This window comes from Ovis aries, chromosome 3 (genome assembly GCF_016772045.2).
Source record: "Ovis aries strain OAR_USU_Benz2616 breed Rambouillet chromosome 3, ARS-UI_Ramb_v3.0, whole genome shotgun sequence".
Taxonomy (NCBI): Eukaryota; Metazoa; Chordata; class Mammalia; order Artiodactyla; family Bovidae; genus Ovis; species Ovis aries.
This window is the reverse complement of record NC_056056.1, coordinates 57,552,406-57,624,494: the sequence shown is the minus strand read 5'-3', so window position 1 is coordinate 57,624,494 and position 72,089 is coordinate 57,552,406. Positions and strand designations below refer to the sequence as shown.

At 45.0% G+C, this 72,089-nt stretch overlaps 1 protein-coding gene, 1 long non-coding RNA gene and 1 pseudogene across 3 annotated transcripts in view; 1 reads left to right on the top strand and 2 right to left on the bottom strand.

Annotated features, from left to right (window-relative positions):
* Positions 1-162, bottom strand: part of LOC114113594 (uncharacterized) — an 8,100-nt gene extending 7,938 nt beyond the window's left edge. The window contains exon 1 of the long non-coding RNA XR_003588501.3: positions 60-162. This is a non-coding gene — a long non-coding RNA (uncharacterized LOC114113594). The remainder of the gene's footprint in view (positions 1-59) is intronic.
* Positions 163-37,625: 37,463 nt separating this feature from the next.
* Positions 37,626-40,025, bottom strand: GNLY (granulysin). 2 transcript variants are annotated; one of them, XM_027965710.2, is made up of 5 exons: positions 39,962-40,025; positions 39,600-39,703; positions 39,019-39,120; positions 38,150-38,318; positions 37,626-37,792 (listed from the first exon to the last, which is right to left on the bottom strand). In XM_027965710.2, the coding sequence occupies exons 1-5, from the start codon at positions 40,011-40,013 to the stop codon at positions 37,782-37,784; spliced, it is 438 nt and encodes a 145-aa protein (XP_027821511.1). In that variant the 5' UTR covers positions 40,014-40,025; the 3' UTR covers positions 37,626-37,781.
* Positions 40,026-42,956: 2,931 nt separating this feature from the next.
* Positions 42,957-71,221, top strand: LOC101102717 (heterogeneous nuclear ribonucleoprotein A1-like; annotated as a pseudogene).
* Positions 71,222-72,089: the final 868 nt, after the last annotated feature.

Sequence of the window (72,089 nt, the reverse complement as noted above, 5' to 3'; positions counted from 1 at the left end):
TGGGCAAGGGGCAAAGCTGGCGACGAGTCCACCTGGCCACTCCCAGATCGGTTACTGACCGTCAGCACGATGTCCTGACAGCATGATGTCACGTCAGAATTCTCTAAACACTTTCCATCTGGAGTCAACCATCCCTGCAGCTGCTGTGAGGGCCGCGCCCCACTGCCAGCCATGGGATGGGATCGAGTGTCGTGATGGAAGCCAAGCTTAGGACAGGCTTAGGAAGAACAAAGTCAAGGCAGGGGCTGCTGGGGGAACAGGGAAGCCCTCGTGGGGCTCAAGTGCAGAAGCTCTGAGCCTGTGGGGAGTAGGCAGAGGCCCATACAGGTCAGGGCTGGGCCGAGAGCCCCCAGGCAGGGGCTCAAGGGGGAAGTCAGAGGCCAAAGACTGTTTGGGAAACTTACATAAAGCCTCTTTCTCAGCCTATGTCTCCTCCCCCCTTGTCTCTCACACACATGTACCTTCATCCCCATACCACCCTTCTGTGCTTTACACTCCCAAGTCTTTGAGCTTTGTTCACATACTTCTCCTGCCAAGAGAGCTCTCACTCCTCCTGGTGACTTTATATCATCCTTCAGAGGGCAGCTCGAATGTCACCTCCTCAGTGACACAGCCCCCTACTTTGACCCCACTCTGCCCCTCCTCCACGAATAGGTTCTCAAGAGTCCGTCTCTGAGCTCTTCAACCACCTGGCGGTGTTGGCAGACAGTTCACTGCCCACCTGCCCACCTCTGCCACTGACAAGGGGCACCCTAGGGGGACGCCGAGGCAGCCTGCAAGAGCTCAGGTGTGACTTGGTCCTCCATAGACAGTCCCAGGGCCTGCCCTTGGGGGGCTTTACACACAGGCATGAGGACACGCTGGTGGGTCACTCCATTGCCCCATGCTGAGCACATGGGGATCAAACAAAGAGTTACTGATTGAATGCATTTTCAAAATTTATTTTTAATTGGGGGCTTCCCCAGTGGCTCAATGGTTAAGAATCCACCTGCAGAGCAAGAGATCCAGGAGATGTGGGTTCGATCGCTGGGTCAGGAAAATAGTCTGGAGAAGGGCATGGCAAGCCACTCCAGTATTCTAGCCTGGAGAATCCCATGGACAGAGGAGCCTGGCGGGCTACAGCCCACTGGGTCACAAAGAGTCAGACATGACTGAGGCAACTGAACACACACACACATTTTTAACTGGAGGATAATTGCTTTACAATGTTATATTGTTTTCTGCCACAGATCAACACGAATCAGCCATAGGTATACATGATTTCTCTCCCTCTTGAACCGCCCTCCCATCTCCCCCATTCCGCTCTTCCAGGCTGTCACAGAACACCAGATGCAACAACTTCCCGTTAGCTATATTACGGGCCTCCCTGGTAGCTCAGACGGTAAAGAATCTGCCCGCAATGTAGAAGACCCAGGTTCGAGACCTGGGTCAGGAAGATCCCTTGGAGGAGGGAATAGCCAGCCACTCCAATATTCTTGCCTGGGAAATCCATGGACAGAGGAGCCTGGGGGGCTACAGTCTACAGCTTTACACACGGTAATGTATGTATTTCAATGCTACTCCCTCTCCCACCGCCTCCTTTCCTCGCTAAGAAGAGACTTACATGGAGAACAGACCTATGAATGCATTTAAATAGGCCTTTGTCCGAGACCCACGCATGACTCGAAGGTCTCTCTCTTTCTCTTCAATGTCTTGGAGTTATTTGGAGGTTGGCCCTCAGGGTGGGAAAAAAGGGCCATGAAAGCAGTTCGGTTTTGTTGCAAAACACAAAGTCGAAGCTGCCCAGGTGTTTCTGACACCACAGAAGCCCCAGAAAGCAGAGGGAGGCCGGGGGCTAAACGCCAGAGAACCCGATGGAAGCCCCGTTCACCACTCACTAGCCACATGGGGTAAGCCTCAGTCAGAGCGTCAGTTTCTTCCTTAGTCCAGTGAAAATGTCTATGGTGATAACATTCCCAGTGTTGTTACAAGAAACAAGTGAGATAACATGTGGTCAAAACGTGACACGCTAATGCCGTAAACTGTCATTCAGCCCCACCTCCCACTTTTATATCTATTCATTTATCTTTTGGCTGCGTACATGTGGGATCTTAGTTCCCTGAGCAGGGATTAACCCCACACCCTCTGCAGTGGAAGTGCAGAGCCTTTCCACCAGACCTCCATGGAAGTTCCCATGTCCCGCTTCTTAAATTTCTAGTCCTAGAAAACTGGTGGAATAGGAATCCATTAATGTCCTAGATGCTGGAAAAGATTGAGGGCAGGAGGAGAAGGCGAGGACAGGGGATGAGATGGTTGGATGGCATCACCAACTCAAAGGACATGAGTTTAAGCAAACTCCAGGAGATAGTGAAGAACAGGGCAGCCTGGTGTGCTGCAGTCTGTGGGGCTGCAAAGAGTCGGACAGGACTGAGAGACTGAACGACAGACGTCCCAGAGAAGACAATACAGGGGATTTCCCGGCTGTCTAGTAGCTGGGACTCTGCGCTTCCACTGTCGCGTGCCCGGGTTCAATCCCTAATCAAGGAACTAAGATCCTATAAACTGTGCAGCCAAAAAAAAAGTCAATAAAGAGGTAGAAAGACTGATCCATATTAAGAATTCATTAAAGGCTTATTGATGAGATTATATTTTAGAATGATTTCTAACTCCAAAAGCCTAAAATTTTTAATGTATTGAGGGTGGCCCTTATTCAACCAGAAAGGCTTGGTTACCTGAACACTAGCCTCTGGGCATCCTAGGTGGAGCCACACACACTGAGCCCCCAGATCCCGGTGCCCTTCCCCTCGCCCACTGCCCTTGGCCGTGCTGAGGACCATTGCCTAAAAGCACCATCTGGGCTTAGCTGGCCCAGAAAAAAGGTTATCTGGGAATAAAGTGAACGACCGGAAGGGAGCCCCACATGACCCAGGCATTCTCATGGCCAGGGTATAGCACACCTGTGTCCACAGTGCCTTGGAGAGCGTGCCACAGCAGCCTGCTGGACTGCAGGGGGCAGACGGACCTGTGACAGCATCTCTAGGGCCCCCATCAAGCCCACTCCATTCCGCGACCTTCTTGGGAGAGGACAGAGCTTCAGGGACCATGCAGGCTATCAGCCAAGAGTCCAGGTTGTCAGAATTACCCAGACAAGCCCATTTCAGACTTTTGTAAGGGAGGGGGTTTGGCTGGGTGGAGACCTGGAATCCCACTGAGATAATCCTCACTGGGATAATCCTGAGAGCCCGAGTCCCTGGCTTAGGAAAGGGAGCATCTGCATCACCAACTCGATGGACATAAATTTGAGCAAACTCTAGGAGCTGGTGATGGACAGGGAAGCCTGGCATGCTGCAGCCCACGGGGTCACAAAAAGTTGGACACAACTGAGTGACTGAACTGAACTGATCCAAGCTGTCCTGCCATCCCTGGGGATGAAGGACTGTGACCGCCATTGTAAGAAGTGGGAGATGAGGCTGGGTCTCCTCTCCATTAGATTTACTGGAGCCCATTGACCTTGACACTTGACCCTATAATCACCTCCCAACTACCCTCCTCCACCCTCCCTTACCAGCTTACTGAGCTCAGGTTATGTCTGCTTCAACTGTCCCAACACACACCCTGATGCAAGTTTTATGAGATGCAAACTTTATGATTTCTAGAACACTTGACATTTTCATTGTTGTTTAGTCACTAAGTCGAGTTCGACTCTTTTGCAAACCCAGCGACTGTGGCCCGCCAGGCTTCTCTGTCCATGGGATTTCCCAGGCAAGAATACTGGAATGGGCTGCCATTTCCATCTCCAAGTGACCTTCCCAATGCAGGAATCAAACCCACATCTCTTGCTTGCAGGAAGATTCTTTATCACTGATCCACTGGGGAAGCCCATTCTCACAGTATCTAATACTTTTCAAACAGGGGCCCTTTACCCTTCTAGGCCAGATTTTTCAGCCTCTTTGCTTCAGGTCACAGAACAAATGACTCCTGCATACAGACACACTCCTTCGGGTCACTTCTAAGCTAAGTCCCTAAAATACTAATTCTGTCCAAGTCCCTAAGACATAATTCTGCCCCTCTTTCTCCCACTTTGTCCTGCCACTAAATCTCACACCTGTATATATTATTGTAGTTTACACAGTGTACCTTGGTTATTTACTTCTGTGACAAAGTTGCTTGGGAGTAAGACCTGTTTGGTGGTTTGTTTGTTTTTTCTTAATCCCAGTGCCCAGGCCAGCATCTCACATGCTGTCTGCAGGAAGTATGTGTCCCTGAGCTGTCTCCTCACCAGCCAAGATAGGACCTGTTTTGTGAAAGATGGAAAAAGTGCTCTGGGAGGATGATTGTGAAATGATAGGGATGACGTGAGGGGCTTTCGAAACCCCGGGAAGGAGTACCCACGTGAACTATAGCCCCTGGCTATTCTTGGCCACCAGCAGTTCAGGCTTTGAGTCAGGACAGCTGCCCCAAGCCTGCAGTCAACTGGGGACAGGGCCGCCCCAGCCAATGCAGGCCTCTGCTGCCCCCTGGTGGCCCCCAGGGCCTCTGCTAAGCAGCGTCTCCAAGGCCCCCAGTTTCTAACCTCTGGGAAACTAGTCAACCCCAATCCTGAAGACAGGAGACTTCTGTGTTTTAGACAGAAATCTTGAGATTTTCCACTGGAGCCTCCACTTCACAGCCGTCCAGGGCCTCTTTGCAATATGGCGCCAGGAATAGCTAAGAACGGGGCCTTAGGTATCTTCTCAACTCAGTGCTTTGCAATTTAACTCACGGTGTGATCTTCAGTGGCCTCCTTCACTTATCAAAGGCTGTTTTCTCATCCATGAAATGGGAATGATAATATGGATCCTTACTCATGTGGGTTGTGTGAAGATTAAAGAAAATAATGCAAGACTTCTCTGGTGGCCCAGTGGTTGACACTTCACTTTCCAGGGCATGCTGGTTTGATCCCTGGCGGAGAAGCTAGGATCCCATATGTCTTTCAGCCAAAAAAAAAGAAAAAACCAAAACAAAAAACAGAAACAATATTGTAACAAATTAAATAAAAACTTTAAAAATAGTCCCCATTTTTAAAAAAAAACTTTAAAAAATAATTAAATAAATTTAAAAATAAAGAAAATAATGCATGAAAATTGATTAGCAGAGTGCCTGGCACACAATAAAGACCCAAGCAGTAAGTATTGCTATTATTATAACAGTGGGAGACTTGACAACCCTCTGTTTCATTCCGCCTCCTCTCTCTGTCACCTTTCTCCATGAGACCCTCTCTCCAGTGATCTGTCTCCCCCAGCCCACCACTTGCCTGCTACCACCTCCCAGTGCTGGCCAAGAATCTGCACTCAAGGAAATAATTATGGTGCCCATGGTGGCCTAGACATCTACAAGATCAAAATCTGATGACAAGTGAAATGCACCAGGCCTGGCCCAGGGACTCCTGGAGAAGCTTGGCTGGAGAAACTGAACAGCATTGCTACACTCCTCCTGGCCCACCCAGGACTGCCTACTTAAGGAAATCAGGCCTTGTGCCAGTGTTTTGTGCCTTGGGTGGTCTGGAAGCCCAGAAATTCACCAGTCTGGGGAGGTGGGGGTGAGGTGTGCCGAGGAAGGAGTTATTGCTACCAACACCCTGGGAATGTAAGTGGAGTCCATTGAGGAAAAGAAATTTTTCTGTACCACCTCCCCCATTGTTTTCCCTTTTCTTTTCCTCATAAAAAAAAGTTAACTTATCCTGATGATGCAATTAAACAGGTTATTGTAGAAATTTTGGAATATACAGGAAAGCATAAAGAAGAAAATAAGAACAACTTATAATACTTACATATGCAACAGAAACTTACACGCAACAAGATCCTGGCAATGGAAAGTAACTGAGAGACCCCATCTTAACCCTCCCAGGGTCACACTTAGGCAAGGGGATTGCATTCTCCTGGGACAACCAGCCACTTATAATAGTCAGACGTGCTTCCTTCAAGTCTTCTTCCTAAATAGATCTAAATCTATATCTAGTTATTTCAAACAACACTGAGGTCATATTGTCTATATACATGCTGTGTGTGTGCTAAGTCATATGTGTCCGACTCTGTGCAACCCTATGGACTGTAACCCATCAGGCTCTTTTGTCCATGGGATTCTCCAGGCAAGAATACTGCAGTGGATTGCCATGCCCTCCTCCAGGGGATCTTCCCAACCCAGGGATGGAACCCATGTCTCTTACATCTCCTGCATTGGCAGGCAGGTTCTTTACCACTAGTGCCCCCTGGGAAGTAAAACTGCTATCTATCCAAAAATTCTGGCATGGATTAATAGCTGAGTATTACAGCGTATAAATTCAATATAATCTAACCAATCCCAGTTTGTCAGTTATTATTGTTTCCAATTTTCTTGGCAGTTCTAAAAACATTATGCAAAAAATTATTTTAGATAATTTTTATGACCTGCTCTGACTATTTATCTAGGGTATTTTCATAGGAAAGGAATCATTGGATCAAATGGAATAAACATTAGAAACAAACAAAAACAATACTGAATTTTGGTTATAAAGTAATACATGCATTTTGAAAAATAATTGACCAAATATAGAAAAGTACAAAGAAGAAAATAATGTTCACCTATAATTCTATTACCTCCAGGTAATCACTGCTAATAATCTTGAGACCTATATTTCCAGATTTGTATCTGCACATAAAGGTTTTAAATCCACTCCAACAGAATTCATCTGGTAACTAGAGTAGTACATTTTTCTTTGCACATATACACAATAGTTTTTCCAAAATAGGATTTTACTGTAAATATTTTTATTCTAATCTGTTGATGATACACTGTGAATTACTTTTCATTTGCATAAATACATTTCTACCACATCATTTTTAACAGTTGCATGATATTTCACTATAGTTGTATACTATGTTTTATTAAATTACTCCTCTATTTTTAGACATCTAGGTTATATAAATTTTCTGCTGTTAGAAATCATATTGTGATAAATACTCTTATATGTGCATCTTTATGCATTTTTAAGATTTTATTTTATTTTTGGCCTTGCTGTGCAGCATATAAGATCTTAGTTCCACAACCAGGGTTCAAACCTCTGCCCCCCACAGTGGAAGCATGGAGTCCTAACCACTGGACCATCAGGGAATTTTCAGTTTTTAAGATTTTAAGACCACCTGCCCTTGGGCTTCCCTGGTGGCTCAAACGGAAAAGAATCTGCCTGCAATGTGGGAAACCTAGGTTCGATACCTAGGTCGGAAAGATCCCCTGGAGAAGGAAATGGCAACCCTCTCCAGTATTTTTGCCTCGAGAATTCCATGGATAGAGGAGCCCGGCGGGCTATAGTCCATGGTGTCACAAAGAGTCGGACACCACTGAGCAACTACCACACGCTTATCCCTAAAGTTCTCTAGTTATCTGTTTCAAGAAATTAAAATATATATATATATACTAGCTATCCCATAAATATATTGTGGATACTATATTTCTTGAAGTGTTCCTCTTTTTTCCTACAGTGACTTTATTTCCCTATGTAAGCTTGTTCTTCTGCTTGTGTTTTGCCTTGGTTTTCTCTATTATTCACACAGAGCCTTTCCTTAATCACTAGCTGATCTTTGGTTGTTCATACATAAGAGGGTGATATTAAAAAACTGATTGCAAGTTTCCAGGTTAAGAGTCCAGGCTGAGAACACACACACAATGTTTCTCCCTCCTGTACCCTCACCAATATTATAGTAAAGAGATTAAGTGTGGGGAGCAGGGGAAGAGAGAGAAACCAAAGGGCAGAGAAAACAAGAGGGGGAACCACAGCGCCAAACTTCAGATGCTGGAAAGAATATAGTGAAGAGGGGTTGATACGACACAGTGCAGGAGGAGCTGATGCCAGAGGGTTGTTGTTCAGTCGGTAAGTCATGTCTGACTCTTGGCAACCCCATGGACTGCAGCCCACCAGGCTCCCCTTGTCCTTTACCACCTCCTGGAGCTTGCTCAAACTCACGTCCATCGAGTTGGTGATGCCATCCAACAATTCTCATCCTCTGTTGTCCCCTTCTCCTCCTGCCCCCAATCTTTCCCAGCATCAGGATCTTTTCTAATGAGTCGGTTCTTTGCATCAGGTGGTCAAAATACAGGAGTGTCAGATTCAGCATCAGTCCTTCCAGTGGATATTCAGGGTTGATTTCCTTTAGGATTGACTGGTTTGATCTCCTTGCTGTCCAAGGATAAATTACTGATTTACTGATTTTTTCCAAAGTGTATTAAGAGAATCCTTTTAAGATTACAAAGGTGGGAAAATGATTGTAGCATTGAAAAATTCAACAAAAAGAAAAAAAACACTGAGGAAATTTCCCAGAAGTAGAACAAAAAGAGAAAATCGGAAAAATCAGAATAGGAAATCCAACATCCAAATCACTCTGACTTCCAGAAAGAGAGATCAGGGGAAAAAAAAAAAAACAAAAGGAAGGAACCAATAAAGAAACAAATAAGAAAATAACTCAGAACTAAATAAAGGATATACGTTTCTGGATTAAAGGGGCTGGTATATAACCAGACAAACAAATTAAAATGGAGCTACACCAAAGTGTACTGTTGTGACATTGGAGAGCACCGGGGAACCAACAGATCAGACAGGCTTCAGAGAGAAGAAACAGACATGTGAGAAAGGATCAGAATCAGACCGGCCGCAGCTACTTAACCCCCAGTACCCTAGAGCCGCAGCTACTTAACCCCCAGTACCCTAGAGCCTGTGCTCTGCAACAGGAGAAGCCGCTACGACGAGAAACCCACGTACCACAGCTAGAGAGTAGCCCCGACTCGCCACAACTAGAGAAAGCCTGCACACAGCAATGAAGACCCAGCACAGCCAGAAGGACAGAAAGAAAACCTTTAAAAAAACAGTACAGTAAAATGTTAACTTAGACATGGTACATTCAGATACAACTTTGTTTTTGCTGCCCAATATCAACTCATCTTCTGGAATTAGTATTTTAATGGAATTTCTGGGGTCATGGACCCCACCCTTAGCTGAGGTCGGGGAGAGTGAGAGGGCATGAGCAGTTCAGTCCAGGGTGGAACACTCAGGGCCCTGAATTCCCTGGCTCTGGGATTAGTTCAGGCAAAGGGCAAAAAAAGGACCCAGCACAAGCAGTGACAATCCCGCCGAGATCCCTGGGCAAGAAACACATACTCTTTCCTGCACAAAGGAAGTGGGGCTCAAGCTGAGGCCACCATCTTGGCTGTCAGGGAAAGGCTTGTCTGAAGAGAGATATGGGATAGGGAAGAAACATCGTCCGGGCTGAGTCAGGCTACAGTCCTCCCCTGGATTGTCTACCCACTTCCTGTCTCCACCCACACTAAAGGGGCTTTCGCTTCCACCAGTGGAGCAAAAACTGCTTGTGTCGCATCCAAGGTCCCTTTCCTACTCCTTCAGAAGACACTTTTTTGGCAGCCTCTCCCACTTCTAAGGAGAAGGCAATGGCACCCCACTCCAGTACTCTTGCCTGGAAAATCCCATGGACGGAGGAGCCTGGTGGGCTGCAGTCCACGGGGTCGCTAAGAGTTGGACACGACTGGGCGGCTTCACTTTCACTTTTCACTTTCATGCATTGGAGAAGGAAATGGCAACCCACTCCAGTGTTCTCGCCTGGAGAATCCCCGGGATGGGGAAGCCTGGTGGGCTGCTGTCTCTGGGGTCGCACAGAGTCGGACACGACTGAAGTGACTTAGCAGCCCACTTCTAAAATCCCTGAGCTATCTCCTGACTATGGTGCATACTCCTCTGGCTTCTCCTCTTCTGCTTGGCTGGCTGCTCATCCTCCTCTCAGCCTCATGGTGATGGGGTCCCAGGGTTCAACCCTGCACCCTCTCACTTGCCTGCACCTTTCCCTGAAGTGTGCCCATCCACTCCCAAGATGTTCTTCACTACTTTTTTGATGACACCCAAATTCGTATCCAGCCTAAACCTCTTTTCTGAGCTCCAGAAAGCTTGCATAATTCAGTTATCATCCTTGACATGTCCAACATTTGTATTCTGGTCCCCTCTCAAAACTTGTTTCATACCCATTATATGCCTTAGCAAATGCGAACATACACAGGCGTTCAACCAGGAACACTGAAACCAGGAACCTGGAATATCATCTAAACTCTGCCCTCTGCTCCCCATCTGTCTATACATCACTCATCAGTAAGACCTGTTACTTTTACTTCCAAACATATCTTGAATTTATTCACTTTCTCCATCTTCACTCTCACAGTTTGGATGGGTCATCAGCGTAGTCCGGGTTTTCTCCTCCTGGGGGCATGGGATGATAGCACTTTTCCAGCCTATTTGAAGCTAGGCATGCCTGTGTGACTTACTTCTTACATGTGAGAAGATGAGGCATCTGTTGCTTCTGGTGGGGAATTGTAAGAGCCAGTACACAACCCTTCCTCCTGCCATGGGGATTATGGAAATCATATTGAAGTAAGGACCCTGACAACCTGAATCCCTGAGTAATTAATACGAGCATAGCCCTCCTGCTTACTGGCAAAAAAAAAAAAAAAAAACCCTGAAAATAAATGTTTGTTGTTAAGCCATTGAAATTAAGGTCTATTTGTTACTATAACACAACATAGCCTATCCTGTCTGATAAACTATCTGGTCCAAGTCACCCAAGCTCCTGCAGCAGCCCCCTACTTCTACTCCTCTCTCCTACCATATAGCAGAGTAACCTCTTTACAACTTTATTGTTGTTGTTTAATCACTAAGTCATGTCCGACTCTTTTCAACCCCATGAACTGCAGCAAAACAGGCTTTCCTGTCCTTCACTATCTCCCGGAGTTTGCAGACTCATGCCCATTGAGTCAGTGATGCCATTGAACTATCTAATCCTCCATTGCCCTCTTCTCCTCCTGCCTTCGATCTTTCCCAGGATCAGGGTCTTTTCCAATGAGTCATATCTTTGCACCAGGTGGCCAAAGTATTGGAGCTTCAGTATCAGTCCTTCCAATGAATATTTAGGGCTCATTTCCTTTAGAATTTGTTGGTTTGACCTCCTTGCAGTCCAAGGGACTCTCAATAATCTTCTCCAGCACCATAGTTCGAAAGCATCAATTTTTCAGGGCTCAGCCTTCCTTATGGTCCAACTCTCACATCCGTATATGACTACTGGAAAAACCATAGCTTTGACTATATAGACCTTTGTCGGCAAAATAATGTCTCTGCCTTTTAACACGCTGTCTAGGTTTTGTCATAGATTTTCTTCCAAGAAGCAAGTGTCTTTTAATTTAATGGCTGCAGTCACCGTCCACAGTGATTTTGGAGCCCAAGAAAATAAAATCTGTCACTGTTTCCCCATCTATTTGCCATGAAGTGACAGGATCAGATGCCATGATCTTAGTTTTTTGAACGTTGAATTTTAAGCCAGCTTTTTCACTCTTTTCTTTTACTCTCATCAAGAAGCTCTTTAGTTTTCCTTCACCTTCTTTGCAACTTAAGTCAGATCTTATCACACCTTCCTTAAAGGCTTTTGGCAGTTTCTCTTATACGTAAAGAAAATCCACACTCTTTCCTAGGGTCACAGGATCTGATCCCTGCCTGTCTCTCTGACCGGGTTTCCCACCCCTTTCTCCTCGCTCATTACACATCCAGTTCCCCAGGACTCCTTGCTCCCTCTGAGGCACGGAGCTCTTTTCTGCTTCAGGGCTTTCACGGATGCTGTTCCCTCTACCTGGAACCCTTTCCCACATTATTCACATAGCTAGCCCTTTCCCATCTTCAAGCCTCAACTTAAATGACACCTCTGCCGGAAGGCCCGTACCACTATACCCTGTTTGTTCATTTCCTTCTTAGCTTTTACTAGAAGTTGGAATTGCATTTGCTCTTCACATGTATTTGCTTGTTTATTCACAAGTAAGCTCCATGGGGGGCCCTGTCAGCCCTCAAAACGTATTTGTTGGATGGAGGAATGACTGAGTGAGAAGGAATCGCAAACGTGGTAAAGAATCCGCCTGCAATGCAGGAGATGCGGGTTCAATCCCTGGGTCAGGAAGATCCCCTGGAGAAGGAAATGGCAACCACTGCATTATTCTTTTTAGATTTATTTAACTGGAGGATAGTTACTTTTCAACATTGTGATGGTTTTTGCCACACATCAGTACAAATTGGTCATAGACAAACATGTGTCCCCTCCACCCTGAACACCCCCCCTCCCTCCCCATCCCATCCTTCCGGGTCATCACAGAGCACTGAATTCAGGTTCCCTGTGTTATACATCAAACTTCCACTGGCTATCTGTTTTACATATGGTACTGTATATGCTTCAATGCTATTCTCTCAAATCATCCCATCCTCTCCTTCTCCCACTGAGTCCAAAAATCTTTTTTTTATTCTTACCTGGAAAATTCCATGGACAGAGGAACCTGGCAGGCTACAGTCCATGGGGTCGCAAAGAGTCAGACACGACTTAGTGACTAAACAACAACAATGCCCTAAGTAAATGTAAGGCTGTAGTGCTCATGCGCTAGTAAATATCACAGGCCTATTCAGCCTGCCCTCGAGAGGGGATTCTTTAAGGTGACTAGGGGCCCAACCTCACAAGATCTTTTACACTCCTTGGGAGCTAAAGTGCCCCTGAGACACAAGGCCTCTCCAGAGGGCCCAGCTTGGGCTCTGTCCTCCCCCTCAGCTACCACAGCTCGCCCAGTGACAGCCCAGCCTGGAGCAGGTCCAACTGGAGCCGAAGAGCGAGCAGCCAGTCCCCAGGGAGAGGTGGCCAGCTGCTGCCGTCATGGAGAGCGTGGCCTGGCCAGCTCTCTAGAAATAGCCCAAGGTCAAGGTGGGGTGCTTCCGTGCATCACAGATGGAGAAATCTGAGAGGAGGCCCGTCCCGGATTTCCTTCCACCCCACTACCGGGATCCCTGACCTTGGTCTGGAGCTCCCCGATTTCCAGCCACCTTCCCATAGACCCCTCCACTCATCTCTGCTTTCAAAGAACCCTCAGGCTTCCAACCCCCTCTCCTCCCAACATACCCTTGAGATGGACCAGGTGGGCCTTATCCCATGTCAAAGCTCAGGAGGTCAAGGGTGTCTTCCAACTCAGCAAGTGAGTTGACAACAAACTGGCTGCCAGTGCAGAGCCCCATTCTAGACTCAGTGCCTTATCCCAGTAGAACCTTCCTCACGGAGGGGACATGCCTAGCAGAGTCCACAGCCTCTGCCCTGGGACTGATCACATCTACCTGTCACCTGCTCTCAGGGACCCTTTGTCCTATGGACTCTGACCCTGTTCATTGTCAGCACAGTGTAGCCTCATCAGCTGCTGCCTTCAGCTGCTGGGACCTCGCTGTTTCCGACCACTTCCACGTCAGGTCTTGGATACACTGCCTGCTGGTCCAGCTCATTCACCAGACCTACAGCTGGCCCGACCACACAAACCCACTATCCTCACACCCACAAAACTGGGGCATCCAGCCACAAGCTTCATCAGCCCCTTGTGGCAAGCAGGGCTCCAGACTCACTTTTCTTGAAGGTTCCCACAGGCCTAGGAGGAGGGAGCGGGGAGTTACCTCAGGGAGACCAGCTGGATGGTCTGGAACAGACGCAGGAAGGGGCGCTGCCTGGGGATGGCCAGCAGGGCCGGAGACGGGGGAGGATGGGAGGAGTCCACACAGGGGGTGACTGGCCCTTTGAATAGAACAGGACAGGGTGGGCACCTGGTAGATTTCTGCTAATCAGATTACAGTAGGCAGAGCTGATTCAGGAAGTAGGAGAGAATGAAAGGTGGGTTTGTTTGTTTATTTTTTTTAGAAATACAGCATTTGTTTTTAAAGGACTTTCAATGGGTCCAAATAAAAGCTGGTAGAATGTCCTGTAGTAGACAAGCTTTGGAATTTGAAGGACCCGTATCTGGCTGCACACCAGGATTCCATGTGCAGAAGCCCAGCAAATGCACTACACAACTCTAGGGCCCCCTTCACGTGGCACAAACTGTGAACCTGAATACTCATCACAGGTCTCTGGCAGGTGACAGCCAGGTGTCTTAAGGAAGGAAACAAGGGCATCTTTTCTGATCCTTTCGGGCTAGTGGTAGGGCTTCAAGTAGGTACTTCCAGCAAGCTTGAAATTAAACTTCAAAAATTAAAATCTCTCTAGGGTAAATGTGCTACTCCTACTCATTGGCATGACAGCCATTTCTTCCTGAAGTATGCAAAGGTGGAGATTAATTAGCAACCATTCTTAATTACAGAGCCCCAAATTCAGGAAGACAGATTTTTTTCTTACACGCTTTGGGACTGTGGGAGGTAGGGGGAGGGGAAGGGTATTCAAGAACTCAATGCTGTCAAAAGCACCAATAATTCCTAGACCTTATTTTAAGCAATATTTGAATTTAGGTATTATATGATGATTCTCTCTATGCCTTTACATAGAGAGTACTTGCAAACTTTTCTGGAATTATTTTCTTCACTGGCTGCCCATGTGAATCTTTGTTCCCAACGTCCACACATTCCAAACCAGAAACCCTATATCTTTGGTTAAATGAAGCACTGACTGCTCAGAACCCATTCACTTCTTTTTTCTTTTTTTAATTTATTTGGCTGCACCAGGTCTTAGTTGAAGCATGCAGAATCTTCTAGTTGCAGCTTGTGAACTCTTAACTGTGGCATGTGGGATCTAGTTCCCTTACCAGGGATCAAACCCAGGCCCCTTGCTTTCAGAGAACAGAGGTGTAGCCACTGGACCACCAGGGAAGTCCCAGAAACCATTCACTTCTAACACCACAGATCCTTAGCACACAGACTCTGAAATGAGTATTCTCAGAATCATGAATACACTCACTCTCTGAGAATCACCAAAAGCAGACCTAGCAGGCAAAGTTTCCCTAATAAAGATAAGTGTCTCCAGTGAGCCAAAGAAATGTTTTCCACATAGACCAGACATTAAAGCATTCAGTGAAGGAGTGGCTGAGGAAAGTTTAGAATTGTGGGTAGAGGCTAGGTGTCCACAGGATGTCACCTGGGAGCCTTGTGTTACCAACCATATGACCACTCACTTCCTGAGCAACAGCTTCTGGTCAACATGAAGACCTATCTCTGGAAATTTCTTGAAGATAACATTTGGCAAGTAAATAGCAACTAGGACTTTTTGCTGCCTTTATACCAAGTAAAAGGGAACATCCCCGCGTAATCCAGCCCTCAGTGGCAGCTTCCCCAGGCTTGTACATTGGGAAGTCCAGTGCTAACCCTGATGTATCACTCTGCCACCTGGGCTGGAAGCTGCTTCCCACAGTCCCCTCCCTCGTGTGCTCCCAGGCTAGACTTTGTCAACGAGAGAATCATGCCCTGGACTTAGACAGCAGGAGGGAAGCAGAAGCCATTTTTCCCAGAAGCTTGGTCACGTGCAAGCGTATCACAGAACTCCAAGGGTTCCCACTTTCTCCTCTCACACTTCTGGCTGCAGACTGAGGTCCCCAAGTCACAGAACATCTTCTGTTTTTCTGACCACCTGATTGATGCTGAGGCCCTCAAGTTCTCTCTGCTCTCTGATTTAACCCTCAGCCTTACACAGGGCCTCTCATGAGTTCATTCCCACCCATGCTCAGCACTGACTCACATGGAGAGCTCAGCCTCACAAGATATATGCAGCAGACCTCACAGGATGCCTTGAGGTTACCTCACATCAGCACCAATGCCATGAAGAAATGTCATACACCATGATTCTTAAAAGTTGCTCCATCCATTTTCTCTACCTCTCACTCAGTTTGGCCACCTGATGAAAAGAGTCAGTTCATTGGAAAAGACCCTGATACTGGAAAAGACTGAAGGCAACAGGAGAAAAGGGTGGTAAATGATGAAATGGTTAGATAGCATCACCAGCTCAATGGACATGAATCTGAGCAAACTCTGAGAAACAGTGAAGGACCGGGAAGCCTGGCGTGCTGCAGTTCATGGGGTTGCAAAGAGTTGGACACGACTTAGCGACTGAACAACAGCAACTTGTTTCAGGCCTGCTTCGTGAGCCCTGATAAAACAAAAGCCACCCACTCTAGGTTGTAAGCTTCAACAGACTGAAGAGCTTCTAGACACCTTGAAGTTTGCACCTTCCCTTTCTCCAGCTTCCACCAACAGAGAGGAATAGCATACAGAGTGATTTCTCCACCACCCTAACCTCATTCTCCCTTCGAAGGAAAATGCTGCTATACTTTCTATTCCTTTCATTCATTTTCTCCTCCTGCACTAGAGTTTGTCCTTAAATTGGATATTACTAACTCTGCATGATTTTATTTTAAGGTGGTGCGTGTATTTGTCATCAATTGTTTTGTAACAAATTACCTCAAAACTTAGCTGCTTAAAACTCACCGTTATTATCTCACCATTTCTGTGGGTCAGGAGTTAAGGACTGACTTAGCTGAATGGTACTGGCTCAGGGATTCCCAGCAGGGGGTGGACAAGATGTGAGCCAAGACTCCACAGTCATCTGATCGCTTGCTTGGAGCCAGAGGGTCTGCTTCCAAGCTGAAAGTGAAAAGCAGATTCTTTACCATCTGAAACACCAGGGAAGCTTCCAAGATGCCACCCCCACAACGCTGTTGCCAGCACATGGCCTTTCCTTAAGGCTGCCTGGGTGTCCTCACGGGCGCGTCAGCAAACTTCCCCAGAGTGAGTGACACAATAAATGGAGCACCCACGATCTGGTCTCAAAAGTTACCAACCGTCAGTTCCTCCAGGCTGTACTCGCTTGAAATGAGCCATGAAGTTCGCCCACACTCAAAAGGAATTAAACTTCACTTTTTAAAGGGAGGCACATCAAGGAATACGTAGGCATATTTTAAAGCCACCGAAGTGTGAAAGCAGTATAAAGATGTCAAAACACCTATGTTCTCTAGAGCCTGTTACAGAGTGAAGCAAGTCAGAAAGAGAAAAGCAAATATCGTTCATTAACACATAGTATAGAGCCTAGAAAAATGGCACTGCTGAACCTATTTTCAGGGCAGGAATAGAGAAGCAGATGTAGAGAAAGACCTGCGGACACAGCAAGAGGAGAGGATGCGATGAACTGAGAGAGTAGCCCGGAAACGTATACATTACCACGTGTGAAATAGACAGCCAGTGGGAATTTGCTGCTTGATGCAGGGAGCTCAAACTGGTGCCTGTGACAGCCTAGAGGGGTGCGATGGGGTGGGAGGAAGGTTCAAGAGAGAGGGGACATATATATATACTTATGGCTGATTCATGTTGATGCATGGCAGAAACCAACACACTATTGTCAAGCAATTATCCTCCAAATAAAGATAAATAAATATAAGAAAAGAAACAAAACAAGACAAAGAAAGATAAAGCATCAAAGTACCTGTGTTCTCTACAGCCTGTTATATAGAGTGAAGTAACTCAGAAAGAGAAAACAAATAAAGTATCTGAACGCATACATATGGAATCTAGAAAAAATGGTACTGATGAACTCAGTTACAGGGCAGGAATAGAGCAGCGGACGCAAGAACAGCCATGTGGACACAGAGAGGGAAGGAGGGAGGGGGACGACCTGAGAGGGCTGCACTGACACACACACTGCCATGTGTGAAACAGATAGCTAGCGGGAAGCTGCTTTATGTAGCAACACACGGAGCTCAGCCCGGTGCTTTGTGACAACTGAGAGGTGTGAGATGGTGGGGGTCTGGGAGTGTGAGAAGGAGGCTTAAGAGGGAGGGAATATAGGTATTGGCTGATTCACGCTGTTGTCTGGATAAACCAACACAACACTGTAAAGCAATCATCCTCTAATTAAAAATTGTAAAATTAAAAAAATTTTAAATTAAATTTAAAAAATTTTTTTCATTAAAAATTTTTTTAAAAACCTGTTCTAATTTTACATCTAAATGCTGAGGGACATCCCCTCATCCCTCTAGATCTATTTCCCCAAGATGAGAAGACTGACTTCAATGACCACTAAGGTTTTGTTTCCAGTTAGTAGGTGTCTCAGTGTTCCAGCTCCAGCACTCAAGATCCTAGGACTTGACCCAGACCTCAGGCACCCCTCCTTCTCCTCCCCTTCTCTTGCTGCACGCTCTTGGCCCCAGGTGCATCCACCACCCATTGGAACCCAAACTTAGTTCATCAGCATCTCTGGGTGGTACCCAGGCATCAGCAGGTTTTATGGCTGTCCGTTGATTGAGGACATGGTTGAAGACCACTCCTCTAACTGCTCAGTGGGAGCCCTGAGCAGAGGGATCCTTTCAACAAATAAAATAACAGTTGTTGTTATTATTGTTGAGTCGATAAGTCATGTCTGACTCTGAACCTCATGGACTGCAGTACACCAGGCTTCCCTGTCCTTCACTATCTCCTGGGGTTTGCTAAGATTCATGTCCATCGAGTCAGTGATGCTATCTAACCATCTCATCCTCTGCCCACCTCTTCTCCATTTGCCTTCAAATCTTTCCCAGCATCAGAGTCTTTTCCAATGAGTCTGCTCTTCGCCTCAGGGAACCAAAGTATTAGAGCTTCAGCTTCAGCATCAATCCTTCTAATCAATATACAAGGTTGATTTCCTTTAGAATTGACTTGTTTGATCTCCTTTCTGTCCAAGGATAAATTACTGATTTGTCTTTTTCCTTTGAGGTATATGTACATCAAAGTACAGGTATTTGATGTCCAGTTAATCAATCCTGGGGTCTGATTTTTCTAAGAGAACACTTTGCTCCTTGTTACCTCAGAGAAATACTTAGAAAAGTTTAGCAAGTTAGAGAAGTTTGCAGAAATTGTTGAAGGCCAGGATAGAACTTTTTATAGAAGTTTTCCTTGCTCAGGCTTTCTCATCATGGTATTGTTTCTGTGGGAAAATTGACCCAATTTTTATCTTTTTGACTTACACCACCTTTTCCTAGAATATAACCTGCTATAAGTTTAAACAATGCCTGCCTTTTGGGTTTGTTTTTTTTTTTTTTTTTTTGCTTGTGTATGTGCATGTGTGGGTGTGAGAAAAATCAACCATCTCCAAGAGGGTAGAGCCCCGTGCTGAGAACGATGCAGGCTAGGGACACTCTGGGAAGAAATGCCTCTGGAAGGCTGCGGGTGTGAGGCTTGGGTGTGATGCTAGAAACAGTCAGCTGGGCTTTTTGACTGTGACTTAGCATCTTTCCCCACGTGTCCTCCACATCAGTAAGTCACTGGCTCAGTTTGCCCAGGTGTGAGGGGTTTCCTGGGATGCAAGACTTTTCAGTGTTAAAATTGGGAAAGTTCCAGAAAATTAAGACAGTCAACCTCCTACAAGTGTTGGGAACTTCTAGCACTTTCTCTGTCTTTTAATAGTTCTAGAAGTTTCTTTCAAGCAAGATGCTTTACAGACTCCTGAGCATGGTAAATGCCTGCTGACTGCCTGAACACGTAGCGGGAAGGAATCTTACCTCCTACAAGTTTAAGAGGCAGGGTGGAGCCGGGCAGGGTGCTTCACTCACAGAAACCAGGATATTGAAAATACCCCTCTGCACCATGAGGCTTTTAGATGCTAGTAGCAGAGCCCAAGGCCTAAGAACTGGAGCAAGCTGCCTTCTATCAGCCAGCTCCAAACATCGGGGTGCCTATCATGGAGAAAGGGGGCAAGGCTTGTTGTCTGTCCTGAGACTTGTGAGTGACAGCCCTGCACACACATGGCAGCTTTCTGATTGCTTGGGTCTGGGATTTGCACACTCATGTACATTTCTTTGGAATAGGAAATGGCAACACCATTCCCTATTCTCACCTGGGAAATTCCATGGACAGAAGAGCCTGGTGGCCTCCAGTCCATGAGGTAACAAAGAGCTGGACAAGACTGATCATGCTTGCAGGTATACATTTCTTGATCTTTTCCATTTCTAGGCAGGAAATTTCTTCCTGGCTGTAAAGAAAAAAAAAATTGTCACACAGAAACTTCTCTACTTCTTTCTCTGAGGTTACCTTGAGCAAAAAATGACCTTGATGGGGACTTTTCTGCTGATCCAGTGGTTAGGACTCCATGCTTCCAGTTCAGGCAGCAGGGGTTCAATCCATGCTTGGGGAACTAAGATCCCGCATGGCACCTGGTGCAGCCAGAAAAAGATTAAAAAGAAAAAGAAAGAGAAATAAAGAAAGATGACTTTGATGAATCAGACCTTTTTGCTGTATCAGTGGCAGTCAGGTTATAGATTCTTTTTACGGGAGGTTCTAAAGCAAAAGGATGGGATGAGGAGGGAGGTGGGAGGAAGGGTCAGGATGGGGAACACATGTACACCCATGGCTGATTCATGTGAATGTATGGCAAAAACCACCACAATATTGTAAAGTAATTAGCCTCCAATTAAAAAAAAATTTAATATCCTGTGATAAACCGTAATGGAAAAGAATATTTTTTAAATGTCTATATATGTATAACTGAATCACTTTGCTGTACAACCGAGATTGGCACAGTATTGTGAATCAACTATACTCCAACTAAAAAAAAAGTTCAAACCACTCTTCACCATCTGTGAGTACACAGAGTTCACTCATGGGTGTGTTTGTATGTCCTGGATTCTCTTCCCTCCCGGCTCTCTCCTGGGCTTCTCCTCACCTGGATCCCCAGCTTCAGATTTTCTTGGCTCTTCCTCTTGGCCCCATCTTCTCTTGTTTCTGTCTTTTCTGGGATCAAGAACTTCCCCCACCCTCAGATGGGGGTTGGGAGAGAATGGATACATACATATGTATGACTGAGTCCCTTCACTGTTCCCCTGAAACTATCACAACATTATTAATCGGCTATACCCCAATACAAAATGTTTTGATGTTAAAAAATATTTTTTTAATTAAATTTAAAAAAGAAATTCCCCCACCCACAGCTCAGCCAAAGTGGAGGATCCCACATGGTCGCTATGGACCTGCCTCACCTGGCGAGCCCATTAGATGGAGGGGTGGGGGATAAGGGCGGGGGGTGGGGGAGGGGTGGGAATCCTGGCCAGCCTGGATAGAACACATTCTCTGTCTCTAAAGTCCTGGGCTCAGCCTCAGGGCCTCTGGTGAGCCTGCTTCGAGTTCTGTCTGTAAAAGTTCGTGAGTCTCAGAGCCTGTGGTTGCCACGTGGGGAAGGAACTTTTGAGGTCCTTGAGCAACAGTGATCAAACTAGGAGGCCAGGTCAGTGGATGGACAATGGAGACAGGTGACCAGGCAGCCTGGGTGAAGGAGACTGAGACAGTGACTCTGAGCCCACTCTGTTCCAGAAGCTTCCTGGCGCCCATTCTCATCCTCCTGGTAACTCCAGGTCCTGCGGGACCCTTGCTTCAACCTCCTCTTTAGCTGAGCCAGCTTCATACGTTTCTGTCACTTGCCACACACCAACCCCCCAGAGAGTCACCAGTGTCCACTGCCCACCCACCCCAACACACACAGGCCCCTTCTTGGGAGCCGAAATCTGAGCCTTTCCTGCACCCACAAGGTGCCCTGAGACCTGTCTTTTGCACTCCCTTTTAGCTCTAGAGAGGGCCTGCACCCACTCCCTGTGGGTCTGCTCCCCAGGAGTCAGGGGGAGACGACCTCCTCGCCGTGGCCTCTGCAGGGTCCTCACCCCCGTCTCTACTTCCCATAGCCCAGGCCTCACCTCCCTCATCATCCTGCCCCAGAGACACTTTAGAACACATTTGCTAGAACACTTGAACAATGTAAACAGTGGTTTCCTCGCGTTCCCGTAAGCATTTGTTTTTCAGAGACTGAAGAGTCTTGAACCCGAGGGCACTCCCCTCCCCACGCCCCACACTGTGCTCATGGCTCTTGTCTGAACTTCTGCGGGGAAGGGGTGGGGGTGCTCAGGGTCGCTGGGCTTGGACAGCTGCTTCAGGTTGTTCTATTTAGGCCTTCAGAGTCCATGTTCATCGTCCCCTCTCAAACCCTCCTCTGGCCCTGGACAAGGGACAGGGCAGGGCGCTTAGGACCAGACGGCCTTGACTCCTCACCACAGCACTCCCCTGCCTCCTCCTGTCGCAGTCCCAGGCGGCCCCTTGGGCCTCATTCTCAGCAACGCCTTGACTTTGTCCCAACCCCATCAGGGTCCAGGGACCTGGCTTCTCCTCTTCTAGGATGTGGTGCGGACCTCAGGGGAGACTTAAGAACAATGCTGGGCCCTTATCAACAGCTAATCCCATCCTGGCCGGCTCCTGGACTTCCCTTCTCAGAAATGCCAACTCTTATTTTAACACATGGCGTGTTCCCTTCTGAGTCACCTCAGCCCCGATTGTGTGCAGCCAGAGCAGCCACAGTCCCTCCCTAACTCACACCTCGGTCAAGCTCTTCCGCAAGAGCACAGAGCAAACACCTTCAAGTCCATCCGGAATGGGCCTGGCTTCCTTCTGCCTTGTCACCAGCTCCTGGCGCCACGAAGTGCAGTAGCCGGAAGGGACCCTAGAAATCACCGGGTCTCACCCTGTCCTTCATAGCTGAGTTCACTAAAGCCCAGAGAGGGCAGGGTGTTGCTCAAGGTCACACAGCAAGGTCAGGAGTTCTGGTCCAGACCCTTGCTTTCTATGTATGTTACTTCTCAGAGAACATGAGGAGAAGGGAGAAAAACTGGGCCATGGCGGGGGTCCGGGGTGGGGGGTGGTGGTGTTGTAGTTTGTGGCTGTTCAAATTTCTTCCTATTTAAGTCTCCATCCTGGGCTTCCCAGGTGAGGCTCAATGGTAAAGCATCTGCCTGCAAATGCAGGAGATGTGAGAGATGCAGGTTCAATTTCTGGGTCAGGAAGATCCTCTGGAGAACCCTGGAGTAGGAAATGAAAATCCACTCCAGTATTCTTGCCTGGAAAATTCCACAGACAATGGAGCCTGGTGGGCTATGTCCACGAGGTAGCAAAGAGTTGGATGCGATTTAGTGACTAAGCATGGATGCACAAGGTGAGATAATTGCTGAGGTTTCAGGGAAGAAAGCCTTCTCTGACCACCACCAGAGCTTCCAGCAGAGCCCAACTCCCTGCCTCGACAGTGTGTGGTGAGACTGTGACACCCAAAAAGCAGAGGACAGGCAGGGAGAGAAGCCAAATCTTAGTGACATGAGTCGGACATGACAGTGACTAAGCGGGCACACAGTTCTCCACCCTACACTGGCCCAGAGGGGCGTCTGTAACACCGCCAGGGTCAGCACCGGGGCTTCTTTCAGCAGTAGGAACAGGCTTAGGCAATCCTAGTACGAGGAGGGACTTTGCCCAGAAGGGAGAGTATCAGAAACTCCCATGAAGCAGAGCCTCCAAGTGTCCTGACTGTGGTACTTAACAGAAGAAACTGCTAAGTGGCCGGGTTGTTGTTCAGTCTCTCAGTCGTGTCCAACTCTTTGCGACCCCATGGACTGCAGCACGCCAGGCTTCCCTCTCCTTCACCATCTCCCAGAGCTTGCTTTTGGTGATGCCATCCAACTATTCTTGTCCTCTGTTGTCCCCTTCTCCTCCTGTCCTCAATCTTTCCCAGCATCAGGGTCTTTTCTAATGAGTCGGCTCTTTGCATCAGGCGGCCAAACTATTGGAGCTTCAGCTTCAGCATCAGTCCTTCCAATGAATATTCAGGGTTGATTTCCCTTAGGGTTGACTGGTCTGAATAGGTAAATCGTTAATAATAAAAAGAGTTGCTGTCACGGGGAAGTCCAGGCACCAGCTCTTGCAGCTACGCCCACACTCCTGCAAGGTGGCTGCCAGAGCTCCTGCCAGTGCCTGAGTAGCTCTGATCCTGTTCCATTCTGAAACTCAGAGAGGAGTTCTACCAAACCCAAGAGAAGGGACTTCCCTGGTGTTCCAGTGGTTAAGAATCCACCTTCCAATGGCTCAGATGGTAAAGAATCTGCCTGCAATTGGGGAGACCCAGGTTTAGTCCCCAGGTTGAAAAGGTCCCCTGGAGAAGGGAATGACAACCCGCTGCAGTATTCTTGCCTGGAGAATCCCATGGACAGAGGAGCCCGGCAGGTAACAGTCCATGGAGCTGCAAAGGGTTGGACACGACTGAGCGACTGCTCAACATTCAGAAAACGAAGATCATGACATCCGGTCCCATCACTTCATGGGAAATAGGTGGGAAAACAGTGGAAACAGTGTCAGACTTTATTTTTGGGGGCTCCAAAATCACTGCAGATGGTGACTGCAGCCATGAAATTAAAAAACACTTACTCCTTGGAAGAAAAGTTATGATCAACTTAGATAGCATATTCAAAAGCAGAGACATTACTTTGCCGACTAAGGTCTATATAGTCAAGGCAATGGTTTTTCCTGTGGTCATGTATGGATGTGAGAGTTGGACTGTGAAGAAGGCTGAGCGCCGAAGAATTGATGCTTTTGAACTGTGGTGTTGGAGAAGACTCTTGAGAGTCCCTTGGACTGCAAGGAGATTCAACCAGGCCATTCTGAAGGAGATCAGCCCTGGGATTTCTTTGGAAGGAATGATGCTAAAGCTGGAACTCCAGTACTTTGGCCACCTCATATGAAGAGTTGACTCACTGGAAAAGACTTTGATGCTGGGAGGGATTGGGAGCAGGAGGAGAAGGGGACGACAGAGGATGAGATGGCTGGATGGCATCACCGACTCGATGGACGTGAGTCTGAGTGAACTCCGGGAGTTGGTGATGGACAGGGAGGCCTGGCATGCTGCGATTCATGGGGTTGCAAAGAGTCGGACATGACTGAGCGACTGAACTGAACTGAACTGAACTGAGTGACTGCTACTACTACTTTCAACACAGCCATTGCCAGGGAACTAAGATCCCACATGCTGTGGGGCAACTAAGCCCACATGCCACAACTAAAAAGACCCAGGGCAGCCAAAAAACTACCACCAACAACAAAAAACCCAAGATGGGTTGGAGGACCAAGCCCCACTTACCTTGCATTCAGCCCCACCCCCTGCACCTTCTAACTCATCAGCATGTGGGCTCTGGAGGTGGCCTGCCTGGGCTCAGATCCTAGCCCCACAAGTTACTAGCTGTGCACATCAGAGAAGACCCTGGGTAAGCCTGTCACCCTCTTCGTAAACTGTGTATAGTAATAGACCCTTCCTCTAGGGGTCGGATGAAGCATAAAAGCTTTGGCAGGTGATCACTCAGCTATCATTTCATTGCTATTATCTCATGCCTCAGCAGATATGATCTGCTTCCTTATCCCATTACCTGTGCCACCCAAGGGCCAGCATTATGAAAGCAGAAAATATTAAGTCCTGTGATCCTCAGGACCACACTACATGCAGTTCTGGGGATGTCTGTGAAATGTGGGAACATAAGCCAGAGCAATGGTCAGAACATTCCAGAACAGGAGAGGAGGGTTTGGTCAGTCTGTGGTGTGTTCTGAAAGTGAAAATATTAGTCACTCACTTGTGTCCAACTCTTTGCAACCCCATGGACTGCAGCCCGCCAGGCTCCTCTGTTCGTGAAATTCTCCAGGCCAGAATACTGGAGTGGGTAGCCATTCCCTTCTCCAGGGGATCTTCCCAACACACAGATTGAACCCGGTCTCCTGCACTGCAGGGGGATTCTTTATCATCTGAGCTACCATGGAAGCCCCACAATGTGTTCTACAATTCCACTAGAACGTCGTATGAATATTTACATGTGTCTTGCTCAATATGTGCCCCAATTCTTCCCTTCTTTCTACTTGTGTGTTGTGATAAAAGTAGAGGTTTTCATCTCACAGATTGGGCTCTGACCTAAGGGAAGTTTCAAACTTTGGATAATCAGAAACCTGATACACATTGTAATGCCTTTTCTAAAAAAATTATAAGTACAGTTGATTTACAGTCTTGTGTTCATTTCTGCTGTACAGCAATGTGATTCAGTTATACATACATATATATATATATATATATATTTTTTTTTACCACTAGTACCAGGCTTCCCTAGTGGCTTAGATGGTAAAGAAGTTGTTTGCAATGCAGGAGACCCGAGTTTGATCCCCGGGTTGGGAAGATGTCCTGGAGAAGGGAATGGTTATTCATTCCAGTTCTCTTGCACGGAAAATCCCATGGACAGAGGACCCTAGTGGGTTATAGTCCACAGGATCACCAAGAGTCAGACATGACCGAGCGAGCAACACATATTTTTTTATATTCTTTTCCATTATGGTTTATCACAGGACACTGAATATAGTTTCCTGTGCTATACAGTAGGACCTTGTTGTTTATTCATTCTATATATAATACTTTGTGTAATGCCTTTTAAAAAGCATTATGCATGTCTATTTCATACAATCTTGTTTTTAATTTTATTTTTCATTTTGAGATAATTTTTGGCTTGAGAAACTTTGTGAAAATAGTAGGAAAAATGCCTAAATACACTTCACCCAGCTCTTCCAAATGTTAACACCTTCTATAACCAGAGCATAATTATCAAGACCAGAATATGAACAGGGATTCCCAGGTAGTGGTAAAGAAGGAGACATAATGAGATGTGAGTTCAGTCCCTGGGTGGGAAGAGCCCCAGGAGGAGGACATGGCAACCCACTCCAGCATTTTGCCTGGAGAATCCCATGGACAGAGGAGCCTGAGGGGTCACAGTCCATAGGGTCGCAGAATCGGATGTGACTGAAGTGACTTAGCACACATGCAGGATATGAACACTGATACAGCACTACTAACTTATCTTCCGATGGTATTCCAACTTTGTCCACTGCCCCTGGATTCTTCTTCTCCCCAGGATCCCATGCAGTCTCACACAGGGCGCTGAGTTATCACGTCTCCTTAGTCTCCTCCAGTCTGGGACAGTTCCCTCAAGCTTTGTCTTTCCTGATCACAGCAGTTTTCAAGAGCAGTGGCCAGTTGCTCTGCAGAATGTTCCTCACTTTGGGTGTGTCTGGTGCTTTTCCAGAATTAGACTGAGGTTTTTCATTTTGGGCACAAATGCCTACAGAAGTGATTTTTTTAAAACTTTATTTATTTGCAAGATGTTACTTCCCTGACCAGGAACTGAACCCGTGCCCCCTCCATTGGGAGTGTGGAGTTTTACACTGGACCACCGGGGAAGCCCCCAGAAGGGATGTTGTCTTCTCGGCACATCACACCAGGAGGAACATGATGCCCATACGTCTCATTTCTGCTGATAGGGACTTTTACCCCTTGGATAAGGTGGTGTCTATCAGATTTATCCATGGCAAAGTTACCTTTTTCCCCTTTGTAATTAATAAGTATTTTGTGTGGAGCTATCTTGAGACTATAAACAGAAATCTTTTTTTTTTCCCATTATACTTTTACCCACTAATTATAGCATTCATCAGTGGTTCTTGCCTGCAACAATTACGGTGAGGTTAGTGTTAGTCGCTCAGTCGTGTCCGACTCTCTGACACCATGGACCATAGCTCACCCAGGCTTCTCTGTCCATGGACTTCTTCAGACAAGAACACTGGAGTGGGGAGCCATTCGCTTCTCCAGAGGATTTTTCCAACCCAGGGATTGAATCCAGGTCTCCTGTATTATAGGCAGATTCTTTACCATCTGAGTTACCAGGGAAGCCATTGTGGGTTAGCCAAATAACAATTTCTTATTTCCATCATTCCTTCTAAATTTATTCATTGGAATTCTATTGTATGAGGCTTCACTTCATTTATTTATTTATGAAATTATTTATTTATATGTATATGGAGTCATGGGTATATCCTTTATTCCATGAGATATTATTTATTACTATTATTATTTATTTTGTTACTAAAATTGTCTCAGATCTGGCCATTGAGAACCCCTTCAATGTGAATCCTATGTTTTTTAATAATATCCTCATCATTCCTGGGTTGGGAAGATCCCATGGAGAAGGAAATGGCAAGTGACTCCAGAATTCTTGCCTGGAGAATTCCATGGACAGGGGAGCCTGATGGGCTACAGTCCATGGGGTTGTAAAAAGTTAGACACGACTGAGTGACTAACACACACAAACATACACACACACCATTTCTGAGCACTGTTTCTAGCGCTGCAGAGTCTTCTGTATTCAATTATATTTTCACTGCTCTAGGCCTAGAATCAGCCATTTCTCCAAGGAGCCCTAATTTTTTTTCACTGGGTAATGGTACTTAGAAACCAAGATCCAGAGACTGGTATACTCATAGCTACCATCATTATTTCCAGTCCCTTACAAAGGACAAAGCTAGGGAATATACATCTGTATGCACACACACATACATATACACCTATATCTATTTTTATTTCTATATCCAATCATTCATGTATATAAAACAATATTGTTGTTCAGTTGCCAAGTCATGTCTGACTCTTTGCAACCCCATGGACTGCAGCATGACAGGCTCCTCTGTCCTCCACCATCTCCTGGGGTTTGCTCAAACTCATGTCTATTGAATCGGTGATGCTATTTAACCATCTCATTCTCTGCCATCCTCTTCTCCTCCTGCCCTCAGTCTTTCCCAGCATCAGGGTCTTTTCCAGTGAGTCAGCTCTTCACATCAGGTAGCCAAAGTATTGGAGCTTCAGCTTCAGCATCATTCCTTCCAATGAATATTCAGGGTTGATTTCCTTTAGGACTGACTGGTTTGATCTCCTTGCTGTCCAAGGGACTCTCAAGAGTCTTTTCCAGCATCACAGTTCAAAAGCATCAGTTCTTCAGTAATTAACCTTCTTTATGGTCCAACTCTCACATCCATACATGACTACTAGAAAAACCATAGCTTTGACTATACGGACCTTTGTTGACAAAGTGATCTCTTCTTTTTGACACTGTTAATTTTCCTCCAGTAGGCGGCAGCACTTGTACCATCACTTTTGAGTGGATTCCTGCTGCATTTTGGTAATAAAGTCATCAGGGCAGGTCACCCAAGTCGGTTGGAGACAGAAAGCAACTTCAGGGTTAACATCTTCACCCGAACCACAACTTTAAAAAAGGGGAAAAAAAGCCCACATCTAAGGAAGTTTGGGAAGTGAATTCAAACAAGTCCGTCCAAACCCTGCCCAGGCCACAGGGCAGCTGTTCCCCTAAGTGGGGATAGCTCCAGCCCCCCAGCCTCAGATCATCATTCCTAGGTGGGGCTGGAGGTGGGGGGCAAGATGGACCGGACTTACTGAAGGTCTCAGGGCCTTGCCCCTTCATACTCTGGGGTCCCAAGAGACACAAAGGGACATGAACCCTTGTGCACACCTTAACTGTCTCCACTTAGAGTTTCCATCTGAAGCAAGGAACAGAAACCAGTCGACCTGGCTATAGAAGAGTTGGAGGAGGGTGGGGCGCTGCCCGGGAATCCTGTGGCAAGGGAAACCACAGATCAGGACATTCAGACTCAGGAAATCAAGGTGACTGCACAGAGTCGCTGTCCCCCTTCACGTCCCGAGGGCTGCCAGTCCTGCTTCCTGGAGTGGCAGGAGAGGACAAGAGGCAGCCTGGGCTCCAATCCCAGATGCGCCAAATCCCAGCTGTGGGCCTTGACCAAGTTACTTACCCTCTCTGTGCTTCATTCTCCTTATCTGGAAATTCCATAGGGATTTGGGGTGTTTATGAGGACTGCGTGAGATTATACTGTAAAGTTCTTAGAACTGAGCGGGGCACAGAGAAAAGGCTCAACAAAGCTTAGCTTTCATTTTTGTTACCACAAATATTGTTATTTCATTTTCGTGCACTGCTTCATTATGGCTCCTGATCCCCGATAGTTTCAGCTTGCAGTGGGTATTGCTGCCCAGCCCCAAGACTTTAAACAGTCCAGGTGTGTTAGTTCTAATTCTAGATCAAGGGCTCTGATTGGCCCAGCACATCACTGTAAGCCTGGGCCACGGACCAAGCTCCACCCATATGGCATCCCAGGTCACAAGGTCACTGAGAGCAGCCAACCATGGAGAGTTTTCTTCCAAAAGGTGGACAGCCAGGAACAGACCAGTAAAATCAACACACACATAAAACATTTTTCAAAGATATGTATGCTCTGTTGTGAATAAAATAAAAGTTAAAGTGGTTCAGTCGTGATGGACTCTTTGCGACCCCATGAACTCTACAATCAACGGAATTCTCCAGGCCAGAATATTGGAGTGGGTAGCTTTTCGCTTCTCCAGAGGATCTTCCCAACCCAGGAATTGAACCCTGGTCTCCCACATTGCAGGTGGATTCTTTACCAGCTGAGCCACAAGGGAAGCCCAAGAATACTGGGGTGGGTAGCCTATCCCTTCTCCTGGGGATCTTCCCACCCCAGGAATGGAACCGCAGTCTTCTGCATGCAGGCAGATTCTTTACCAACTGAACTACTAGGGAAGCTTGTGGATAAAATATGAGTGTATTTAAAGGTGTCATTGAGCCACAGTACTTTTCTTAATTATTCCTGTTGTCAATAATATATTCATATATTATTATATTAATATTTTATATCAATAAATATAAATGATCATCATTCACTTTCTCAATGCAACTTAAGGTGAAAATTTTACCATGTTTAGTTCAGTTCAATCGCTCGGTCGTGTCCAACTCTTTGCTGCAGACCCCATGGACTGCAGCATGCCAGGCTTCCCTGTCCATAACCAACTCCCAAAGCTTGCTCAAACTCATGTCTACTGAATCAGTGATGCCATTCAACCATCTCATTCTCTGTCGTCCCCTTCTTCTCTCGCCTCCAATCTTCCCCAGCATCAGGGTCTTTTCCAATGAGTCAGTTCTTCGCATCAGGTGGCCAAAGTATTGGAGCTTCAGCTTCAATATCAGTCCTTCCAATGAATATTCAGGGCTGATTTCCTTTAGGATTGACTGGTTTGATCTCCTTGCAGTTCAAGGGACTCTCAAGAGTCTTCTCCAACACCACAGTTCAAAAGCATCAATTCTTCAGTGTTCAGCTTTCTTTACAGTCCAACTCTCACATCCATACATGACTACTGGAAAAACCATATCTTTGACTAGACGGACCTTTGTCGGCAAAGTACAAACAAATGTGTCACTCAGTCGTGTCCGACTCTTTGCGACCCCATGGATTGTAGCCTACCAGGCTCCTCTGTCCATGGGATTTTCCAGGCAAGAGTACTGGAGTGGGTTGCCATTTCCTTCTCCAGGGAATCTTCCACACCCAGTCATTGAACCCAGGTCTCCCACATTGCAGGCAGATGCTTTACCCTCTAAGCCACCAGGGAAGCCCTTGTAGGCAAAGTAATGTCTCTGTTTTTTAATATGCTGTCTAGGTTGGTCACAGCTTTTCTTCCAAGGAGCAGGTATCTTAATTCCATGGCTGCAGTCACCATCTGCAGTGAATTTGGAGCCTCCCAAAATTAAGTCTCTCACTGTTTCCATTGTTTCCCTACCTATTTCCCATGAAGTGATGGTCTTCACCATGTTGGTCTTTATTAAATGTCTTGATTATAAAAGCAGTCTTCATCCATCCTCAAATATTTGGTATATAAGCCCTCAACACTACATTGGGCTGCTTCCAGTCCACCTTTAAAGTAGCTGAGTGAGCCTTAAATCTCTGGACCAGTCCACTCTCCTCCCTGGCACCCTCCCCTGGCTCCAGGCACAGAGGCTGCAGGGTTCTATTGGCCTGGGATCCATACCCCTCCCGACTCTTAGTCTCTGCCTGTGAACATGCAGCCTGCAGTGTCTGGGTGCTGTGATTATTAGATGTACCTATAAGTGCTCTCCTGAGCATCATCCCCACTCCCCAAAAAACATCTCCTTGGATGGGAATGAACTGGGTGGTAGGAGAAGGGCATCCAGCATCCATTCTGAAGATACAGTGATTCTTTGGTCCTCTGGAGGACATTGGGGAGGGATGGTAGCATCTAGGAGAGAAACATAAGGCAGGCATGTGAGATGAGTCTTGTGCCTCAGGACAGGAACTCATCTCCAGGCTCTGGGTTTCTGGCAACTGCTGGAACAGGGGCTGAATCTGCAGCAAGACAAGGTGATGACTCCAGCTTCTCTCTGTGATACAGCCTGCAGGAAAATGTCTCATTCACCATGGACAACTACGATTCTCACCACCTCATCCCCTGCCTAAAATTCTTTACTCCCAGCACCTTCTAGGTAATGCCCCAATCTTCCAGGTAACCTCTTAGCACAGCTTACACCATGCTAGGCACTCACATGAGTTATCTAAGCAGAGCAACGTAGGAGTCTTGCAAGTATTGTTGGTTCTATGTCAGATAAGGAAACCGAAGAGGCAAAGAGGCCAAGATCAACATCATCTGAATGAAACCAAGACCTGTCTGGGGCCCTGGCCTGTGCCCACAGGCAGTACTCTTAAAGCCTGTTGAGTAAACTCCAAGATTCTCAACCTGAATATATGGGAAAGCACATCTTACTTAGAGATAGGCAAGCTCCTTATACCAGGAATCCACAGTTCCTGATTCCCGTCAGAGAAATATCTTCCTATTCGGAAGTGCCTCAGAGACAATACTGGCTTCCCACGTGGCATTAGTGGTAAAGAACCTGCCTGCCAATGCAGGAGACATATAGTGAGGCAGGTTTGATCCCTGGGTTGGGAAGATCCCCTGGAGGAGGTCTTGGCAACTCACTCCAGTATCTTTGCCTGGAGAATCCCATGGACAGAGGACCTGGCAGGCTACAGTCCATGGGGTCGCAGAGTCAGACACGACTGAAACAACGCACACACACCCAGGGACAACACTCACCATCATTACAAGCTGGACTGGACATTTGCAGCTTTGGCCACACAGCATCTACTCTTCCTTCCTAATAATCACTCTAATTTCCTGTGGGGAATTATCTGACAGCTACTGTGTACTGTCTCAGTGGGCAATAACTCATCTAGCAATCTATCCTCCACTTCATAAGCCAAAACAGTCACCCAGATCTCCTAGAGCCTGACTTCCTTTTCATCACCTTAGAACAATCAAAGTCAAGTATCTGATCTAAGCTTGGCTGGTTGAATTCTCTTTCCTAGGAATTTGGCTTTGGAGCAGGAGACACAAAGACAGAGTAAGCTCATTGTGGAAATTCATTCACCCCAATGACTGCACCTGGGTGAGACTGAAGTGCTCTCCCTGCTTCATAGGACCCTTTGAGCTGCCTAGCTCCTGTCCAAGTTCTGTTCTAGGTCTTCCCTTCCAGCCTGAGGCATCCATGGCCACCCAATCACTTCCCTTTTCTTAACTTAGCCTGAGTCAGTTTCTGTTGCTTGCCATCAATGAATCTGGCTAATACACCAGCTTATGCTAAGGAAGAAAGAATTCCCCATTTTCCTTCCGCATGAGGGATTCAAAGACCAGGCATGAACTTTTTTATTTTATTTTTGGCCGCACTGGGTCTTTGTTGCTGCATGCCGGTTTTCTCTAGTTGTGGCAAGCAGGGGCTGCTCTTCATTAAAGTGCGTGGGTTTCTCATTGTAGTGCCTTTCTTGTTGTAGAGCACAGGCTCTAGGCTTGCGGGTTTCAGTAGTTGCAGCGTACAAGCTCTGTAGCTGTGGCTCACAGGCTTAGTTGGCCTCATGGAATGTGGAACAGAGAAGGCAATGGTGCCCCACTCCAGTACTCTTGCCTGGAAAATCCCATGGACGGAGGAGCCTGGTAGGCTGCAGTCCATGGGATCGCCAAGAGTTGGGCACGACTGAACGACTTCACTTTCACTTTTCACTTTCATGCATTGGAGAAGGAATTGGCAACCCACTTCAGTGTTCTTGCCTGGAGAATCCCACGGACGGGGGAGCCTGGTGGGCTGCCGTCTATGGGGTCACACAGAGTCAGACACGACTAAAGCGACTTAGCAGCAGTAGCAGCAATGTGGAATCTTCCCTGACCAGGGACTGAACCCACATTCCCTCCACTGGCAGGCAGATTCTTATCCACTGCACCACCAGGGAAGTCCTGTCCAAATAAAATTTGCTAGCCCTAACCATCTGCCAGGTGGCAACTTCCAATCAGATCACAGAAAGCCTTAGTTTGTTACTGAAAGGGTATGGTGGGTCTGGCTGCTAGCTACTCAAACAGGCCAGGTTGGTCGAAAGGAAGTTTGCTTTATTTCAGATGCCAACAACTGGGGTGGGGTAGGGGGAGGAGGCGAGAGTGGTGGACATCTGTCCAAGGGCCAACTCCACCCCTCCCCAATAAGCAAGGGGTGAGAGCTTTCATAGACAGGGGTGGGTGGGGTGGGTCTACATGCAGAAACAGCACAGTTATCTCTAAGAGTCATCTTTAAACTGGTCACCAGTGGTCTGACCAGCATCATCTTGATTGTTTTAGGTACAGTTAATCTTCAGTTCCAGGGTTCATTTGTTTCCATTTCTTTGAGGTCAATTCTCAGAAGTGTGGCAGCTCATGTCCTGGGTACAGTTTGCTCATCATGTTAACTTCTCCACCTGGTGTTTCGGTATTTATAAGACAGATCACAGGATATGGCTCAGAATATTACCTCTGTGCTGTGCTGTGCTGAGGTTAGTCACTCGGCTGTGTCCTACTCTTTGCCACCCCATGGACTGTAGCCCACCAGGCTCCTCTGCCCATGGGATTCTCCAGGCAAGAATACCGTAGTGGGTTACCATTCCCTTCTTCAGGGGATCTTCCTGACCCAGGAGTGGAACCCAGGTCTCCTGCGTTGCAGGTGGATTCTTTAGTCTGAACCACCAGGGAAGCCCAAGAATACTGGAGTTGGTAGCCTATCCTTTCTGCAGGGGATCTTCCCAACCTAGGAATCGAACCACGGTCTCCTGCATTGCAGGTGATTCCCTACCATCTGAGCTACTAGGGAAGCCCCCAAATTATCTATAGCCCTTAAGAAGAAACGAAAAGTCCTTGACTATGCTTAGTGACTGCATTATTATTTAGTCTCCTTTGACTGTTTTCCTTTGCTCACTTCTCTAATTAAACTTATTCTTTGACTAAAGTTTCCCACAGACCAAAGGCAGGCAGAGGACATGGTGAGGGTGGGGCAAGGACCATAAGGTCTTGCTCCTTTTCAAGTTCACTTGACAAAGTTAGGCCACCTGGATGAAGGGAGGAGTGGAATTTCAAGTGTTTACTCAACTCACAGGGAAAGTCTAAAGATCACCTACTCACTATTGCAGCAGTCCTCAGATTTGTTCTGGGAACAGAATTCCACAGTGAAAGCTGTGGTGAAAGACATTTGGAAGGAGACCGATAGCTTCCTTGGAGCCATAAGGCTAAACTGTAAGCTGACTAATTTGCTGGAGAGAAAGCAAAGAAAGAAAAACCTGTGAAGAGGCCTCCCTGGGTCAGAAAAAAGTCTCTAACAGTGACCCATAAAGGACTTAGGTTTGATTGGACTTCATAAAGCAATTTATCCCCTGGGACATTGTTGAAAACAATAGAGCAGTCAGCCAGAAATTTTGGAGATTCACAACGTGGTGTTTTGAGACAAAGAGAACCCTTCCCAAACCTCTGTCATCGCAGGATAGTTGTGGTCATGCTCAAGGCTGTACCCCTTGAGGTGCAACATCTGAGGCATCACACTATGAGGGGTGGAGGGACCTCACTAAGATTACCCAGTCAGTTACTAAACATGAAAACAAGCGATTCATCTCTAAAAAGCAATAATGTACCTGGGGAGGGGAGTGTGAACAGTAGCCGTATTTGCTATAATATATTATCTAAGATAACCGGTTTCCAACACAAAAATTACAAGGCAGAAAGAAATAGGAAAGAGTAGGGAATGCCCTGGCGGCCCAGCTGTTAGAACTTAGCCCTCTCACTGTCAGGTTGTAAGTTCAATCCCTGTTCAGGAAACTTAGATCCCAGAGGCAACAAAGCCTGCGTGCTCTGACTAGAGAAACCCTAAACACCACAATGAAGACCCAGTGCAGCCAAAAATAAATAAACAGGGACTCTGAATAAACCGTAGACTTTAGGAAAAACAAGTAAAGAAAGATTATGTGGAAATTGATTGCATCAAGAATAGAGAACCCGCACACTTATGGCCATCTACAACAAAGTATGCAACAATATGAAATGAAGAAAAGACAATCTCTTCAACAAGTGGTGCCAGAGAAACTGGACAGCTACATGTAAAAGAATGAACACTTTCATTTTGTCATATGTAAGCTTAAATGGATTCAAAATCTAAATGCAAAATCAAATACTATAAAACTCCTAGAGGAAAATGTAGGCCAGACACTCTTTGACAAAACTTGCAGCAGTAGTGTTTTGGATCCATCTCTTAGGGTAATGGAAACAAAAGCAAAAATAAACAAATGGACCTATTAAACTTTAAATTGCACAGCAAGAGAAACCATAAAATGCAAAGATAACCTATGGAATGGGAGAAAATATTTGTAAATCATACCAACAGCAAGGGCTTAATTTCTAAGACATAAAAACAGTTCACACAGCTCAATAAAAAATTTTTAAAAAACAACCAAAACTGAGCAGAAGACCTAAGTAGACATTTCTCCAAAGAAGACAGACAGATGGCCAACAGAAACATGAAGAGATGCTCAACACCGCTAATTACTCAGTGTAGTTCAGTCGCTCAGTCATGTCCGACTCTGCGACCCCATGAATCGCAGCACGCCAGGCCTCCCTGTAAACCACTAGCTCCCAGAGTTCACTCAAACTCATGTCCATCAAGTCGGTGATGCCATCCAGCCATCTCATCCTCGGTCGTCCCCTTCTTCTGCCCCCAATCCCTCCCAGCATCAGAGACTTTTCCAATGAGTCAACTCTTTGCATGAGGTGGCCAAAGTACTGGGGTTTCACCTTTAGCATCAGTCCTTCCAATGAACACCCAGGACTGATCTCCTTTAGAATGGACTGGTTGGATCTCTTTGCAGTCCAAGGGACTTTCAAGAGTCTTCTCCAACACCACAGTTCTAAAGCATCAATTCTTCAGCGCTCAGCCTTCTTCACTAATTATTAGAGAAATGCAAATCAAAACTACATTCAGGTAGTTTTGATGATGGCCATCTGACCTCACTCTGGTCAGAATGGCCATCATCAAAAAGTCTACAAGTAATAAATCCTAGAGAGGGTATAGAGAAAAAGGAACCCTCTTACACTGTCAGTGGGAATGTAAATTGGTACAGCCACTATGCTGAACAGTAAGGAAGTTACTTAAAAAACTAAAAAAACACGCATATGCCCATGGCGGATTCATGTTGATGTGTGGCAGAACCAATACAATATTGTAAAGTAAAAAAATTTTTTTTTAATTTTTAAATAAAAAAATAAAAACTAAAACTAGAGTAACCATATAATCCAGCAGCCCTGCTTCTGAGTATATACCCAGAAAAGACAAAAACTATAATTTGAAAATATAACATGTACTCCAATGTTCAATAGCACTATTTATAATAGCCCACATCTTTATCTATCTATCTATCTATACATATATGGAGCTTCCTCGGTAGTTTAATTGGTAAAGAATCCGCCTGCAATGCAGGAAACACAGATAATTCGGGTTCCATCCCTGGCTCGGGAAGATCTCCTGAAGAAGGGAATGACAAGCCACTCCAGTACTCTTGCCTAGAGAATCCCATGGATAGAGGAGCCTAGTGGGCTACAGTCCATAGGGTTGCAAAGTCGTACAAGTCTGAGCAACTGAACAACAACAAAACCCTAACCCGAATGGTCTCCTCAGCTGGTCTGAGAGCTCCTGGGGGTATATTTGTGATGTACCCCAGGTTCTTGGAGTGGCAAGCAGTACAATAATTATTTCATGACCATATGTGTGAGAGCTGCTAAGTAGTCTTGTTCACCACTAAATCCCTAGCATCTAGAACCACATGTGGACATACAACATGTTTATTGATTGAACTTATGAGTCAGATGAGCGTGCCCCTCTTCTGAAACCCAACAAAGGAAAAGAAGCTGAAGCAAAAGTCTTTCATGATATTTTATTCTGAGAGGGAAAGGCAGTGGAAGGATTTGGTGAGAGAAACTGGAGGAAGACTCCTGGATTCAGGAAGGAAGGAGCTGGCTGAGGATGCTGGAGTTTCTGTGCTTTTTCCCCAGGGTGGGGTCAGAGGACCCAGGGAATCAAATGAAACCTACTGTGGAGAGAAGAGACAGGTTGATCAGGGCTCTGATTTCTCCAGTACCTCAGTCTCAGGCCATTTCCTTGGTGTCAACCTCATTTTACGTGATGGTCTCATTCAATCCTCATTTCAACCTCAGAAATAGAAATCATTATTGCCGTTTCACAGGTAAGGAAACTGAGGCTTAAAGAGGTTAGGTTACTTGCCCAAGGTCACATAGCTGAGGAGAAATGGAGACCTGATTTTACTCCAGGATTGTTTGTGGGAGTGTGGGGAGCGGCAGGGGGAGGTTGCCTCAGGCTGTTAGGAGTTTCCGTTTCATGGGAAGGCTGTCAGGGAATGAGTCCCTACTGTTGCCTGTGCACATACCTGCCTTGCTTTTGCAGACCTTGATGTCCACACAGATAGCCTGAGGCTTTTTTCCAGCTTTTATGTCCTCAGTGATGCGACGGAGAAATTTCTTCATGATTGACTGGCACGGACGTTTCAGCAGCTTCATCTTGCTGCACACCTTGGAGGCCGCCTCGCGGATGGTATCCTGCAGCGGCAGCACGGTGATGGGAAACGGGCCTCAGGTGAGCCCTGCCGGGCACTGTCTCTCTGCAGGCCCCGGCAGCCTTGGGCTCTCAGCGGGTCTGGCAGTGGGAGTGCTGGGTACCAGGAGTTGGTGCCAGGTGGTAGTGGGAGTAGGGACTGGAGAGACAGGGCTCAGCCCCCCTCCCCATCCCAAGCCTGCCAGCAGGGACTCTGGAAAGGACGATTGACCCTGCTGAGTCTTAGCCTCTGTATACCCGGGCCCTGTCTTCTGGGTGGAGAGTGGTGCCCAGATCCACTTTAAAGGCTCTGTCTATATAGCTTCTGGGTCCAGGGCCAGACTGGGGGCTCCATCTGCTGGGGGGGTGGGGTATGGTGGGTTAGGAGGGGATCCAAGCTTGGAGCCTTGGTCCATTGCTTTTGAAAAATCTTCTTCTGACATCTCCCATGGAAAGGGATAAATCTGAGTACCCCAGGGTGAAGGTAGTGATCCTGAGCAGGTTGGGGAAGCCAAGGAGAGGGAGGGAGGGAAAGTGAAACTATGGTTCTGGTGATGATGCAGCCACTTGTTAAGTATTCACTCAGAGCTAAGTACATCCCACTTTCTAGCTCATTTAAAGAGCACAGGTAGGGATTCCCAGCCCTCCCCACTCCCCTTGGGGGCACCTCTCCACCCACCAGGTCCCACAAGCCTCCTGTCTCACCTCATTGGGCTGATCTCCCACCATGTCCTCCAGACTTTTTATTATCTTCCGACAAGGACCACAGAGTAGGCCTAGCTCTTCTCCTTGGAGCAGCAGCCCACCCTATCAGGAAAGGAAGCCCATTAGGGTGGTCTCTCAGACACCCCAACCTTGGAAGGGCACCAGGAAGGGTCCCCTGGGAGCTTTCCAGCCAGTAGGATGACCCATGGTCTGTCTGTCCATATGAGGACCTGAGCCAGACTGGCTGGCCCCTGCCCATCTCTCTCACGGGGCGGGGGGGTGGGGGGCTGAGAGACCCCACGACCTGCCCCCACACCCACAGCACCCTCCCCAGCCCAGCATCTGCCCCTCTGCTGTTCTACCGTCAGACAAGGAGGAGGCTCTTGGGGAGGGCCCAGCCACCAGTGTAGCCCCTACCCCACAGTCAGGCACCAGTGTGAACAAAACCAGCATCTTCAGCTCCCAGCCCTGCCTCCCCACCCCCTGACCAGTTCGGTCTCCAGACCCTCGCCCCTGGCACTGGCCAGGGAGGAGAGGAAGGAGAGGAATGGTGAGGGTGCAGCAGGAAGCCATCCGCGTACCTGGGGATACTCCTGGGACAGGCCCTGGCACAACTCATCTCCATTGCACAGGTGGGCCGTTGCCTGGTCGTGGCGTTCAGGAGCCAGACCGGAAAAGGCCAGCCCTGGAGAAGAAACAGCATCAGCAGCCCTCCACAGACAGAGGGAGAGGAGAAGTCACTGCTTCTGGCTGGGGAGAGCCCAGGAGGCAGCTGGCACCCAGGACGGGGAGGTGGCCTTGGGGCCTCCTGCCCTGCTCTGCCCTGGGGCTGCTCTGACCCACGCCAGATGCCCTTGGAGCTCATGCTCGGGTCCATCAAATCTGAGAAGGCAGGGCTGGGAGGAGGAGCCATCGGGATCCACCCCAAGGGGAATGTCCTCACCTGGGGTGACCAGGAGCACCGAGGCGATGAGCAGGACAGCCCAGGAGGTCATGTTGAGGCAGCTGCCCAGGCTCCCTCCACACCTGTTTTATAGAGGCTGGGAACCTGGCAGTCTGACCTAACAGGGTCCTCTTCCTCTTTTTGGCCACCTCCCTCGTCACTGGGTTTACCACAAACACCGGTGCTGATCTGTAGGGGGAGGGGTGTACCTCAGAGCTTCCACACACCCCTCTCCACCCACCCTGCCCCGTACTAGAACTTTCTGAGCAGAGCCGGTGTTGATGGAGAGCATTGGCCGCCGTGATGCCCACCCTGTCCTGATGTGGTAACGGGAGGAGAAGTCCCCACTACCGAGGGGTCGGGTAGGGCCCTCGGCCAGGTGAGCATCGTGCCCCCTGCCTCATCTCTTCCTCCCACCCCAGAGGTCCGGGCTGGTGTTGCTACATCATCCTTTTCATATCCCGGGTCTCCTTCCAGCCATTTAAGCCAGTGTAGCACTACCTGATTCAGATGTAGAAAAAGGTGCCCTCAGAGCAGATCCTGACAGCTCCTCCTCCCAGCCCTGCATTCTCCATCTTCATGGACCCTGATCATGAGCTGCATGGGCACCCTGGGTCCCCTAGACCCACATCAGCCTTCTCACCACCATCAAGGAGGCCAGGCCTTTCGCTCAGAGCTGGGTTCAGCCCAGCCTGGCTGTGACCTGGCCCATGGGCAGAGAGAGCTGGTGGGAAGGACAGGAGCCCCAGCCAGGGTCTGGTCCCAACTTCTGGGTCTCTGAATAGTCATCTGTGTCATAAAGGCCGTTGGCCTTCATCTGTAAGAAAAATTGAATATTAGATAAAAATAATTTCTTAGTATGTGTATGTCCCAAATATTGCTTGGGATATACTTACACTGAAAAGCATTTGTTGTTTACCTGAAATTCAAATTAAACTGAGCCATAGTTTGTCTAGCCCCTTGAATCCTTTCTGGTTTATTACCCAAATCCCAGGGTAGCAGACACGCTCACACTAAGTCATGTCACACACTTACACACGGTTACATGAACTCAGGGACATACACTCTCCAAAGCACTGACATTCACACACACTCATACCCACTCACACTCCCAGATGCCCACATACACGTACTCACACATTAATTCACAACCACATACTTTCATCTACTCATAGATTCACACAGAAACACACCACCTTTGTTCTTGCCCATTGTGGAAGTCGCTGAATGCCACACTAAGGAGCAAGGAATTTAAGCAAATTTCAATTAGATAAGTAAGAAACAATAAATGAAACCACCTATAAGTTCACCAAACAGATTTACAGGAATATTGACAGATGACAACTAGACTCATAGTGGTCATCATTTTTAAATGTATGGAAATATTGATTCTCTCTGTTGTGTACCAGGAAATTACATAGTGTTGTCGGTCAATTATACTTTAAAAATAACCTCTTAGAAAAAAGAGATTGGATTAATGGTTACCAGAGGCTGGGGTGGAAGGGTAAGGGGTAGGATTGGATGAAGGTGGTGGTCAGAAGGTACAAACTTCCATTTATAGGATAAGTAAATACTAGGGATGTAATGTATAATATGATAAAGATAATGAACACTGCTGTACATTATAAATGAAAATTGTGAAGAAAATAAATTCTAAGAGCTCTCATTATAAGGAAAACTTTTTGTCTATTTAATGTTGATTTCTATGAGATGATGGATGTTCACTAAATCCACTGTGATCATCATTTCATGATGAATGTAAGTCAAATCATTATGTTGTACACCTTAAAATTATATAATGCTGCATGTCTGATATCTCAATACATTGGAAATTAATTAATTATAAAAATTTACAGAAATATCCATTTATACCTTTAAATGAATATATTTATAAATAAGTATATGTTTATATAAACTTATATATCATAAAAAATGTTTGGAACAGCTTTTTAATTTTAACAAGATATCATGAACATCATCCCAGTCAATAAATTTAGATTTCCTTCATCATTTCCATTGGTTGCCTCATATTCTATTTTAGAGATGAACTCTAACTGGAGTCCTCAATTCTGGGACTCATGAGGCTTCCACTTGCAGAGCAAGAGGTCGGGAGAGCCCATCAATAGCTTGTGCAATAGTCTGGGTGAGTGATACGAATGCCTTCTTCAGACTGGTTATCTCATAATCTCAAGATGACTACTGTAGCCCCTCCAGGCCCTAGGGCCCCACCCCAGGTGGAAAAATTAGAAGAATGAAGCAGGAAAGGGAGGTACTTATATATATATTTTTAAAGCAAATATTTCCCAGAGACCTTCAGTTTGTCGCATCAGTATGTCCCAGCAGGTACTCGCAACTGTGAAGGGCTATACAGATGGAAGCCTTTGGCTGGACTTCGAGCAAAACTGAGATTCTGCCAGGAAGGACAGATGAGAAGTCAGGGGGATCAGGTAGGCAACAGCAGTATCAGCTACAGAAGGACTTCTTGCTAAACAGTGTTTCGAAGGAAAAATGCATGGGATTTTGTAACTAGTCAGATACAAGAGACAGAGGAGAGAGGAGGCCACAGTTTAATAGTATTTGAAGGCTGAGGGGCCAGTGGCGAAGCAGGAAAATTAGGAAATGGAGCTTGCGTGTGAAAGCTGAATTCGAGGTGCTGTATTTGTGTGGTCTGCCCGAGGGCAGGGCTGCCTCTGCGGTCACATCCGCCCTTGACTACCAGAACTGCCCTGAGACCAGAGAGTCAGCTAATGGGTTCGCCTCCTGTAAGGAAACCAGGACTCTAGAGAGGTCCAATGAATGCTCCAAGGACACACAGCTCAAACCACATGTGTCTGGGGATTTGAACTCGGACTCCAAAATCCAAGTTCGTCCCCACTCCACATTGGCCCTGTCTCTAGGTTTCTAGGCCAGAGTTGCTTGCCATCTAGCCGCCAGGTCAGGCGCTGTTCCTGCTCCCCTCCACAAGCCTCCTATTTCCTAACCACATGAAGAAACCATGGCGTATGTGTGAAGACCACATTAGTGAAGGGGGAAAAGCCCAAGAAGGTGACTCATGTCTTTCTTTGCCATATTCAGTAAATACACATATCAGTAAATACACACATATACAAATATCTTTGGGGAATTCAGTAAGATCAGATACTCCAGCAAGCCCTTTTCTGGGGTGCTAAGGGGTATGGACAAGGGGCCCTGGGGTCCCACGTGACAAGAACCTAGCACAAGTCCACAAGTCCACAAGCCCTATCCGTTTGCGATCGTGGGGTCCCATGGACCGGCCCATTGCAAGTCAATCTTCTTCAAGAAATCTTTGCTTTCCCCAGTGTCATGAAGATATCTTCTTGTTTCTTCTAGCAGTTTTATAGTTTTCTACATTTAGGTCTGTGATTCATCTCAAATGAGCTAGGTTGAAATTCTGTTGCTTCAGATCAATTTGTTGAAAAGATTTTCATTTTCCCATTGAATTACTTTGTCATCTGGCTCAGAAATCAGATGACTGTATAAATGTGGGTCTGTTTGTAGGTTCTTTATCACAGCAAGTACTGTATCAATAGTAATAGCAAAATACTCTGATTCTTTTAAACGGGCACAATATTTGAACTTCATAAAGGAAGAATAGCCAATAAATATTTGAAAAAGTGTTAAATACCATAACTCATGAGGGAATTCTATGTTAAAACTACCATGAAATGATGGCATCAGAATGACTACAATTAAAACAACAAGATCTCCCTTACGTGTGGAATCTGAAAATGAAACAAACAAAAGAAAACAAAAAAACAGAACTCATAGAAACAGAGCCCTTTTCTGGGCGTGGGGCACGATGTGGGAAGAGGGCAAAATGGGTGAAGGTGGTAAAAAGTACAAGCTTCCAGTTATAAGGCAAGTCCTGGATGTGTAACATGTAGCCCAGTGACTATAGTTAATAATACTAGATGTATATTTGAAAGCTGCTGAGAGAAATCTGTAAAGTTCCCATCCCAAGAAAAAATCATAACACGTGGTGATGAATGACAACCAGACTTCTGGTCATAGTCTTTTTCCAATCTGTATTATATCAAACCATTATGTTGTAAACCTGAAACATATCATGTGTCATATGTCAATTACATCTCAAATTTTTAAAAATGAATAATAATATTTATTGTGCAAGGATGTACTGAGATATTAAAAATCATATTAAATATTTGTCATATGTGGGGGGAGAAAAGACAAACAATACTAAGTGTTAATAAGGATGTGGCGCGATGGGTACTTTAAAAGTTGTTGGTGAGAACATAAAATGAACTTTTTAAACGTAGACTGACATTGTTTCACAAAATTAAGTATACGCATGCCATATAACCTCTACATGTCTACCCACGCTAATGAAAACATATGCACATACAAAGACTGTTACAAAAATGTTCACAGAAGCATGACCCAGCACCTACACTCATAGATATATACTCCAAAAAAACTGAAAACAGAGGTTCAAAGAGACACGTGCTCATTAATGTTCATAACAACATTATTCAAAATAACCAAAAGTGGGAATGACCCAAGCGTCCATCGATAGAGGAACGGATCAACAAAATATGGTATATACATACAATGGAATATTGTATTCATGCAACCATGAAAAGGAACAAAGTTCTGATACAGGTAACAACATGGATGAACCTTGAAAGAATTAAGCTAAGTGAAATAAGCCAGATACAAAACAATACGTATGATACCACTTACATGAAATATCTATAAAAGGCAACTTCATAGGGATAAAAAATAGATCAAGGATTACCAGGGACTGAGGGGAGGGGGAAAGAGGGAATTATTGCTATTGGTTACTGAGTTTCTATTTAAGGTCATAAAAATAAATTTTGGAAATAGTGATGATATTTGTGGAATATTTAATTAGTGCCACTGAATTGTACATTTTGAAATGGCTACAATGGCAAGTTTGTGTTATATGTGTTTTACCACAACAATAACAAAAAGAGAGAGAGAGCGATAATGCTCTTAGAAACTTTCCCACAAAATCCAAACATCAGAAATAACCCAAATGCCCACCAACAGGTAAGTGGATAAATAAAGTTTAGCCATACAATGCGATACTACTTGACGATAAAAAAAAAAGAAATAAAATACTAATACATGCCACAAAATAGATGAATGCCAAACACTGAGCAAAAAGATGCCAAATACACACAAAAAATACACTCTGCATGATCCCATTGATATGAAATTCTAGAACAGGCAAAATTCACATATGGTGAAAAACAGCAGAAAAATGATAGGAGGTGAGAAGAGGATGTGGGAGTTTTGGGGAGAGTACACAAAGTGGCTCTCTCAGGTGATGAAAATGTTCTCCATCCTGACTGGGGTGTGAATTTCATGGGTACATGCATCTATCAAATCTCATCACTCTCTACACTTAAGATTTATGCATTTCACTATATGTAATCACGTCCCAACAAAAAGATTATCTAAAAATGCTTAAGTTACAATCTCATGGCTCCTAATGTTCATTAGTTGTTTCTAATGAACAACTGGTGACTCAGTGGTAAAGAATTGGCCTGCCAGTTCAGGAGATACAGGTTCACTTCCTGGTTCAGGAAGATCCCCTGGAGAGGAAAATGGCAACCTACTCCTACGTTCTTGCCTGGGAAATCACAGGGACAGAGGAAACTGGTGGGCTACAATCCATGGGGTCTCAAAAGAGTTGGACACAACTTAGCAACTAAACAACAACAACAATGAACATTATCAAATACTTTCCAAAAGTATTATATCAGTTTACAAAATTCTCGAAGCCAGGCTGCAGCAATACGTGAAACGTGAACTTCCTGATGTTCAAGCTGGTTTTAGAAAAGGCAGAGGAACCAGAGATCAAATTGCCAACATCCACTGGGTCATCAAAAAAGCAAGAGAGTTCCAGAAAAACATCTATTTCTGCTTGATTGACTATGCCAAAGTCTTTGACTTTGTGGATCACAATAAACTGTGGAAAATTCTGAGATGGGAATACCAGACCACCTGACCTGCCTCTTGAGAAACCTATATGCAGGTCAGGAAGCAACAGTTAGAACTGGACATGGAACAACAGACTGGTTCCAAATAGGAAAAGGAGTACATCAAGGCTGTGTATTGTCACCCTGCTTCTTTAACCTATATGCAGAGTACATCATGAGAAACGCTGGACTGGAAGAAACACAAGCTGGAATCAAGATTGCCGGGAGAAATATCAATAACCTCAGATATGGAGATGACACCACCGTTATGGCAGAAAGTGAAGAGGAACTAAAGAGCCTCTTGATGACAGTGAAAGAGGAGAGTGAAAAAGTTGGCTTAAGGCTCAACATTCAGAAAACTAAGATCATGGCATCTGGTCCCGTCACTTCATGGGAAATAGATGTGGAAACAGTGGAAACAGTGTCAGACTTTATTTTTCTGGGCTCCAAAATCACTGCAGATGGTGACTGCAGCCATGAAATTAAAAGGTGCTTACTCCTTGGAAGGAAAGCTATGATCAACCTAGATAGCATATTAAAAAGCAGAGACATTCCTTTGCTGACTAAGGTCCGTCTAGTCAAGGCTATGGTTTTTCCTGTGGTCATGTATGGATGTGAGAGTTGGACTGTGAAGAAGGCTGAGCGCTGAAGAATTGATGCTTTTGAACTGTGCTGTTGGGAAAGACTCTTGCGAGTCCCTTGGACTGCAAGGAGATCCAACCAGTCCATTCTGAAGGAATTCAGCCCTGGGATTTCTTTGGAAGGAATGATCTTAAAGCTGAAACTCCAGTACTTTGGCCACCTCATGCAAAGAGTTGACTCATTGGAAAAGACTCTGATGCTGGGAAGGATTGGGGGCAGGAGGAGAAGGGGACGACAGAGGATGAGATGGCTGGATGGCATCACTGACTCGATGGACGTGAATCTGAGTGAACTCCGTGAATTGGTGATGGACAGGGAGGCCTGGCGTGCTGCGATTCATGGGGTCGCAAAGAGTTGGACCCGACGGAGCGACTGAACTGAACTGAACTGAACACTGCCATTACCTACAAGTTTGCTGTACTTTCACCAGCATTAGATATTATCATAGTCTTTCATCTGCAAATGTAATGAGTAGAAATAGTAAATACTTTTAATCTCCACTTGTGACTACAAATTGTTTAATATTTTCCCAAATATTTATTTACTGTTAATAGGATTTATTACTGTTGATTCCTAGTAGGATTCCCTACTTTGGGGAGGAGGACTTTCCTAGTGGTCCAGTGGTTAAGAATCTACCTCACAGTGCAAGGAATCTATGTTCGATCCCTGGTCAGGGAACTATTGCACAAGCCACTGATCAGCTGCTGCTGCTGCTGCAAGTCACTTCAGTCGTGTCCGACTCTGTGCAACCCCATAGAAGGCAGGCCACCAGGCTCCCCCGTCCCTGGGATTCTCCAGGCAAGAACATTGGAGTAAGTTGCCATTTGCTTCTCCAATGCATGAAAGTGAAAAGTGAAAGTGAAGTCACTCAGTCGTGTCCGACTCTTAGCAACCTCATGGATTGCAGCCTACCAGGCTCCTCCGTCCATGGGATTTTCCAGGTAAGAGTACTGGAGGGGAGTGCCATTGCCTTCTCCAACTGAGCCGCTAAGCCCTCCCAAACACAACTAGAGAGTCCCTGCATAACAAAAAAAGATTTCATATGATGCAATGAAGTTCCTGCAACTGAGACCAGAGGCAGCCAAATATATAAATATCTACATATATTTTTAAAACTTTTTATTTGGGGGAATTATCTTTCTTATTTCGATTTTTGTCCCTTGCCCATTATTTATTAGACTCTACTATTTTTTTTTTAATTTCTAAGGATTCTTTATGTAATAAGTATGTTAATGGTATGATTAAACTACTCCACTTGGGGGAGGAGAGGGGATTAAAAAAAGCAAGAGTAAACATTTAAAAAAATAATAAAAAAATAAAACAAAATACGCCAAATGCTGTGTCACTTCATAGCTTACCTTTAAATGTTGGTGACATTTTTCTTTTGTTTAGAAATGTTTCATTTTCTATAGTCAAACACATCTTTTCTTTATGACATGTTTTTTCAGTTTAGAAAGTTGTCATGTCATTACTGCCTTTTATCTAAACAAATTTTTTTTCACATTTTTGCTGTTACCTAGTTTTTTAATGTGGTATTTTAATTCTCTGGAACTTTATTTTAGTAAGATATGCGGGAATCAAATTTTATTCTTTGCAAAATGATATATTCAGTTAATTTAAATTGTTGATGATATATTTTCCCTGATTTCCCTGATTTTCTGCTGATTTGAATTTATTCTTTTTTCATATACCAAGTTACCTTTAATAAAATCAAATTCTGAGCTATTTCTTCTGTCCCACTGGTCTGAATATCTAGTGTCCTATTTAATACCACATGGTTTAACTACCGCAACTTTCTTTTCAGATTTTTCTTTGATAGTACTTTACTTTAAAAGTGTACTTCAAAAAACAAGAAAAAGTATCTTTAAAATATTTTATATACTTTAATACTTTATTTTCCAAAAGTATGTATAAAGTATATTTTGCACGTGTATGTGTGTGCATAGTTGCGTCCAACTCTTAGCAACCCCATGGCCTGTAGCCCGCCAGGCTCCTCTCTCCATGGAATTTTCCCGGGCAAGAATACTGGAGTGGGTTGCCATTTCCTACTCCAAGGGATCTTCCTGACCCAGGGATCAAACCCGAGTCTCTTGCATCTCCTGCACTGGCAGGCGGATTCTTTGCCTCTGTGTTAATACTAAATACTAAAGATAACAATGTAGACAATTTTTTTACTAATAAACTATCACAATGAAATTCTCATACCAAATTTTGTTAGAACTAAAAATTAATATGGGAAAAATTCATCTCTTTACAGTCACTTTTCCAGCCATGAGCATACTATGACTTTCAGTTTTTCTGTCTTCCTTTACACCACTCAAAAAAGTTTTAGGAATAACTCAGACTCAGGGACACTGAGCTCCATCGAGTGGCCAGAGATGGTGACTGCAAAGCACGACCCCCACTCCCACATCCCCGCAGCCACAGTAGGGACCCACCGCCTTCCGAGAAAGGTGCAGCTTAGAGGCACTGCGCTCGTACAGTCCCACACTTGGCACATGACTCTAAGCTTACTCACGGGGCATTTTCATATAATGAAATGAAATGGTAGAAAAAGAAAGAGATCATTAGAGGCAGTAAAGCTGAAATAAATGGAAAGATCATCAGCCCACTGGAGAAAGCAGGTGGTGAAAACCAGAATGATGCAAGGTTTTATATTTCGCCAGGCCACCCGAAATTTAGCTAACAAATGACTGCTCTACAAAACAAAAACAAAGAAACAAAAAACCTGCTCTTTCTTTAGAGAGCTGCTCTATTCAGTTCCAATTACATGAAATAAATCAGCCCCTTGAGGTTAACTGTCTGCTTTTCTTGATTATACTTGGAAAAATATTAAGTAGCCTCACACTTGGAATAAGAAGGGAAAAAATACCCACTGAAATTGTACGGAGTATTTTGCTTTTCACTGGTCTTCATGGATATTTTTCTTCTGTAAACACTTCTATTGTATCGTATTTCAGGAATTTAGTACTTTAAGGCATTAGATTTACTGAGTACTATGTCCGCCTATTTATCCAAATTTTTTCCTTGACTAACAGCTTTTTGCAGCCACGAGTTCTCCAGTTTTCTTTTTATTTTTTTATTTATTCATGAGTTTATTTACTTGGCTGTGCCAGATCTTAGCTGCAGCATGTGAACTCTTAGTTGTGGCATGCAAAATCTTTAGCTGCAGCAAGTGGGATCTAGTTCCCTGACTAGGGATTGAACCCCAGCCCCCAGCATTGGGAGAATGGGGTCTTAGCCACTGGACCATCATGGAAGTCTCTCCAATTTTCCTGATAGCATGTATAGATTATTACCTGAATTTCTCTAAAGTCATCAAGTTTCTGTTTATGTCAACACTTTGTTTTATTTTTATCTACAGTATTTTAATTTGAATTTCAGTCCTTGCTTTTGTTTTGAGAGCTCCAACTATCTACTAAAACCTGTAGACACAGTGTGTTTAATCTTATCAATGTTCTTTTGATTTCAGCATTTAGGGCTGCTGCTGCTGTTGCTGCTGCTAAGTCGCTTCAGTCGTGTCCGACTCTGTGCAACCCCATAGACGGCAGCCCACCAGGCTCCCCCGTCCCTGGGATTCTCCAGGCAAGAGTGGGTTGCCATTTCCTTCTCCAATGCATGAAAGTGAAAAGTGAAAGTGAAGTCATTCAGTCGTGTCCGACTCTTAGCAACCCCATGGACTGCAGCCCACCAGGCTCCTCCATACTGCCTGTCATTTTCCATGGTGACGATTTTATTTATGACATAACCTCTGGTCAGAAGTCATGATCCTCTTATAGGCTATTTAAGGTAACTTCCCATATGAATGAGACTATCTTATCTTCCCTTTTTATCCCGTTCCAATTATAATGAGAGCTCTAAAAAATACTCTTGTCCAAGCACATTATCTGTTTTCTTGGTACCTGGTAACCATCAGTGCTACTTCAAGTAGTCATCCTTTTACTGAAAGTACAGCCTCTAGCATATTTGAAGAGGAACATTCTTTGGTTCTACTTTGTCAATAGTTTTCTTACTGCTACAGTGGATTGGTTTAATTGTCACAAGCTTAACTTAATAGACATCATTTTGGGCTTCCCTGGTGGTCTAGTGGTTAAAAATTGGCCTTCCAGTGCAGGGGGTGTGGGTTCAATCCCTGGTGACAGAATTGTGATCCCACATGAGGGTCAGCTAAGCCCCAAGCCACAGCTGCTGAGCCTGAGCTCTCTAGAGCCTGTGCTCCGCAATAAGAGAAGCCTGAGCAACACACTTAGACAAAAAAAAAGACTGCACACCACAACAAAGACCCTGCACAGTCAAAAAACCCAGCACAGCCAAATAAAAGGAACACCACATTACTTGTGGTTCCATTTGTCAACTAGAAATGCAGCTTTGTCCACTTATAATTCATAATCTTGAGTAAATTGAAAAAATCAATAATATATCAGAAAAATGCAAATCAAAACCACAATGAGGTACCACCTCACACTGATCAGAATGGCTGCTATCAAAAAGTCTACAAACAATAAATGCTGGAGAGGGTGCAGAGAAAAGGGAACCTTCTTACACTGTTGGTGGGAATGCAAACTAGTACAGCCACTATGGAGAACAGTGTGGAGATTCCTTAAAAACTGGAAATAGAACTGCCATACAACCCAGTAATCCCACTACTGGGCATACACAATGAGGAAACCAGAAGTGAAAGAGACACGTGTACCCCAATGTTCATCACAGCACTGTTTACAATAGCCAGGACATGGAAACAACCTAGATGTCCATCAGCAGATGAATGGATAAGAAAGCTGTGGTACATAAACACAATGGAGTGTTACTCAGCCATTAAAAAGAATGCATTTGAATCAGTTCTAATGAGGTGGATGAAACTGGAGCCTATTATACAGAAAGAAGTAAGTCAGAAAGAAAAACACCAATACAGTATATTAACTCATATATATGGAATTTAGAAAGATGGCAACAATGACTCTACTTGCAAGACAGCAAAAGAGACACAGATGTAAAGAATAGACTTTTGGACTCTGTGGGAGAAGGTGAGGGTGAGATGACTTGAGAGAATAGCATTGAAACATGTATATTACCATATGTGAAATAGATCGCCAGTCCAGGTTTGATGCATGAGACAGGGTGCTCGGGGCTGGTGCACTGGGATGACCCTGAGGGATGGGATGGGGAGGGAGGTGGGAGGGGGGTTCAGGATGGGGGACACATGTACACCCATGGCTGATTCATATCAATGTATGGCAAAAACCACTACAATATTGTAAGTAATTAGCCTCCAATTAAAATCAATTAATTGATAAAAAAAGAAAACAATAATTTTTTATATTTTGACAACTTAGTTTTAACATTAAAACTAATGAAAACTTATAACAATAAGAATCATAATTATTACATGAGTTAGAATGATGACTCAGCACATACAAAATGAACTGAACTGTAGTTTTTCCCCCTTCAACTTTCATACCTTTTCATAATGCATCTTCTGGGGCCATGATACTATTTATTAAATAATGCTTTCCTTTAAAAACAAAATAATTTCAAGATAGTGTTTATATCCGTTCAGGAACATTGTACATTACAAATGCTAATTTGTTGTTAACGCAAAAGTAAAATGAGTTAACTTCTGTTAACTTTTAACTTTGCTGAAGTTAAATGAGTTGATTTCTGGCTATACTGATGTTTGTACTACCCAAAAAACTTGGATGCAAACTGTTCTGTAAATATGAGATTTATGCAAACTTTGGAAATGAGCCTTTAAAACATTTTAATCAAAATTTTTATCATGGATCTACTGTATAGCACAATGAACTATATTCAATATCTTATAATAACCTATTATAGAAAAGAATCTGAAAAAAATAGATTGTATGTATATTTATAACTGAACCAATATACAACCAATGTTGCTGTATATATGCAACATTGTATATCAACTATATGTCAATTTAAAAAATCTTTTTTAAACCTCTCAGCAGCAGCTTACCACTCAAAATATAAACGTGAGAGAGGAAAACAAGACAAAGCCACCTTGGGTAGCTATTATGCTTAGACTCTCTCACCTTCTGTTTTTTTCCTTCCTTCTATCTGGAGAAGTTGGAAAGTTAGCAACACTTCCCAGAATTCATTGCAACTTGGGTCTGGATGTGAAACCGTGTCTACAGTTAGATGCACTGATATGTGATTTGGGAGGCTAACCCCAATACCATCTTTCTATTCTCTTTTGACTATTTTGGCTGCTGGCAAGCAAGGTCATGGAAGTGTGACAGTTGGAGGCAGGAGTATTTCCAGTATCAAAAGTCTTCTTGAATTTGGCTTTCTAATCCCTGGATAGCAATTTATTCCTGGATGTCGGTTCTTGAACTCTGAGCTTCAGAACCAGCTTCAAGTTGCCTTCAGCATCAACTATTGAGAATAACTTCTGAATTTTTCAAGGCCCAATTCAGAATCTACTTCTTTAGTCCTACATACGATTTTTAAGGACCTAATTCCCTGTGTAAAATCCTGCCAGAAAAGAAAGTAGGAGTGGGTGGGATCTAATTTATTCTGCCTAAGAGGGACTTCTCTGTACCTGTACCTGCACTGTGTCCTCTATATCTTCAGGGAACCCTGAGAGTGTGGTACACACACACACACACACACGCACATACACTCACGTAGTTTCGTCTTCTTAACCCCATGGTTTAAACTGCCAGGTGGGTGGTTAACAAGGATGTGGCTTTAGCTTTGAAGAGTAGATCAGTCCTAGAGGTGACAAAGTATCTTAGAAGCACACATGCTCGTCCTTCCCACCACCTCCCCTATCTATTAATAGATGGAACCTCTCTGTGTCCTTTATTAATGTGTCTCCATTTTGTTCCCAGAAGCCCCTGACCCATGGAGCATTGTCTTCAAGGACACCCTTATACAACAGGCTACAGAATCACTTCTATTTTCTATGTCAGCCCATGGCTATATTAGTTTTCTCTTGTTGCTGTGACAGTTATCACAAACATAGTGCCTTAAAACCGCACCCATATAGACCCTCCAGGGAGCTCAGGGCTTCTAAGGTATGAGCCACCCATCTCCTTGCATGGCCCTTTAAGAAACCTCTCTCTGCTCCAAACTCACAAACAAGCAAGCAAAGAACACCCATTTAATGATCCGACAACTCTGTAGGTCCGAAGTCTGAGTGGGTTCAGTTGGTGCCTCTGCTGTGGGTCTCATCAGGCCAAAATCAAGGTGTTGGCTGGGTGGACTCTTTTCTGGGAAGAATCCACTTCCAAAGTCATTCAGGTTGTTGGCAGAATTCAGTCCCCCGTGGCTGTAGGACTGAAGTTTCCTTTTCCTTGCTGGCTGTCATCTGAAGTTCGTTCTCAGCTTCTAGAGGCCACTGGCATTTCCTGACTCATGGCCTTCTCTGTCCAGATCAAGCCTTTCTCATGGTTTGAATCCCTCTGAGGCTCTCTCTGCCTCATCTTCCAGTCTTTCACTTGATATACACTTACTGACATAGATACACAGGCCATCCTGCCTGTTCTTTCTTCTTCTCTCCTTGGGTCCCCATTTCAGCACCTACAGCTGGGCAGTCCCTCCTTAGCTTTATTATCCATGAGTTTATGATTATGCTTTTTAATTTTATTTATGAACTGCATGAGGGAATTTACATTTTTTAATGAAATGTATAAGGAAAACAAATAAAACCTTCCACTGTCCCACCTTCACATAGACTCTCTCCTCAGAGTAAACTACTGCTAAAACTCTTTTTTCTCTTTCCATACAAGCATAGCACATACACATTGCTCCATTCTCAATTATGCAATGTAAAGCATATTCAGAAATGTGCACAAAACAAAATGGACAATTGTTTATTAGGAAGCAGATAGGTGCATAATCACAACCCAGGCCAAGAATGCTGCCTGCACCCAAAAGCCTCTTAACTTCCAGACCCTCCTCCCCTAAGCTAATACAACCCTAACCTTAATGATAATCCTGTCCTTGCTTCTCTATAGTTTTACCATCTGAGCACATACTCTTAAACACGATAGTTCTCTCTTCTCTGGTTTTGAAACGTGTATAAATAAATCACAAACAATGGGTCCTCTGGTGTGACTGTTTTGGGGGAGCACACTACATGGCATCCTAGTTCCCCAACCAGGGATCAACTCCATCCCCCCCTGCACTGGAAGCATGGGGAACCATAGGAACACCAGGGAAGCCCCATGTCTGACTTCTTTTAATTAGCATTAAGGTATGTGAGATTTACCCACGTTGTGGTGTGTATGAAGAGTTTGTTCCTTTCCATGGCTGAGCACCACTCCCTTGCATGAATATGCCATACTTCATCCATTCTCCGTTGATGGTTGTGTGAGTTGTCATCAGTTCTGACCTACAGATATACACTGAATTCCTTCCGTTTTCCCAACTTTACTGAGATATAATTAAAGTCTACTCACCAGCATACATCTGAAGTGCACACCTTCTATCACTTTTGACACGTGTATATATGTGTGAAAATATTATGGCAGTTGCAAAAGTGAATTTGTTCATCACCACCTTGTGTCCTTTTGGGTAGGTGAATGGCTGGATGGAGGGGAGGGATTGGGGGAGAGAGGGATGAATGGATAGATGGATGAATGGCAGACAGACAGGGAGGAGCCTCATGTGGCATAGTTTCCTTTTACTGTTTTGAATGTTGGCTTCCCTCGTGGCTCAGACAGTAAGGAATCCACCTGCAATGCAGGAGATATGGGTTCGAACACTGGGTCAGGAAGCTCCCCTGGAGAAGGGAATGGCTTTCCACTCCAGTATTCTTGCCTGGAGAATTCCATGGACAGAGGAGCACAGACTACAGTCCATGAGGTCACGCAGGATCGGACACAGCTGAGCACCTAACACACACACAGTATGGATGTGCTTCCCTCAATATCTTCTAAAAATCGACGTTATAGTGACAGTTCATGCATAAGCTGACTCTGCGGACCCACCCTGGTACCAGGGAAGCCTGTTGACACTGGAAGCTTGACTGGTGCTTGATAAATTACAAGACTGCCTTGCTTTGTGTCTCAGACAGGAGCTCCTGAACACACCGCTCTGGCCAATGAAAGACAAATCAGATGGAGAGGACAAACTCTGGAACCTCTCCTGCTTGTTGCTGATCAGAGCTCAGGACACACTTGCAACCACACAGCCACCACCATCTGAGTCACACTTCAGGGTGTGATAAAAAGAGAGATTAGCAATCTCTCACGGACTCAGCAGACCTCATCTGGATTGCCCATAACCAGTTTCTCAAGCTCCCAGGCTGCAAGAGGGGCCCAGTCTTCACTGAGGCCTCTCTTTCAGAAATTCATTTTATCATCATCACGCTTTCTCCCTTGTATCCACCTTTTACTCATCTTCACATCACTTCACAGTCACTGGCAACTTCCATCTCTGGCTTCTAAGGTTGATGAGACCTTGGATCCAGAAACCATCTAAATGGGGTTCTCACAGTCCACTCTGAGCCCTCACCTGGACCCCTTCCCCATCCTCACATCTACTAGCTCCACTCTGGATCACCCAGTGACCCCAGCTTCCCCTGCAGCTCACTTAAACAGTGACCTCTGCCGCTGGGTGACCTGGTACCTGACCCTTGCCACATCCACCACATGTGGCAGGACAGGGGACACTGCTGTCATTCTTCTGGAATTTTATTCCCCAGCCCAACTTTCAGGTTTGGGCATTCAGTCTTCTTACTATTGACTCACACCAATCCTGCCTCACCACATAACTAAAATAGGATAAAATCTACAGTAACTTGAATTGTTCTCAAATAGCTTCTTATTTGCTAGTATGCCTGAGGAGTGAGGGAAGCTTTCCTTTCTTTTGTTTCAATGTTTTTTAAGTATAGAGACAATGGGTGATGATCAAACATAATTCTACCAAGAAATAGCTTCAACCAGTACCATCAGCCGGTCGATACACTACTTGTCTTTAGATTTTGTTTTTTAAATTATTACTCACTGTGAGTAAATTTGAGAGGGTGACATTTATGCATCACAGGACTCCTACAAATTGCCCTCCAGCTATTTCTGTGACTCAGTCACTTACAAGTCAGGCCAACTGCAGTGTGTGTGGCCACGCTGGGTATCACCTTTCCCTGAGGGTACTTAGTCATGGGTACTGTTCCTTCTGGGCATTCCAGGTGGCACTTGTTGTAAAGAACCCACCTGCCAAAGCAGGAGACTTAAGAGATGCTAATTTGATCCCTAGGTTCTGAAGATCCCCTGGAGAAGGTCATGGCAACCCACTCCAGTATTCTTGCCTGGAGAATCCCATGGACAGAGGAGCCTGGTGGGCTACAGTCCATGGGGTTTCAAAGAGTGGGACATTGCTAAGGTAATTCAGCACAGCACAGCTGTTTGTTCTGCACTGCCACCAGGACCTGCTGGCTGCCATCTCTGCCAGGGCTTCAAAGCTGGGCCCCTGAGGTCCCGAAGCACCAAGGGTTCTATCCTGAAGTGAGGAAAAGCTCTTGCACCACTACGGCTTCTCCATCTTTTAGGAGACATGAACCAGCGTGTCCCAGGTCTTTGATGTTTTATTTTAATTTATTTGGCTGCATCAGGTCTTAGTTGTGGCATGTGGGATCTTCATTTCATTGTGTGGGACCTTTCAACACAGTGATCGTGCTCTTTAGTTGTGGCACACGGGCTCCCAAGTGCGGGGGATTCAGCAGTCACGGCACACGGGCTTAGTTGCTCTGAGGCATGAGGGATCTTAGCTCCCTAACCAGGGATCAACCCAGTGTCCCCTGCACGGGGAGGCGTATTCTTAACCATTAGACCACTAGGAGGTCTAATGTCCCAAGGGGTTTAACTGAAGCATCTCTTTCAGTGTTTACTTACAGACATTCTGTCCCTGGGACTTGGACAAGGGTCCCTGGGGGCGAGGCTGGGGACAGACCTGGCTGTTCTCAGATTTGTCCTAACATGGCATGCTGGAGCTCTGCTACAGACTAAAGTTTCAGGCTGCTTCCTTCTTCCCTGAGAAGGTGGACTCTCCCAGCAGCTGCTCAGGTAGCCTCTGGATAGTCCCTCCCAACCAGTCAGTAGGACACACCCTGAACCAGAAGCCCTGCCTCAATCCCCATCAATGTTGTTGCTATTGTTTAGTCACTAAGCCTTGTCCGACTCTTTGTGACCCCATGGACTGCAGCATGCCAGGCCTCCCTGTCCCTCACTGTCTCCCAGAGTTTGCCCAAGTTCATGCCCATTGAATCAGTGATGCCATCCAACCATCTCATCTTCTGTCACCCCCTTCTCCTCCCATCTTCAAGCTTTCCCTGAATCAGGGTATTTTCCAATGAGTCAGCCAGCTCTTCCCATCAAGTAGGCAAAGTATTGGAGCTTCAGCTTCAGCATCAGTCCTTCCAATGAGTATTCAGGGTTGATTTCCACATCCATGTTTCCAGCAAATACTAATGAATGTCTACTCCCTTCCACATGTCCCACCAGGTACTGAGGATAGGAAAGTGAGTAACCTGGACCTGCCTACGTGGAGTCTACATTCTACTGGGAAAGAAGACAACAACCATGCTTGTAAGTGTGAACAGAAGAAACAGTATTTAAGATGCCATGAAGCAGGCTTCCCTGGTGGCTCAGTGGTAAAGAATTCACCTGCCAATGCACGAGACACGGGTCCAACACCTGGTCTGGGAAGACCCCACATGCCATGGAGCAACGATGCCCATGTCACAGCTACTGAAGCCCGTGCACGCTGGGACCAGTGCTTCACATCCAGGAAAGCTGTGGCAACGAGAAAGCCACACACCACAACTGGAGAAATGCTCTCGCTGACATGAAGACCCAGTGCAGCAAATAAATAGGCAAATAAACTTATTTTTTTAAATGCTGAGAATCCCAGGTACCCAGTGTTGCAAGAAGTAACAGGAGGGAACTCCCTGGCTGTCCAGTGGTTAAGATTCAGCGCTTCCACTGCAGAGAGCTTGGGTTTGATTCCTGGACAGGGAAATAAGATCCCACATTGCCTGTGGTGTGACCAAAAAAAAAAAAAAAAAAAGAGGCTTAAAAAAATATCTGCCTGCAGTGAAGAAGCACCTTCCTCATCAAGGCACAGCCACATCTATGTTGTGTGGAACCTGGGGTGCAGAGAGACTGAACCCCCTGGGTGCTCCATGTTCAGTGTATTAAAGCCACCAGGGAAGGTGCAGCGCCACCTCTGCACCTACTGGTCAGAGGTGGAATTGCATGCCATGTCCGCCTGTGTGGCTGGGGCCCTGCCAAGTCTGGACAGTGCATCTGAGCAGAGGCCAAGTCAAAGAAGGGCAATGCCAAAGCATGTCCAAACTACCGTACAATTACACTCATTTCACATGCTAGCAAGCAAATGCTCAAAATCCTTCAAGCTAGGCTTCAATAGTACATGAACAGAGAGATCCAAGGTGTCCAAGATGGATTTAGAAAAGGCAAAGGAACTAAAGATCAAATTGTCAACATTCATTGTACCATAGAGAAAGCAAAGGAATCCCAGAAAAACATCTACTTCTGCTTCACTGACCAAAGCTTTGACTGTGTGGATCACAACAAACTGTGGAGGATTCTCAGAGATGGATATATCAGACCACCTTACCTGCCTCCTAAGAAACCTATATGCAGGTCAAGAAGCAACAGTTAGAGCCAGTTAGAGCCAGACAGGAACAACGGACTGGTTTAAAATTGGGAAAGGAGAATGTCAAGGCTGTATATTGTCACCCTGCTTATTTAACTTTCATGCAGAGTCCATCATGGGAAATGCTGGGCTCAGTGAGTCACAAGCTGAAATCAAGATTGTTGGGAGAAATACCAACAATCCCAGATATGCAGATGATACCACTCTAATGGCAGGAGGCAAAGAGGAACTGTTATAAAAAGCCTCTTGATGAGGGTGAAAGAGGAGAGTGAAAAAGCTGGCCTGAAACTCAACATCAGTAAAATTAAGATCATGGCATCCGGTCCCATGCCCTATTTTCATGGCAAATAGAAAGGGAAAAAGTGGTGGCAGTGACAGATTTTTATTTTCTTGTTCTTCAAAATCACTGCAGACAATGTCTGCAGCCATGAAATTCAAAGACACGTGTTCCTTGGAAGGAAAGCTATGACAAAGCTAGACAGAGTATTAAAAAGCAGAGTCACCACTTTTCCAACAAATGTCCATTTAGTCAAAGCTATGGTTTTTCCAGTGGTCATTTACAGACGTAAGAGTTGGACTGTAAAGAAGTTGAGTGATAAAGAATTGATGCTTTTGAAATATGGTGCTGGGGAAGACTCTTGTGAGTCCCTTGGACTGCAAGGAGATCAAACCAATCAATCCTAAAAGAAATCAACCTTGAATATTCATTGGAAGGACTGATACCAAAGCTGAAATTCCAACACTTTGGCCACCTAATGCAAAGAATTGGAAAAGACCCTGATGCTGGGAAAGATTGAAGGTAAAAGGGGAAGGGGGCAGCAGAGGACGAAATGGCTAGATAGAATCACCAACTCAATGAACATTAATTTGAGCAAATTCTGAGAGACAGTGGAGGACAGAGGAGCCTGGCGTGCTACAGTCAGTGAGGTCTCAGAGAGTCAGATACAACCTAGCAACTGAACAACAGCAAACCATCTGCCAGCTGACAACTTCTGATAAGAACACGGAAAACCTGAGTTCACTTGACAAAATTAGGCCACCTGTATGAAAAGAGAAGGGAGTGGTGGAATTTCAAGTGTTTACTCAACTCATAGGAAAAGCCTAGTGATTACCTACGTGCTATTGCAACATTGTTCAAATTTGTTCCGGAAACCGAGTCGGCTCAAGCTCACTGCATCCTAGGATGGAGGAAATGGTCAACATGGTCAGGTTCTTCATTTTCCTATCACCAGCCATTTCCAATGTATGCAGAACTTTCTCATCCTGCTGTTCCTAAGGACACATGCCCAGGTTATTTACTATGCTGGACATTTATCCCAAGTTACAAGGGAACCCAAACCTCCATCGCTTGAGAAAGGCAGCATTTGTAGAGATAGCTCAGACTGCCTACGTTCAAACCCCAAATCTGAGAAGGCTGTGGGAGCTTGGCATGTCTTTTCATCTCTCCATGTCTCAACCTCCACGTTTGCAAAACTGGCTTCAGAATCAATATGTGGGAAGCATTTAGCATTGGAAACACAGTTATTCCACGTCACTATCTTCCTGACCTTGCTGTGACATCAGCCACCAAACAAGCAACCATACCCTAAGCAGCCAACTGAAGCTACAAGACCTGCCTTCTCTTGTTTATCTGCAGTTACACTTGTCCAAATAAAACACTGAAGGGAGTTCAACTTCTGGCCTAGCACCATGAGCTGCTCCCCAGTGAAATTGGTAAAAATTATTTTAAAAACAACTACTTAAAGTCTCTAGAAATTGACCTAGAGAGCAAATGAAAAACAAAAATTTGTTTAAAAAAATCTATTGGACGTCCCTGGTGGTACAGTGAATAAGAATCCTCCTGCCAATGTAGGGGACACAAGTTCGATCCCTGGTCTGGGAAGATTACACATGCAGCCGGCAACTAAAGTCCGTGCACTAAAACTGTTAGGGAAGCACACTGGCTGAAACTGCCCACCCTGGCCAGGCACTATAGTAACCATTTGCGCAAGTTGTTTTACAACAGAAGGTCCTGGTAAGGGACATGGAACTAATAAGCCACCACCAAGCGAAGAGTTTGGGAAAGGTCAAAAAGAGACTCCGCATGTCCAACCACCTTCCAGAATCATTCTCACTGTATCCATCTTGGATGAACAAGGCTTGCACCACCAGGAAGGACTCTTGAGTCTGAATGATTGGCTAAAGACAAACCAGAAACTAATCCTATCACCATAAACCCCGAGACTGTGAGCCACTGTGGCAGAGCAGTTTTCCTGGGTTCCCTTACCCTACTGCTCTCCACCCGGGTGCCCTTTCCCAATAAAATCTCTTGCTTTGTCAGCACATGTGTCTCCTCGGACAATTTATTTCCAAGTGTTAGACAAGAGCCCAGTTTCGGGCCCTGGAAGGGGTCCCCTTTCCTGCAACAAAACTACTGAAGCTTGTGCACCTAGAACCCAAGTTCTGCAACAAGAGAAGCCGCCGCAATGAGAAGCCTGTGCACCGCAATGATAATAGCCCCTGCACATCACAACTAGAGAAAGCCTTTGCACAGCAATGAAGACCCAGCAGAGCCATAAATAAATAAAATAAATAAATGGATTCAGTGCAGTTCAGTCGCTCAGTCGTGTCTGACTCTTTGCAACCCCATGAATCGCAGCACATCAGGCCTCCCTGTCCATCACCAACTCACAGAGTTCACTCCAACTCACATCCATCGAGTCGGTGATGTCATCCAACCATCTCATCCTCTGTCATCCCCTTCTTCTCCTCCTGCCCCTAATTCCTCCCAGCATCAGAGTCTTTTCCAATGAGTCCGTTCTTTACATCAGGTGGCCAAAGTATTGGAGTTTCAGCTTCAACATCAGTCCTTCTAATAAATATTCAGGACTGATCTCCTTTAGGATGGACTGGTTGGATCTCCTTGCAGTCCAAGGGACTCGCAACAGTCTTCTCCAACACCACAGTTCAAAAGCATCAATTCTTTGGTGCTCAGCTTTCTTCACAGTCCAACTCTCACATCCATACATGACCACTGGAAAAACCATAGCCTTGACTAGACGGACCTTTGTTGGCAAAGTAATGTCTCTGCTTTTGAATATGCCATCTAGGTTGGTCATAACTTTCCTTCCAAGGAGTAAATGTCTTTTAATTTCATGGCTGCAGTCACCATCTGCAGTGATTTTAGAGGCCAAAAAAATAAAGTCTGACACTTTCCACCATTTCCCCATCTATTTCCCATGAAGTGATGGGACCAGATGCCATGATCTTCGTTTTCTGAATGTTGAGCCTTAAGCCAACTTTTTCACTCTCCTCTTTCACTTTCATCAAGAGGCTTTTAGTTCCTCTTCACTTTCTGCCATAAGGGTGGTGTCATCTCCATATCTGAGGTTATTGATATTTCTCCTGGCAACCTTGATTCCAGCTTGTGCTTCCTCCAGCCTAGCATTTCTCATGATGTACTCTGCATATAAGTTGAAGAAGCAGGGTGACAATATACAGCCTTGACACACTTCTTTTCCTATTTGGAACCAGTCTGTTGTTCCACGTCCAGTTCTAACTGTTGCTTCCTGACCTGCATATAGGTTTCTCAAGAGGCAGGTCAGGTGGTCTGTATTCCCATCTCTCTCAGAATTTTCCACAGTTTATTGTGATCCACACAGTCAAAGGCTTTGGCATAGTCAATCAAGCAGAAATAGATGTTTTCTGGAACTCTCTTGCTTTTTCAATGATCCAGCGGATGTTGGCAATTTGATCTCTGGTTCCTCTGCCTTTTCTAAAACCAACTTGAACATCTGGATGTTCACGGTTCACGTATTGCTGTATTCTCCCCGAAAAAGAAAATCTTGTAAAATTCAGTAAGAACTACACAAGTCTGTGGTATTTGAAGCAAAACTCACCTTCTCCCCCTTCCTAGCTTGGTAAGATGGTAGCTCCGCTGGTGGTACAATGAATAAGAATCCACTCCAGACTAATCAGACAAGAATGTTGCCACCAAAGCCTTGGCTTTCTCCACCCCTGACTGAGACTCCATGCTGAGTGTGGCATGAATGAAAGTACTGAGGCCACAGTTTCCTTTTGCTCCAATTCATGGAAAGCAGGAAATTCCTAAAGGAGAGCAAAACCTGGGGCTGCTGCCCTCCTTCTCCACTGAGCACTCAGCTCCCAGAGTAGAGGTGTCACAAAGAGAGAAGCACATCATTGTCCCCACCTCCAGCACCCAAGCCTTGGCTCAGAGATTTCTGCCATAAGAAAGAGGCAAGCTAGAAACAGAGAGCTCCAAATCCCACCCTAAAAAACTGACCTCAATACCCCAGTGTTCATTGCAGCATTATTTACAGTAGCTAGGACAGGGAACCAACCTAGATGTCTATCAACAGATGAATAGATAAAGAAGCTGTGGTACATGTATACAATGGACTATTACTCAGCCATAAAAAAGGAATGCTGAATAATAGAGATATAAAAAAGTTCTAATGAGGTGAATGAACCTAGAGTCTATTATACAGAGTGAAGTAAATCAGAAAGAGAAAACAAATATCTTATATCAATGCATGTATATGGAATTTAGAAAGATGGTACTAATGAACCTATTTGCAAGGAAGCAATGGAAACATGGATATAGACAACAGACTCGTGAATACAGGAGAGGGCGGGACGAATGGAAAGAGTAGCATGGAAACATATACACCACCATATGTAAAACAGATAGCCAGTGGGAATTTGCTGTATGACTCGGGGAGCTCAAACTGATGCTCTGTGACAGCCCAGAGGGGTGGGATGGAGTGGGAGGTGGGAGGGAGGTTCAAGAGGGAGGGGATAGATGTATACCTATGGCTGATTCATGTTGATGTATGGCAGAAACCAATACAATCAAAAATTATTTTTTTAAAAAAAGGAAGAAAAACTGACTTCATTTGGAACAGAGTGTGGAGAGATTTAAGCTTCAAAGTGCTCTTAAAAACAGTAGAAGTTGTGGTAAAAGACATTTGGAAGGAGAATGATAGCTTCCTTGGAGACATGAAGCTAAACTCTAAGTGGCTAATTTGCTGGAGAGACAACACAGAAAAAGCTGTGAAGAGGCCTCCTTTGATCTCAGAAAAGTCTCCAACATTGACCTCTGGTACTATCCATATAAAGGATTTGGGTTTGGTTACACTTCATTGTAAAGCAGTTTATCCCCTGGAGCATTGTTGAAAACAATAGAGCAGTCAGCCAGGAGTTTGTGGAGATTCACAAGAGATGTTTTGAGAGAAAGAAACAAAGAGAACCCTGCCCAGACCTCTGTCATCACAGGATAGCTGTGGGCATGCTCAAGGTTGCACCCCTTGAGGTGCAACATCTGAGGCTTCGCACTATCAGGGGTGGAGGTACCTCACTAAAATTATCCAGTCACTAAACAACAGGCAATTCATCTCTAAAAGACAATAACATACCTAGGGAGGGGAGGGTGAACAGTATGAACAGTAGCCATATTTGCTATAATAATATATAATATTTGCATGTTATCTAAGATACCCAGTTTCCAACAACAACAAAACATTAAAAGACATAAAGAAATAGGAAAGAACAGGGAATTCCCTGGTGGTCCTGTGGTTAGGTGCTTTCACTACCAGGGCCTGGATTCGATCGCTGGTCAGGAAACTTAGATCCCAAATGCCAAGCCTATGTGCTGCAGCTAGAGAAACCCTACATACCACAATGAAGACCCAGGGCAGCCAAAAATAAATAAATAAATAAACAGGAGATTCCCTTATGGCTCAGCTGGTAAAGAATCCACCTGCAATGTGGGAGACCTGGGTTCGATCCCTAGGTTGGGAAGATCCCCTGGAGAGGGGCAAGGCTACCTAGTACCAGTATTCTGGCCTGGAGAATTCCACGGACTATATATAGTCCATGGGGTCGCAAAGAGTCGGACACGACTGAGCAACTTTCACTTTCATAAACTTTAGAAAAAATAAATAAAGATTGTATAGAAATTGATTACATCAAGAATAGAGAATTCACACATTTATGGCCAATTAATCTACAACAAAGTAGGCAAGAATATACAATGGAGAAGACAGTCTCTTCAACAAGAGGTGCTGGGAAAACTGGACAGCTACATGAAAAAGAATAAAATAGAACATTCTCATTCTGTCACATACACAAAAATAAACTCAAATAAACTAAAAACCTAAATGTAAAATCAGATACACCAAAATTCCTAGAGGAAAATGTAGGCTGAATACTCTTTGACAATAATTGCAGCAGTACCCTTAAAAAACTAGCAATAAATCTACCACATGACCCAGGAACCCCACTACTGGGCTTATGCTCTGAGAAAACCATAATTGAAAAAAATACATATATTCCAATGTTCATAGCAGTACTGTTTGCAATAGCTAGGACATGGAAGCAACCTAGACGTCCACAACAGATGAATGGATAAAGGAGATGCAGTACATCCATGGAGAAGGCAACAGCACCCCCACTCCAGCAATGGCACCCCACTCCAGCGCTCTTGCCTGGAAAATCCCATGGACGGAGGGAGGAGCCTGGTGGGCTGCAGTCCATGGGGTCGCACAGAGTCAGACACGACTGAGCGACGTCACTTTCACTTTTCACTTTGGTGCATTGGAGAAGGAAATGGCAACCCACTCCAGTGTTTTTGCCTGGAGAATCCCAGGGATGGGGGGAGCCTGGTGGGCTGCCATCTATGGGGTCGCACAGAGTCAGACACGACTGAAGTGACTTGGCAGCAGCAGCAGCAGTACATCCATACAATGGAATGTTACTCAGCCATAAAAAAGAACAAATTTGAGTCAGTTCTAGTGAGGTGGGTGAACCTAGAGCCTGTAATACAGAATGAAGTAAGTCAGAAAGAGAAAAACAAATACAGTATATTGACACATATATATGGAATCCAGAAAAATGATATTGATGAACCTATTTGCAGGGAAAGAATGGAGATGCAGACGTAGATAGTGGACTTGTGAACACAGAGCTGGCGGGAGAGGGTGGGAAGAATGGAGAAAGCAGCATCAGTATGTATATGCTATCAGGTGTTGCTGTCTAGCACAGAAAGCCCAGTCTGTCACCCTGTGATGACCAGGCGGGATGGGATGGGGGGAGGGAATGGAGCCTAGGGAAGAAGGGTATGTATTATACTTATGGCTGATTTGCATTGTTGTAAGGCAGAAACCAACACAGCATTATAAAATGTTAAATAAAAAGTTAGAATAAAAAATTACAGCCCTCATTTTTTTTGGATCCATCTCCTAGAGTAACGGAAACAAAAGCAAAAATAAACAAATGGGACTTAATTAAACTTAAAATTGATTGCAGAGCAAAAGAAACCATAAGCAAAATGAAAAGACAACCTATGGAGTGGGAGAAAATATTTGTAAATGATGCAAACAACAAGAGCTTAATTTCTAAGATATAGAAACAGATGATACAGCTCAGTTAAAAAAAAAAAAAAAAAAAACCGAAAACAACTGAATCAAAAAGTGAGCATAGGACCTAAATAGACATTTTCCCAAGGAAGTCACACAGATGGCTAACAAGCACAAGGAAACTTGCTCAACATCACTAATTATTAGAGAAATGCAACTCAAAACTACAGTGAGGAATCGCCTCACACTGGTCAGAATTTATTGCTGATGTTCAGTTGCTAAGTCGTGTCTGGCTGTTCGCCACCCCGTGAACTGAAGCATGCAAGGCTTCCCTGTCCTTCACTGTCTCCCAGAGTTTGCTCAGATTAATGTTCATTCAGTCCGTGATGCTATCCAACCATCTTATCCTGTCGTCCCCTCTATCTCCTGCCCTGAATCTTTCCCATCATCAGGGTCTTTTCCAAGGAATAGGCTCTTCGCATCAGGAGGCCAAAATACTGGGGTTTCAGCTTCAGTGTCAGTCCTTACAATGAATATTCAGAGCTGATTTCCTTTAGAATTGACTGGTTTGATCTTCTTGCTGTCCAAAGGACTCTCAAGACTCTTCTCCAGCGCCACATATGAAAGCATCAATTCCTTGGCTCTCAATCATTTTTATGGTCCAACAGTTATATCATACATGACTACTGGAAAAGCCATAGCTTTGACTATATGGACCATCAGCAAAGTAGTCTCTCTGCTTTTTAATATACTGTTTGCTGCTGCTGCTGCTAAGTCTCTTCAATTGTGTCCGACTCTGTGCAACCCCATAGACGGCAGCCCACCAGGCTCCCCAGTTCCTGAGATTCTCCAGGCAAGAACACTGGAGTGGGTTGTCATTTCCTTCTCCAATGCATGAAAGTGAAAAGTGAAAATGAAGTCTCTCAGTCGTGTCTGACTCCTAGTGACCCCATGGACTGCAGCCTACCAGGCCCCTCCATCCATGGGATTTTCCAGGCAAGAGCACTGGAGTGGGGTGCCATTGCCTTCTCCAATATGCTGTTTAGGTTTGTCATAGCTTTCCTTCCAAGGTGGTAGTGGTTTAGTTGCTAAGTCGTGTCGAACTCGTGAAACCCCATGGACTGTAGCCTGCCAGGCTCCTCTGTCCATTGGATTCTCAAGGCAAGAATACTGGAGTGGGTTTCCATTTCCTTTTCCAGGGGATCTTTCCAATCCAGGGATCGAACATGAGTCTCCTGTATTGCAGACAGATTCTTTATCGACTTGCAAGGGAAGCCCTTCCAAGGAGCAAGCATCTTTTCATTTCATGGCTATAGTCACCATCCACAGTGATTTTGGAGCCCAGGAAAAGAAAAGCTGTCATTGCTTCCACTTTTTCTCCTTCTATTTGCCATGAAGTGATAAGACTGGATGCCATGATCTTAGTTTTTTGAATGTTGAGTTTTAAGCCAGCTTTTTCACTTTCCTCTTTCACCCTCATCAAGAGGTACTTTAGTTCCTCTTAACTTTCTGCCATTTGAGTTGTATCATCTCCATATCTGAGGTTGTTGATATTTCTCCTGGCAATCTTGATTCCAACTTATGATTCATCCAGCCCAGAATTTCCCATAATGGACTCTTCATAGAAGTTAAACAAGCTAAGGGACAATATACAACTTTGACATATTCCTTTCCCAATTTTGAACCAGTCTGTTGTTCCATGTCTGGTTGCTAACCAGACAGTCCATATAGTCAAAGTTATGGCTTTTCCAGTAGTCATGTATGATATGACTGTTGGACCATAAAAATGATTGAGAGCCAAGGAATTGACACTTTCATATTGTGGTGCTGGGGAAGACTCTTGAGAGTCCCTTGGACAGCAAGGAGATCAAACCAGTCAATCCTAAAGGAACAGTTCCATGTCTTAACTGTTGCTTCTTGACCTGCATACAGGTTTCTCAGGAGACAGACAGATGGTCTGCTATTCCTATCTCTTTAAAAGTTTTCTAAAGTTTGTTGTGATCACGCAGTCAAATGCTTTCTCATAGTAAATGAAGCAGAAGTAGATGTTTTTCGGGAATTCTCTTACTTTTTCTATGATTGAGTGAACGTTGGCAGTTTGATCTTTGCCTTTTCTAAATTCAGCTTGTACATCTGGAAGTTCTCGGTTCACATACTGCTGAAGCCTAGCTTAAAGGATTTTTAATATTACCTTCTAGCTGTACAGTGGTTTGAACATTTTTTGGCATTGTCCTTCTTTGGGATTGGAATGAAAACTGACCATTTCCAGTCCTGTGGCCACTCCTTTTTCCAAATTTGGTGGTATATTGAGTGTAGCACTTTAACAGCATCATCTTTTAGGATTTGAAATAGCTCAGCTGTAATTCCATCACCTCCACTAACTTTGTTCATAGTAATGTTTCCTAAGGCCCACTTGACTTCACACACCATGATTTCTGGCTCTAGGTGAATGACCACACCATTGTGCTTATCCAGGCCACTAAAACCTTTTTTGTAGAGTTCTTCTGTGTATTCTTGCCATCTCTTCTTAATCTCTTCTGCTTCTGTTAGGTCATTACCAATTCTGTTCTTTATTATGCCCACCCTTGCAAGTAATATTCCCTTGGTATCTCTAGTTTTCTTGAAGAGATCTTTAATCTCTCCCATTCTATTGTTTTCTTCTATTTCTTTGCATTGTTCACTTAAGAAGGCTTTCTTACCTCTCCTTGCTGGTCAGAATGGCCATCATCAAAAAGTCTACAAGTAATAAATGCTGCTGCTGCTGCTGCTGCTGCTGCTGCTGCTGCTGCTACTGCTGCTAAGTCACTTCAGTCGTGTCCGACTCTGTGCGACCCCATAGACAGCAGCCCACCAGGCTCCCCAGTTCCTGAGATTCTCCAGGCAAGAACACTGGAGTGGGTTGTCATTTCCTTCTCCAATGCATGAAAGTGAAAAGTGAAAATGAAGTCTCTCAGTTGTGTCCGACTCCTAGTGACCCCATGGACTGCAGCCTACCAGGCCTCTCCATCCATGGGATTTTCCAGGCAAGAGTACTGGAGTGGGTTGCCATTGCCTTCTGGAGAGTGTATAAAAAAAGGGAACCCTCCTATACTGTTGGCTGGAATGTAAATTGGTATAGCCACTATGGAGAACATTATGGATGTTCCTTAAGAAACTAAAAATAGAGTTACCATATAACCCAGTGACCCCACTTCTGAGTATATATATCCAGAAAAGACAAAAACTCTAATTCAAAATATAACATGCACCCTAATGTTCATAGAACACTGTTTATAATAGCCAAGGCAAACAACCTAAATGTCCACTAACAAATGAATAGATAAAGTAGATGTGACACACACACACACACACACACACACACACACACACACACACACACACACACACGATGGAATATTACTCAGCCATAAAAAAGAATAAAGTAATGCCATTTGCGGCAACATGGATGGACTTAGAGATTATCATACTAAATGTAGTAAGTCAAACAGAGAAAGACAAATATAATATGATGCCACCTATATGTGTAATTCAAAATATGATACAACTTTCTGCCCGTGAGTACTCATCTTTGAAGGTTCCCCTCTCCACTGCCATCTAAGTCAGAGTCAAAGTCTAAGTCAGTCCTCCAAAGAGCCAGAAGAGCTGCAGAAGCTCTTCATTGGAGGACTGAGCTTTGAAACAACAAACGACAGTTTGAGGAGCCATTCTGAGCAAAGAGGAACACTCACAGACTGTGTGGTGGTGAAGGATCTGAACACCACGCCCTCCAGAGGCCCTGGGTCTGTCACATGCTTCATGTGGAGGAGGTTAATGCAGCCAGGAGGGCAAGGCCACACAAGACAGATGGAAGATTCGTGGAACCAAAGAGGGCCATCTCAAGAGAACATTCTCTAAGACCTGGTGCCCATGTAACTGTGAAAAAGATTTTTGTTGGTGGCATTAAAGAAAACACCAAAGAACATTGCCTGAGAGATTATTTTGAACAGTATAGGAAAACTGAAGTGATTGAAATCATGACTGACCGAGGCAGTGGCAGAAGAGAGGCTTTGCGTTCATAACCTTTGATGACCACGACTCCATAGATAAGACTGGCTTTCAGAAATGCCACACTTTGAACAGCCACAACTGTGAAGTAAGGAAAGCCCTGTCTAAGCCAGAGATCACTAGTGCTTCACCCAGCCAAAGAGGTCGAAGTGGATCTGGAAACTTTGGTGATGGCTGTGGAGGTGGTTTTGGAGGGAATGACAATGTTGGTCATGGAGTGGTCGAGGTGGCTTTGGTGGCAGCCGTGATGGTGGTAGATATGGTGGGGATGGCTAGAATGAATTTGGTGATGATGGAAGCAATTTGGAGGTGACAGAAGCTACAGTGATTTTGGCAATTATGACAATCAATCTTCAAATTGGACTCATGAAAGAAGGAAATTTTGGAAGCAGAAGTTCTAGCCCTTGTGGTGGTGGAGGCCAATACTTTGACAAACCACAAAAGCAAGGTGGCTATGGAGGTTCCAGCAGCAGCAGTAGCTATAGCAAGGGCAGAAGGTTTTAATTATTGCCAGGAAACAAAGCTTAGCCAGAGAGGAGAGCCAGAGAAGTGACAGGGAAGCTGCAGGTTACAACAGATTTGTGAACTCAGCCAAGGACAGTGGTGGCAGGGCCTCCCTGCTACAAAGAAGACATGTTTTAGACAATACTCGTCTGTATGGGCAAAAAACTCAAGAACCATGCTGTGACTAATCATGTGTGCATGCTAAGTTGCTTCAGTCGTGTCCAACTCTGTGCAACCCTACGGACTGTAGCCCACCAGCCTCCTCTGTCCATGGGGTTCTCCAGGCAAGAATACTGGAGCAGGTTGCAGTGCCCTTCTCCTTGATCAAACCCATGTCTGTTGGCAGGCAAGTTCTTTACTGCTAGCGCCAGCTGGGAAGCCCTTTGGCTAATTGTTCTGTTCAGCTCAGTTCACTCAGTTGTGTCCAACTCTTTGTGACCCCATGGACTGCAGCATGTCAGGCTTCTCTGTCCATCACCAACTCCCGGAGCTTGCTCAAACTCATATCCATCGAGTCAGTGATGCCATCCAGCCATCTCATCCTCTGTCATCCCCTTCTTCTACCTTCAATCTTTCCCAGTATCAGGGTCTTTTCCAATAAATCAGTTCTTCACATCAGGTGGCCAAAGTATTTTAGCTTCAACTTCAGAATCAGTCCTTCTAATGAATATTCAGGACTGATTTCCTTTATGATTGACTGGTTTGATTGCCTTACAGTTCAAGGGACTCTCAAGAGTCTTCTCCAACACCACAGTTCAAAGCATCAATTCTTTAGCACTCAGCTTTCTTTACGGTCCAACTTTCATATCCATATGTGACTACTGGAAAAACCATAGCTTTGACTACCTGTATAATAGGTTAACTTAGTTTCTGTTCTGTGGAAAGTGTAAAGTATGCCAAAAAAGGATTTTAATGTGGATTTCTTTTTTTTTTTTGCATCCATGCTGTTAATTA

Coding starts and splice junctions, on each gene's coding strand:
- GNLY (XM_027965710.2), bottom strand. CDS start 40,013: ATGACCTCCTGGGCTGTCCTGCTCATCGCCTCGGTGCTCCTGGTCACC. Junction 39,121..39,599: donor TGTCCCAGGAGTATCCCCAG/GTACGCGGATGG, acceptor CTTTCCTGATAG/GGTGGGCTGCTGCTCCAAGG. Junction 38,319..39,018: donor TGGGAGATCAGCCCAATGAG/GTGAGACAGGAG, acceptor CTGCCGCTGCAG/GATACCATCCGCGAGGCGGC.